This window comes from Chironomus tepperi, unplaced genomic scaffold (genome assembly GCF_022539635.2).
Source record: "Chironomus tepperi strain 1889 unplaced genomic scaffold, CSIRO-AGI_Ctep_v1 contig_261, whole genome shotgun sequence".
In the NCBI taxonomy this organism is placed as follows: Eukaryota; Metazoa; Arthropoda; class Insecta; order Diptera; family Chironomidae; genus Chironomus; species Chironomus tepperi.
The window spans coordinates 207,760-279,848 of record NW_027226383.1 but is presented as its reverse complement, the minus strand read 5'-3'; the positions used below and the strand labels follow the sequence as shown (position 1 = coordinate 279,848).

General features: G+C 30.5%; 6 protein-coding genes across 12 annotated transcripts; 3 read left to right on the top strand and 3 right to left on the bottom strand.

Moving 5' to 3' along the window:
* Window positions 1-15,542: 15,542 nt before the first annotated feature.
* Window positions 15,543-40,135, top strand: LOC139091773 (uncharacterized). 4 transcript variants are annotated; one of them, XM_070641978.1, is made up of 7 exons: window positions 15,543-16,041; window positions 34,521-36,943; window positions 36,998-38,028; window positions 38,469-38,675; window positions 38,743-38,928; window positions 38,986-39,116; window positions 39,179-40,135. In XM_070641978.1, the coding sequence occupies exons 2-7, from the start codon at window positions 34,522-34,524 to the stop codon at window positions 39,861-39,863; spliced, it is 4,662 nt and encodes a 1,553-aa protein (XP_070498079.1). In that variant the 5' UTR covers window positions 15,543-16,041; window position 34,521; the 3' UTR covers window positions 39,864-40,135. The 4 variants fall into 4 exon arrangements, with proteins under 4 accessions (XP_070498079.1, XP_070498080.1, XP_070498076.1 ...); XM_070641979.1 differs by having other exon boundaries at window positions 34,521-37,522; window positions 37,880-38,028; XM_070641975.1 differs by having other exon boundaries at window positions 34,521-38,028.
* A 1,279-nt stretch (window positions 40,136-41,414) lies between these two features.
* Window positions 41,415-46,522, top strand: Kdm4A (Lysine demethylase 4A). 2 transcript variants are annotated; one of them, XM_070642042.1, is made up of 7 exons: window positions 41,415-41,635; window positions 41,704-41,968; window positions 42,102-42,311; window positions 42,372-42,695; window positions 42,826-42,979; window positions 43,037-43,084; window positions 43,177-46,520. In XM_070642042.1, exons 1-7 carry the CDS (start codon window positions 41,522-41,524, stop codon window positions 43,451-43,453), a joined length of 1,392 nt encoding a protein of 463 aa, XP_070498143.1. In that variant the 5' UTR covers window positions 41,415-41,521; the 3' UTR covers window positions 43,454-46,520. The 2 variants fall into 2 exon arrangements, with proteins under 2 accessions (XP_070498143.1, XP_070498144.1); XM_070642043.1 differs by having other exon boundaries at window positions 41,519-41,635; window positions 43,025-43,084; window positions 43,177-46,522.
* On the bottom strand, window positions 44,598-47,532 carry LOC139091832 (uncharacterized). Its single transcript, XM_070642045.1, has 2 exons — window positions 47,097-47,532; window positions 44,598-46,861 (listed from the first exon to the last, which is right to left on the bottom strand). The coding sequence occupies exons 1-2, from the start codon at window positions 47,438-47,440 to the stop codon at window positions 46,684-46,686; spliced, it is 522 nt and encodes a 173-aa protein (XP_070498146.1). The 5' UTR covers window positions 47,441-47,532; the 3' UTR covers window positions 44,598-46,683.
* A 509-nt stretch (window positions 47,533-48,041) lies between these two features.
* Window positions 48,042-51,087, top strand: eIF2Bdelta (eukaryotic translation initiation factor 2B subunit delta). 2 transcript variants are annotated; one of them, XM_070642040.1, is made up of 5 exons: window positions 48,099-48,192; window positions 48,279-48,314; window positions 48,418-49,341; window positions 49,452-49,631; window positions 50,292-51,087. In XM_070642040.1, the coding sequence occupies exons 2-5, from the start codon at window positions 48,288-48,290 to the stop codon at window positions 50,991-50,993; spliced, it is 1,833 nt and encodes a 610-aa protein (XP_070498141.1). In that variant the 5' UTR covers window positions 48,099-48,192; window positions 48,279-48,287; the 3' UTR covers window positions 50,994-51,087. The 2 variants fall into 2 exon arrangements, with proteins under 2 accessions (XP_070498142.1, XP_070498141.1); XM_070642041.1 differs by lacking the exon at window positions 48,279-48,314 and having other exon boundaries at window positions 48,042-48,192.
* Window positions 51,088-56,471: 5,384 nt separating this feature from the next.
* On the bottom strand, window positions 56,472-58,064 carry LOC139091765 (farnesol dehydrogenase-like). 2 transcript variants are annotated; one of them, XM_070641943.1, is made up of 4 exons: window positions 57,569-58,064; window positions 57,211-57,513; window positions 56,847-57,141; window positions 56,472-56,732 (listed from the first exon to the last, which is right to left on the bottom strand). In XM_070641943.1, the coding sequence occupies exons 2-4, from the start codon at window positions 57,492-57,494 to the stop codon at window positions 56,538-56,540; spliced, it is 774 nt and encodes a 257-aa protein (XP_070498044.1). In that variant the 5' UTR covers window positions 57,495-57,513; window positions 57,569-58,064; the 3' UTR covers window positions 56,472-56,537. The 2 variants fall into 2 exon arrangements, with proteins under 2 accessions (XP_070498044.1, XP_070498043.1); XM_070641942.1 differs by having other exon boundaries at window positions 57,211-58,064.
* Window positions 58,065-58,199: 135 nt separating this feature from the next.
* LOC139091763 (farnesol dehydrogenase-like) lies at window positions 58,200-59,197 on the bottom strand. Its single transcript, XM_070641941.1, has 3 exons — window positions 58,674-59,197; window positions 58,501-58,583; window positions 58,200-58,440 (listed from the first exon to the last, which is right to left on the bottom strand). Exons 1-3 carry the CDS (start codon window positions 59,161-59,163, stop codon window positions 58,234-58,236), a joined length of 780 nt encoding a protein of 259 aa, XP_070498042.1. The 5' UTR covers window positions 59,164-59,197; the 3' UTR covers window positions 58,200-58,233.
* Between the last annotated feature and the right edge of the window lie 12,892 nt (window positions 59,198-72,089).

The window sequence follows — 72,089 nt, the reverse complement described above, 5'->3', positions numbered from 1 at the left end:
CAATACATTACCATAGTAAATTAACTGACCAACTGTCTTTTCGGACTTTGCTTTAATCTTTATTTCCATAAAGCATTTTTAACGATTTCCTCCATTAACCGCAAATAAGTTGCCTGCCATCAAGTGATATACGTAAACTAATGCTTGAAAATTTATGGCGGGAAATTTTTCTCATTCGTATGAGATAAGACAGCATAGATACACATAAAATAAATGTCTGACAATTCGATCAATTTCAGTGCGCTTTTGTTTTCTTTTAAATGGAGTGAGGCATACGTTTTGGGTCCTTGTGGGTGATTTTGTCAGGATTTTACATTTTATAGGTTATTGTACTTGTAGGACAATGTTGCCATGCCGGTAATGGCGACTATTGAATATGTGGCTTGTGTTTCCGGTGATCAGCAACTGTTGTCTCTAGCAGACGACACCCAATAGAATAGAACCTGACGATTGACAGCCGATTCCCAACTCAACTTCAAGAAAAACAATCGAAAAGCAATCTTGAAGCCAAAAAATCCCACAAAATCGCCCTACAGGTTCCTTCCTCAAAACTATAAGCTCTTACTCAATGTCCATCAATACATCGTCCCGCCATAAATCTCGGAAAAAAGTCTCTCAGAAATAGAAATCGATTTTGTTTTAGGTCTTCAAAAAAAAATATTCATGTTTCTCAGCTCATTATTGATTGTTTCCATTCAACCAGCTGTTGCTGTTGTTATATTACGTATTTATTATCGTTATTACGGATTGTTTAGCATCCAACAAGAATCCATAACATAATCGACTAACAAACCAGACAAGCATAGACAATTAATTGTTTCCTTGCACCAAAACTCACGATTTCTCTTCAATCTCGTCGTATATAGCCTCGCGTCCATATCAGCATTTCTTCTTTTTTCCCATTTTCTCAGTCAGTAAGTCAATTTAGCTTTGCTTCATATTGAATTTATGTATTTTTTATACACTCATTTCACAAGTTCCTGCTTACCTGTATGATCCAATTCATTTCACCTTTCCATTGCATTCCGATCAACTCAACCGACTGATGTTGAACACAATTATGCAATATTTATGTTTATTTGAATCTCATCCTATTAAAATTACATCGGACAGATTTCAGTGCCTTTTACACAAAGCATCTTTGCTTGTTTTCAGTTAAACAATTTAATTTTTAATGCTGTATTATGACTAACTTGACGTGAACTACTGCTGTGGTTTTGCAAATTTGCAGACATTCGATTTGGTGTTGATTTCAATTGACAGACAATTTTGCACTTACTGATGGTGTTTGATTTTACTTTAGGAATCGATTGGGTGGCAAAGTAGGTAATTTTGTGGTTTGTGCTGCTATTAGAGGTACATTTGATGTGTTTACCTCTTTTTAAATGAGTTGTTTACATATTTCTATGTTGATTAATGTTTTGAACAGTTAAGTTAATGTTAAATTCAGCAATTTGTTCAGGATTGAGTTCAGCAAATCATTTGAGACTAAATTCAGCTATTATGTCAGTGTTGAATGCAGAAACTTCATTGTAGGAATTCAGTAACTCATTCAATACGTAATTCAGCAAATCAATCAATGCTGAATTAAGGAAGATTATTCAGCAAAACACTAGATGCAGATCCTTTTTAGGATTAAATGTAAAAAAATATTCAGCAAACTTGTTCAGTAATTCAGAAAAAATTTTCAATCAATTCAGCATAGTTGCTAGGCAATTCAGCATATTTACTCAGCAAATCAGCATATTTGTTCAGCAATTCAGCATAGTTGCTCAGTAATTCAGCATATTTGCTCAGAAATTCAACATAATTGCTATGCAATTCAGCAAACTTGTTCAGTAATTCAGCAAAATTGTTCAGCCAATTCAGCATAGTTGATAGGCAAATCAGCATATTTGCTCAGCAATTCATCATATTTGATCAGCAGTTCAGCATTGGTGCTCAACTATTCAGCATATTTTATCAGCAATTCAGCATAGTAATTCAGCAATAAAGCACATTAGTTCAGCTACTCAACGCATTTATAATCCTATATCAATATTTTCCTAGATGAGAAATGACTTAAAGCTACTAAAGTCCAACATTGTAATCAAAACTATATCCAACAGCACGCATCATCTGTTATTAAACCTCATTAGAGAAATATTGAAAGAAATCCGTGTAATGTGCGCTAATAAGAGATTCAATAGATATAAGTAGTCAAATTAATTCAAAATGATTGATGATGATTCGGTGCTTTAATCAGTCTCATAATTCATTCATCAAAAAGAAATTGCCTCCAAACTCTTTCCATCTCACGCGACTGGCAATTTCAAATTCCGAAGGTCACTGTCAAGTCGAAGTCAAAATATTTGAATAGTTTCGTATTAAAAATAAAAGGCAACAACACGAGAGATAGTCTATAAGCCGTGAAATGTTTGCATGCCTCAAGTGCAAGCCCCAAACGGTAAACCGAAATTTCAAAGTGGCTTTTTGATATCAAGACACAGTCGAATGGATGACAGCATTTTTAACTGGGTGAAAAAAACAAAAAAAAAATTATAATTTTGAAAAAATGCTAAAAATTCAATTTTTCTAAAACCATTAAAAATTCAAATTTTTGCAAATTTGTTCTAAAATCGTTCAAAATTCAAATTAACAAAAACGTTAAAAGTTCAAATTTGATAAGAAATTCAAATTATTTAAAATCGTTAAAAGTTCAAATTTTGAAAAATTGTTAAAAATACAAAATTTTCTAAAATCTTAAAAAATTTAAATCTTACCAAATTGATAAAAAAATTCAAATTTTACAAAATTAAAATTTTATGCCACATTTTTCCTATAATTTCTCTTTCACTCCATTTACTTGTTTTAGCTTCTCTAAATCAAAGATTTAACAAGAAAAATATGATTATTTACCAACAATACCAATGCTAATGGAGTTATTATCATGATTAAAGCATTACACACATCACAACACAACCCATGTCATATGCTTGTAAAGTAACTGATAAACGCATGCAACATGGAATTTCTTAGTTTAAAAAATTAATAATAAAAATCTAATTTCAATTTCTTTTCAAATTGATGAAAATGAAATTTTTTGCTTTATTATGATTCGACTAATTAGTATTCAAAGAAAATGAGTTATTTATTGTTATTTTCTGAGTTTGTAATGATTTGAGATGGAGTTGGAGATTGATTGATTGGATGTGGAATATGTGGCGCATTTGTGTCTTGGCATAGAGCATTATTGCGTGACAAAAGTGATATATTTGCCTGTTAGTAAGCTTAGAGTGATTTAAAAGAGTTCTTGTCCTTTTAAAAGCTGCAATCTTCAAGAATATCCAAGAATACTTCAATTTACACTTCAAAACACACAAATTCTCTTAGTTTACCTCAAACATGTCAATAAACTATGTATTCTCTCAATTCCCAGACAAAAAGAAATTGCCTCCAAACTCTTTCCATCTCACGCGACTGGCAATTTCAAATTCCGAAGGTCACTGTCAAGTCGAAGTCAAAATATTTGAATAGTTTCGTATTAAAAATAAAAGGCAACAACACGAGAGATAGTCTATAAGCCGTGAAATGTTTGCATGCCTCAAGTGCAAGCCCCAAACGGTAAACCGAAATTTCAAAGTGGCTTTTTGATATCAAGACACAGTCGAATGGATGACAGCATTTTTAACTGGGTGAAAAAAACAAAAAAAAAATGCTAAAAAAAAACCTGTTGAGACTCGGAACGGAGAAAGTTTTTATTTTTCTGCTTCGATTTTTTTGCCGCACACAAAAAAAAGCCTCTGTGGACACTAAAATAATATAAAGTTCGGAATTATGCATGAACCGCGCCGGACATTCGTACATAAAAATTCTTCTAAGGTAAAGTTTTTTAATGAGAATTAATTAAACATGCAGATGTAATGAATTGGATGGTATTGCAGTTAAATAAGAGATTGAAGCACAGCGACACAACCGCAATGAATTTTTTAACAATATAAAAAAGAATTATGCAATTAAAAAAATATCAAAAAAATGAAATCGAAAGCAAGTGGAACTCTTTTTTTCTGTCTCTTTCTCGCTCGTGCTGCTGACAATTTGAAGTAAAATCGAAATCGATTTAATTTTTTTCACTTTTTTTGCGTACTTTATTAATGCAAGGGATTGGAACTTGTAATTTGGTATTTTTTAAATTTTAACGAACATTCAATATTCAAAATTGGTATCAAAATTACAAAAAAAGTGAAAATTCTAATTTTATAAAATCATTAAACATTTAAATTTAACAGAATCGTTAAGAACTCAAATTTTTACAAATATTCAAAACTTATAATTTTGAAAAAATGCTAAAAATTCAATTTTTCTAAAACCATTAAAAATTCAAATTTTTGCAAATTTGTTCTAAAATCGTTCAAAATTCAAATTAACAAAAACGTTAAAAGTTCAAATTTGATAAGAAATTCAAATTATTTAAAATCGTTAAAAGTTCAAATTTTGAAAAATTGTTAAAAATACAAAATTTTCTAAAATCTTAAAAAATTTAAATCTTACCAAATTGATAAAAAAATTCAAATTTTACAAAATTAAAATTTTATGCCACATTTTTCCTATAATTTCTCTTTCACTCCATTTACTTGTTTTAGCTTCTCTAAATCAAAGATTTAACAAGAAAAATATGATTATTTACCAACAATACCAATGCTAATGGAGTTATTATCATGATTAAAGCATTACACACATCACAACACAACCCATGTCATATGCTTGTAAAGTAACTGATAAACGCATGCAACATGGAATTTCTTAGTTTAAAAAATTAATAATAAAAATCTAATTTCAATTTCTTTTCAAATTGATGAAAATGAAATTTTTTTGCTTTATTATGATTCGACTAATTAGTATTCAAAGAAAATGAGTTATTTATTGTTATTTTCTGAGTTTGTAATGATTTGAGATGGAGTTGGAGATTGATTGATTGGATGTGGAATATGTGGCGCATTTGTGTCTTGGCATAGAGCATTATTGCGTGACAAAAGTGATATATTTGCCTGTTAGTAAGCTTAGAGTGATTTAAAAGAGTTCTTGTCCTTTTAAAAGCTGCAATCTTCAAGAATATCCAAGAATACTTCAATTTACACTTCAAAACACACAAATTCTCTTAGTTTACCTCAAACATGTCAATAAACTATGTATTCTCTCAATTCCCAGACAACACTCAACCTTTAAGATGTACAAACATTACATCGGACAAAATGTGATCCACAAATAACAATTCTCATCACGAAAACTAAATCTCCAGACGTAAACAGTTCAAGAAAAAGAAAAAAACGCACACCACAGCTCACATTTATGACTTAAGCGATGTAAATTGTTGCGTGGTAAGAAGAAAGCAAAACAAAAAGATTAAATAAAGGCATCAAATTAACACCGAATGCAGAAGTTGAAGCGTATTTTTAATAAGAAAGCTTCGCTTTGAATATTTCAGTAAAAATCGAGTGGCATTGACACTCTACCGATTTTGCTCGTGTATAGGGTCAAGTGTAATGTCAGATTAAATCATAAGTAAATTTCCTTTTTTTATTTTTTTGTATCCATTGAGATCCGGTAGAGAAATTGAGAGATTGTAGAGAGCTGCTGAACTCTGATTATATCTCAAAAATATATAATATTAAGTTTCATGTGCTGTTTGATATCGAATAGAGGAGGAAACGTTTTATGTTGGAATTCACGCTTTTGTTATAGTTTTTGAAGTTGTTTGTTGATGTCTTTAGTGCATTTCGGAGCTCGAAGTCGAATGGAATTTGGAATGGAGTCGAGTGCACTTGAGTCGTCTTTTTCACTCAAAATCTAAGTTGGTTTCTAGTTCTGGTGCATTTATTAACCTGATACTTTGGAAATTGAGGAGTTAGGGAGGCTGTCGATCTGACTAGGTGGCTGACCAAACATCCAGAGTTTCACCTTCTTGTAGTGCTTCTTGTATTTAATTTCAGGCAGAATTTCGGGAGTCCGGATACCAAAAGTCCGAAAAGTTCGCCTCCACATTGGATTCCTACCAACTCTGAATCTAAAACAGTGGTGGACCTCAGCATCCAGGATGTACTTCCTGTTACCAAACTGTACAAAGAAATTAACCTCAAAAATCATTTTAAATCTCAATTTATCATAACTTTCAATAACCTTTTTATATCAATTTAATAAAGTTCCTCCACATAACATTCATAAATTCCAGACAAAAATAATCTAATTTTCTGCTTGCCTTGCCATTTTCACAATAATATCTGCAGTCTCAGCAACACAACCATTCGAACTCAATAAAAAAAAACCTTTTATTTATCTCCTGTAAACTTTTTCTTTTATGTTTCATGCTAAAACATAAAATATAAATTAAAAAAAAATAATCAAACAAAGTTAATCTAAACATTTTTATTTTATTTTCTCACACGCTTACCGTGAAATTTTTTAATCTCTACCTTTTTATTTCACTTGCCCCATAGGTAGCAAGTCTGTCTTGATCATAATGTCTGATGTCTCAAATTGTTATAATAATATCTTTAAATACGTCTATAAAGATTTTTTGTTAAATAGTTTCATGAAATGTTTGTTTTATGATGATAAAAGATGGTAATTAAAAAAATTATTGAATTTTTTGGGAATATGAAGCATTGCAAGCACGACTGCTGAATTCAGCTATGGAAAAAATGCTGAGATATTACTGAATTTAGCTCTGAATTCAGCATCGATTATTTGCTTAATTAAATGCATTTTTTGTTAAATTCAGCGTGTTTCAAGCATTCAATTCAGCGGCTAAAAACTGATTCAGTGCTTAAAAAGCTGAATTAAGCTTGAAATAAACTGCTGAATTCAGTTAAAAATAGTCTGCTACATTCAGCATAGCATTAATTGAATTTAGATGAACATGAACTTCTAAGTCAATTAAAACTAATTCAATGCACCAATGTTGAATTCGATAGAATACAAACTGCTGAATTCAGCACAGTATAAAACAAGTTTAAATCAGAATACCATTTCAAATTAAATTCAGCATAAATAGCTAAATTTAGATCAAATTGATTGTCAAATTCAGCACACTAATTTCAGCCTCAATAAATAGCTAAATAATTCCTGCATAAAATGCTTAATAAGCCATTAAATTGCATGACAAACTGTCCAAAAATCATCAAAAAAGAAGAAGCCACAAAATCACGTCTAATAAAAAACAAAGTCTCGATAATCTCACCGATTGATGAGAAAAAGAAATATTTCCTAATGAATGAAAACAAGACAAATCAACAAGAGATATTTATGTATTGTTTGAAAATATTCATGGCATTTTATTTCAATATTATCATTATTATTACTTTTTTTGATTGGACGTACAAAAGAAAAGAAAAAATAAAAATGGAAAGCACGAAAGACTATGAATGTGATAAATTAAATGACATGTCATAATACCACATTGTAATCTTCTGTTTTAAAACAATATCAGTTCATGTTGTCATATAGTAATTGCTTAAATCGCAAATTGCAATATAAAGTAAATAACAGATTCAATTGCATAAACGAAGAAAACACAAAAATAATGTAAAGTTAAGACATTCCGGTGCATGACAATATAATATATTCAAGCTCAGTTCTTATTCATGTCAAATTAATGTTACAGTCATGTTGAAATTGAACGTTAAAGTGGAATATAAATAAGGAAGAGTGGATTTCATCCTTAAGAAGGTTTTGAGAGCGTAATTGAGTGTTTTCCAAGTTGCATGACAATGTATTATTAGGTTCAGCAATGTTTCTGTTAATAGTGGTTGAGTATGTCTAGATCTTGGGATCACTAATGTGATTTAGATGTGGTTTATGATTTCTAGAACGGGAAATACATCTAATCAAAAACGCTGAGCACTTCAGGAGACTGTTTACTAATCTACACCCGAGGAACGAGCCCCTGAGTGCCGGAGCACACCCGACTGGCACAATTCGGTTGTCCGATCGTCCAATCCGGCGTCCAGTCAGTGTCACTTTGGCCTAGGGAATTTTAAATCGAATTTTTGATCGATTTATAAAATTTGTACTATTCGGATCATCTATTAAGGACTGAACTACCAAACATGACCACATTTCCACACAACTCCCACATCATCATCCACATTTCCATCCAAAATCAAGAAACCCAATCCTTTTCCACTTCTTACAAAAATAGCATCATAACAAAACAGATCTCAAGACATTCCTAAGTCTCTCAATTAACTATATCGATAGTCATTATATATTCATTGTGGATATACAAGAGTAAATACATGACTCTGTAGAAATTATTTGTTTTGATGGATGTGATTTTAGCTATTTATAATGGAATGCTTAATGGAAATTTATTTGTTGTTTGGAGAAATTTTTAAAAATTTAACGGTCAATTGAGGATTTTAATTTCCGTTTAACTAATTTTCATCGCAAATTGTTAATTAACAAAATCAAATCAACTTTCAACGCATAGTCAAGTAGCGTCATGTAGGCGTATTACACAAGTCACTGTCAATTATTACCCTTCAGCAGTGAGAAGTTTCACTCACTCAAGTCAAGTTACTGAAAGCCGCAATAAGTCATTAATTGAAAGTGAAAATCATCAAGAATTGGATGTGAGGCAAAACTAAAAAGAAAAGAAATTCCAATTTTGGTCGTATTTTGTAATTTAAGCAATATAACCGTATTGTGATACATAATACACAGGGAGATACGAGTACACTGTATTGTATGTGCTGTAAATGTAACATAAGCATGCTTATCCTTGAAATGAAAGTTGTTTAATTTCACTCTCCGCATCGGCTGTTTGGTGTGCGAACTTTTTTTTGTGTTGTCTTGCTGATGAAATACGAGTCGAGAAATGTGTTTAAGGGCAGAGGTTGAAAATGGATATTTATGATTGGAATTTGGTCAGGCTCATTTATTGATTTCTAATTATCACGTCTGATTTAATAAGTTGTGATTTCATTTTGTTGAAATTGGTTAGATTTGACAGTTTTTAATTCAATTCAGCAGTTCCTGTTTTCATTCAGCGGTTTTTGCTTCAATTTATAAGTTCAATTCAGAATTTTCTGCATGAATTCAACAATTCTTGTTTTCATTCAGCATTATTTGCTTCAATTTATCAGTTCCTGTTTTCATTCAGCAGTTTTTGTTTTCATTCAGCAGTCTATGGTTCCACTTAGCAGCATTTGCTTTAATTAAGTAGTCTTTGCTTCAATTTATCAGGATTTGCTTCAATTTATCCGTTTTTATCTTCAATTCAGCCATTCTTGCTTTAATTCAGCAGTTTTTGCAACAATTCATGTGTTTTTCCTTCAATTCATCACTTCTCGATTTACTTCAACAATGTTTGCTTCAATTTAGCTGTTTTTGGTTCAATTAAATCCATTTTACACTCTGTTTTCAAACATAATGCACCTTTTACATAGCCTAGCCATTGAAAACTTTTAATGATTGATATTTCTTGCTGAGTTTGAAAAACATTTTGTCATTAAAACAGTACACACTTGCCCATTCATTATTCGCATTAGGTGTGTTAATATACGACAAAATAAGAAATTGCATGCTCTCCCATCAAGGAAGTGATGGAAGTGAAGGAAATGATCTGTACCACGAGTGGACGAAGAGTCATAAACAATTCAAGTATAATTTACATTTAAACTCAAAGAAAGAAAGAAAAATTGATTTCATAATCATCCGATTGGCTTACATAGCATGAAAAAAACTTGTTATTAATGCGTACATAAGTTCATTGAATACGGCTCATTATTAATTTATCATATTAATTGAATTATTTATTATTTATCTCTCATTATTTTTTCGGATTTTACTTACTTACCTCTTTCACGGAAGAAATTAAAGTCGAGTTATGATGTCAACCACATTGCTGAATTGCGTAAAAAAATATTTCATAGACATTTTGGTAGTAATAACATGAAAGATTATTGAACGCAGTGAAGGGTTACAAATTTTCTCCTTTTTTTGTTGTTTGTTTGCTATTTCCTTTCATAATTTATCTCAATTTAAAGAAATTATTGAGTATGAAAATGTTTTTGTTGAATTTTGAGTGCTTTGGAGCGCAATAATCTGATGTTAAGCTTAGTAGATATAGGAAGTTTATGAATGCGAAGTTTAATGTATGCAGAACAATATGATTTTGTTTGAACATGGAATAGAGAACTGTGCATTCGGTATATCATCTACAACACTAAGTTCTCTACTTGGGTATAGTAGGTGATTCAAACTTCTGATGATTGTGGCCATCATCATCATAAATCCTCAACAGAGCTCGAAGTCGTCTAGAATTTTGTATGGAAAAGTCGACTCCACTAGACTCAACTTCATACAAAATGCATGTAAATTTAGTATATTCAAATAACAAAAGTCGGTTATTCGATCCAAAATCAGACACCAAACCGACGTGACTCTTGCTTGGTGTCGGATTCTGTTTTAATTACGTGATCAGAGTCACGCAGAAATTGTAAGAATTAATAATGAAGACAATAAAAATGTCTCAGAATTTGGTCTCTAAGTTTAATTCAGCATTAGCTAAGAAATAAACCAAATGAATAATCTACTTAGAAGACATCTGGACAAACTGACAACCAAAATCCTGACTCTAAACCGTTTCAAAGAATAAAGCTCACAAGAATTCATCGAATATAATACAGTCATGGGGCAATGACTCTAAATCATCAAATTTATCGTCTTTTGTTGTGTGTTTAGTATTTATTTCACGATAATAATAAAAAAAATCTGCAAGTTTCTTCCAAACAGTCTCAATAGCGGTGCGACAAAAGCCGAAAAAACTTTCTTTCTCATTTCAAAAATTTCAATCAGCAAACAAGCCCAAAACGTCCGCTTTTGTGTGCAAAAAATGGAGAATTCAATCAATTATTAATTAATTAATCAAATTTATTGTAAATTTTCGAGCCTTCATCTTCGATTGATTCTGTTTCGAATTCATTCACTACTTTGTGTAATGTTAATTCATCGACTTAATGTCTACACATAAGATACGTGCTGTTTAAAAAACACATTTATGTGTAGTACTTATAATGACCATTTACGTCGTCGATCTGCTTTACATTCCATTCAATTAGACACTTTTTACGAAATAAAAATTTATTTTTCACTCTCATTACAAAGAAGAAGTGATATTATGTGATGAATTACGCGATATAAGGCACATGTATTAAGTCTTTTGACCAACATGATGAGGATAATGCGGAAATTAAGTTTTATCACATGTACGACTTATTACATCAACTTACGACATGGACTTGCTAGCATATTTATTTAATATTTTTTATATGTACATAGGATCTGGTTGTAAACTAGATTTTATGACACCTTTTAATAAAATAATTAAAAAAATGACTTTCACATGCTTAACATACTTGTAATAAAAATCGGAATAATATTTTTTTTTTGTGTTGCGTAAAATTTTTTTAACTGAAAATTTTCTTTCTGGGAATTTAAATGCGTCATTTGAGATATGATATGAGGTTGCTATGTCCTATCATGATGACAGAAGTGAAAGTGATGTTTTGAAGGTCGATGACATTCAGGATTTTTTGAAGGTTGAGTCATTCATTTTTTCAGAGATAATGTGAAATTAATTTGAAATCGTTTAATTTACCCGAGCGACACAAATTAAGAAGGCTTTGCAAAGGAGCTTTTAAGGTTTGACTAAATGTCTATTATTGACACCAGATTGAATTTTCCTATTTTGGACAGCCATATGAACGCTAAACGTGACAATCAGTTGCTCGGGGTAAAGTTCAAAGCATAATAGCTTAAAATTGAGTTAATTTCAGGAGAATCAAAGTTAAAAATCTCAATAGACTTTCAATAATGTATTTTAAATTCAACCCTTGGGCTTTCTTTAAGTACTCTGATGCTTTGATTTTATGATTCAAAATTACAATGATAAAGTGTGGCATTAAGATATTCAATTTATCGAGAGTTGCAATTTGTGATACAATGTAGGATTGAATGGAGAATGGATTTTTTGCTGATTTTGAGGTTTTTAGGACAATTTGTTGAATTATTGATGAAGATTGTTGTTTTAGTATTTGATAATTTGTAAAACGAACTTGAAATGAACCAAAAATCATCAATTTAAAATCTGATTCTAAAACTTTCAATTGGTTTTAATCAGAGTTCGAAGTAGGACTAAATATTGTAAGTCGACTTCGAGCTCTTGGCTTAATATTGACTTGAATATGTTCCTAAGTTGATTTTTGAAATTAAATGTAAATTGTTTAGATCACAATTGGTTGACTAAACTGAAATTAAATTCGCAAACATTTCAACTTCATCCATTGCAATATGCTCACAAAATTAATTGCAGCTGTTCACTGCAATTTCTATTCAAATGATGTACAATTTATCATATTATGAAATACTTATAAATATTCCTGAGCGAGGAATTAAAACTCATAATTTTATGAGCAATATCAACTTTATAAAATTTCAAAATCTCCTTGCAATTTGACATTTATCATCAGCTTTAGAAATTGCACGTGAATCATGATAAATATCCACCAACTTGTCAACACTAAATTTGTCAATATCATCTGTTTTCTAAAGAATTTGTGTAATTCAATTACAAAATAGCAAATAAAATTACGTCAACAACAACAAATATCATAGATATAATGTCTCGCCTCGGTAGAAAATATGACGCTTATAAGAAGAAGCGGTATCACTAGTTAAGGTAAGTGCGCTTTAGATGGAACAAATTGTCGATGTTACATCTTGACAACGATTTAAAGAAAATTTGTTGCGCTTCGTGTTATGCAAAATATTATTTTTTTTATTGCACATCTGGATGCATTTTGTGCTGACGATCTTGTTTACTCGTTCAATATGCAAATTTCTCTGTCTATTAATGAAATTATAAATAAAAAAAAAAAGATTTTCTACAATAATAATAGAAGCAACAGCATTTTCATTCATTTTTTACATAATAATAATGGTTGAGCAGCATTAAGCATTATGGAAATTAATGCGTAACTACAAGAGCAGCTATGGTAACAACCAACTGTGAGACTAAAAGAGGAAGATCTAAATCAGATGGGCAGAATAATGCATGAAAATGCTTTAAATTTATTAGAATAGAGAAATGGAGTTGCTGGTGTGGATTGAGGGGGTTTTAAAGAGATGTATTAGGGCACACAGGCATGTCAGATGTTCTAGAAGGATGCAGAGCGACTTGATGATACATCCAGAGCCACAAACAATCACAAACCCAACAAACAAAAACCAGGTAGTTATTTAAAACCAAAAATCATCTAATTAACTTGTCATCACACCTCAACAAGTCATAAAATTATCCAAAACATTCCGCACAACCCAGAAGAAGAAATAAAAAATAATTTCACATATGTAACAAATAAATACAGCAAATTCACATATGTGAATCATTAAATCAACCAAATAAGCATCAACAAGATATTTCGTAAATTATTTTTACTTACATTACAGTAGGTTAAACTTGGTGCATGGGCAGGTTATGCGATTTCTTTTAATTTCATGTTTTACGCATAACTTTAAAACCATAATATTTATTTATAACTTACCGAAGACATCCAAAATTGGCTGTTATATCTTTCTATGCCGCTAATATTACAAATATGTAACAGAATGACGATTTAGATGATGATGAAATGCTTTAATTTTGTTCAAGATTCAATCTATCTCTAATGACATTTTTGTCTCATTTCTCATAATGCAATAGCTCGCATTTAAAATTCAACTGTGGAATAAAAAAAAATAGAAGTAGAGTGTAGTGACAAATGGAATTTTAAGTAGCAATACATTTACTTAAGGCTGTATTTGCTGTTGGGAGGGAAGCATTGTCAGTTAGTCGAGAATGTATAGCTAAATTCTTGAAAATTAATTGAATTTTACTTTTTAAATTTCATAATATTTTTTTCGATAATATTTCACCCAACTGCAGCTGTCAAAAGATTGCTACTTAAAGTCATTACAGCATAACCACAATTATCTGTGTCATCTCATCATATTTAAATACCAAAAAGAAAGGTAAAATGCCAAGAATATCATGAAGATTATCCAATTCCATCAACAAACAGCTTCTATTTGATTTCCAGTAGATTTTCATTATAATTTACGTGACTTAGTCAGCATGTAATAAGCTAAATTTCTTCATCAAATAAAACGAATATTTACAAAATTGATAAAAATCTTCCCCAAAAAAAAAAAAAACTTGCCGTTCACTGAAAATGTTAATGCTCCACAGTAGATACACAGCAGGTCAAATCAGCATATTTACATATAGGTGATTTCGCATAATATTTGCATAAACTGAAAGGCGGATTTTTGGCAATTATTGATGATGTGATGATATTTTTTTTTGTTTTGTATCTTGTAGGAGGTTGCGGAACAGAAGTAAAAATTAGCACAGTGGGAGATTTTATTGGTTTTTATTGTGAGAAATGTGAATGTAATTGTTGTGATTTTAAATTGAATTATTTTTACAGGTTTTGTTTTAGTAACTTTTTACTTATTTGGATGGGGCGCACGTGGGTCCATTGTCCATTGTCCACGTCTTAAGCCGGCTCTATCCGTCTGGGTTTCAGTTTTAGTTACAGTAAATTTCTCAAATAGCACAAAGAGATCGCTAAGTCACTAATATGTCCTATTAATATGTCCTACTAAGACCATAAGCAGGTAGACTGATTTCGACCCATTTTTTCGGCACAAAATGCGATTTACTGAATTGTGTTGCTCGAGTTAATTCTTAAGCAGTTCTTATAAACAACAGAGTCCGAAGTCGATACACTTGATGCCGACTTTACTCGGGAAAATGAAGTCAATTCGACTTGACTTTGACCTCAAACTACAACAGCAAACTTACTATCACGAGTGATATCACAAGTGAAACAGTTATTAAAGTTTGGGGACGGATTCAAAATTTTAGATAAATTTATAAGCATCTTAAAATCTTTTGCACATCTTTACATTAAAGTCTGCACAATATTCTATGGTCCTTCATAGATTTCATTCTCTTTACTCCACCACCAAACCCCTTAATATGTACTTACAATGTAAAAAATAATTAAATACAATAAACTGCAAATAAACCCAAACAAAATGCGCCAATATTACATCTGTAATTCAGCTTCCATTCCACAACAATCTCGGTTACAGAAACGAAACATACAAGAAAAAGAAAAAGAAGCAATAAGAAACTGTTAAGTCATATCTGCGTACGGTATAAATCGAACAAAAATAAAAGAAACAGAAACAAGATCACTTTTCCTTTCAATATTTTATACAAAATATACGCAATAGCACGAGAACTCAATGCGACGATCGAATACCTCTCTTTTTTACTTCTCTATCTCAAGTACAACACACAGTTGAGCTTATTTTTTTCTTTTTTTTGCTGCTTTTTCTTCTCTTCGTTTTCTTTTTGGTTGGCGGTTTATGTATTCGAACGTATCTACAGCCCATTCCTCTTTACCATTGCCTTTTTTTCATAATTCAATTCAGTTTCAATTCAGACGCGAAACGATCGTCATCGAAACTGAATGAGTGCATCGTGATTTTATTTTTATTTATTTTTCTAAGACTTTGGAAAAATTTTCAAATTTTTATTCGTTTGAATAATTCAAGCCATTGTAATTAACAGTCGTTGTTAATTAATTCACATAGAAAAGAAAAAAAGATTTTCTAATAGAAGTGAATTTCCAAGTGGGACGAAGATTTTTTTAGAGAAGAAATTTCTATTTTTCATGCATGTGAAAATATCGAGAAATCACATACGAAATTAATATATTTTAGAGAAAACAAAAAAAAAAAGAATCAATAAATGTGAAAAAAAGAAAAGAAAAAATTTGCCTCATATCAAATGCAAATTAAAAAGTGAATCCGGCAAAATACAATAAAAAATTATTTAAATTTTGTTCGACAACATTTTATATTTTGTGTCTTTTCTAATCGTGTAGAAATTGGAAATTTACAAGGATATTATTGAGATTATCATAGTGCGTTAGAGGAACTATCTTTCAGGTAAGATTGAGGCTTATTTGAATTTCAAATTTAATTGCTTAATTTGTTACAAATTGTTAAAAAATTAAGTGCAACAATTTTGTTTCGAAGTGAATCCAAATCGAACCTTTTCAACTTTTACACCAAAAATGAGAATTTTAAAGAATTTCAAATTCATAATAAATTTCTGAACGTTAATAAGCAAAAAGTTCAAACAGATCATCGACCTAGATATTGCAAATTTTATCAATTATTCATTCCAAAATTAAATATTTTATCCCACTCAAATTGAATATTTTTTCACAAATTTAAATATTTCACGAGAAAAACAATCTACCAAAAATATTACTAAGGATAAACTTATTATTATCCTCCTTATTCAATATTTTTTCCATGAATATTTTTGCATTAGAAATTAATTTTATTCCAAGTACGAGACTATGAACTTATTCTACAGAGGTTGTCGTAAAACTTACGGAAAAGACAAAAGATTTAAGCCAGGAGCAAATCCGGTGCAATAAAAGAAGTTAAATAGATAAAAATTGGAAATTGATGTGACTTAACATTCTCTAATAGTAAAAGAGATGCAATTGGAGTGGAAATAAAAAAGAAAAAAGTGATGAAAAATTTTATTGAATTTTTATCACTGAGAAGATTTATTGCTTCATCTGGATTTGATGATAATACGAATAAATCTATGACAGTAATCTTGTGAACAAGTTGGATGACTATAGAATCTAAATATTGTAAATTACAAGTGATTGAGCTTGATTGCCAAAAGATCTTCTATTTGGAATTATTTATGGATTCATTCGTAAGCTTTCCATTCTTTATTACATGCAAAATATCCCGAGTGAACAAAATCAGGTTATGACGAGTTGATGGCAAGGAAATGTGCATTTGATGAATAATTCTAACGTATTCCTGTCCACTCGGGTTTATTCTATAAGAAAATCCTAATGTAATCTTTAAAAACTGAATCCAGATATTCCAAATAATTGACCAAATATCTGATCAGTAATTCTCTGATAGTCATCCTTAAAACTACTTATTTCAAATGGTTTGGCAAATAAAATCAAATTATAAAACCATAATCTGGCTGATATTGCACAGATATGACTGTTTTTAACAGAATTTTCCAGTAAAATCTGCAATATAGCCATTTATGACTGATATTACACAGATATGGCTGTTTTAAACAGAATTTTCCAGTAAAATCTGCAAGATATCTTCAAAGATTTTATTTTACTAAGCAGATTTAATTATGGTGAAACTGACTCACAGCATCATGGACATTTCTTACGATTCTGCAATAATATGCATGTTAAATTCAAGGAAATAAATTTAAATTACTCATCTAGAACTGTTGCATGCGTTCATGGACATTTTGAACATATTTTTCTTAATTAAAAGTCATTAAATTGAGATATTTTTCAGTCATGGAATCTTAAAAGAATTTTAATTTTTTATTCAAATGATCGAATAAGTCATGAAAATTACGACCAAAAATACTTGCATCCTCTAGGAAATAATTACCGTTCATAAAGGCAATTTAGCACCAAAATAAAAACTAATAATCGAATCTAAATTTTCATTAATTGATGCATTGTGAAGGTTATAAATCCGAAACGGATCTAATTTACCAATTCAGTTGAAAAACGACATCAATTCATTTGCAAAAAATCCTATTATTAAAGCTCGATTCATTGAAAAATGTCGATTTTTATTTTGACAATGAAAAAAATAATTTTTGGTTTAATTTGTCACATAAATTGACGGTTCTATTAAAAGCTTTGAATTCCGAATCAGTTCTATTAATCTTTTTCACAGATGAAGCTATGCTACTTATGTTACTGCGAGATATGATCAGCTTGTGGTCACTCATATGTCTCTCCTCAATTAAATCTCGGAAATATCGTCTGTCAGGCACAATCTTAATTTAAACTTGATTTTTTTTAAAAAGTCTTCTGATGATGTTGACTCTAATTTATCTTAAATGATGGATTATTTTTAAGGCATGGCAGATGTAATTAATCAAAGTGATTTTTAAAGGAAGAGAATTTTTCCGACATTCGATATGTCCCTTTTTAAGATGAAAATAAGGCTGGACATTGGGATTGTGTATTCGAGAGATAATTAATGTCCGATTTTGGAATTTTGGGTGGATTTAAAGAATAATGGCGGTTTAAGATGGGACAACAGGAAATGTGATTTTTTTTTGGTAAAATGGGGTTTGACTTAAAATATTTGTGGGTTGTGAATAAGAATAAGTAGTAACAGCTTCACTGATTTCCAGCATAGACTTCTCAAAACGTGACTGAATGCTTCCAATAAAATCCAAATTCTTCACATTTTTGCAATGTTCAATTCTACTCTAGCATTCCTTTAACTTCAGTATTATGCAATCCACCGGTGTTATTTCTCATTATTTTTTAAAGCTCAATTAATTACCTGCTAAATCAACTTTTAAATATTTTTAAATACCCATTGTCTACGTGCAAAATAATCTCATTATTAAAAAAAAAATAAGCGAAAATTCATATTATTGAGTTTCTATTTCAATTAATACAGCTCAGCGCATTTAAATTCCGATAAATTCCTCAATGATCTCGATTTCTGGAATTATAATATGGATATTTTAAGCTACAGACCACAGGGGTATAATACAACTTTGTAATGTGACACTATGGTGCTGTTGATCATGTTGAGGATTTTAGAGCCATGTATAGTCAATTAATTGATTTCATTTAATATGCTTATGTACTATAATTAAAAAAACTTAAATTACAATAAAATGATAATAAAACATCATACATGCTGATATGACAACTGCCAACAACTTTCTACATGTTTGGTGTGAAATTCCAATAAAAAATAATCAAAAAGGAAAACTTGTGTTATTGACACAATTGGCACTTTTGCCATTTGATTTGTTGACAGTATTTTTAATTCCGTGATGAAATATTTGTCTTTACTCTAGTTTGAAGCTATTCATGTCAAATTATATGCTATTGTTTAGTTTGTGATGATACCATTTGGTGTTCGAAATTGAATATAGAATTGTAATTTGAGGCATTTTGATGGAAAATTGCAACAATGAATTTTATTTGGAAATTGGTGACTATTTGTGCATGTTTTGTAATATTGTATTCTAGGGAATGTTTTAGAGGATGGTTTGGAGGATGCTCTAGAGTGTAATTGATGGTATGCATCACGATATGCCCTAAAATATGCCTTAGCATATGTCTAATAGCATAGAACGTAAATCAAACAATTTATGACATAAATTTGAGGATTTCTAAGTTCATTCTGACATATTTTCATTCATAATGCACCAAAATTTCAAAATCATCACATAATCTGCCTCATTACTTGTCAAAAGTAATCCTCACTTAAGCATTTACACACTTTTTTCCCTGTCTAAAATCTCTAAATCTGATAAAAGTTCATCACTCCAAATTGCTCTAAGGTTAATGGCCAACAATACATCTTCAAACTTTCCTCATTACTAACAACTAAAATCAACTCTCATTGCACAAACGGCAGATTACTTTTGACGTACGCCCATAAAACACAGAGAAAAAATTTCTTCAATCTAAATTCTGGCAAGTTGTCGCCGTCTACCAAATAAATGAGAAATATTTCATAACATTTATCATAGTGGACGAGTTCACATGAATTTTTAAAAGACAATTTCTTTTCGGAACAGAGAGAAGCAATGCGAGACAAAAGCATTTGAATTTTTATGCGTTTTACGTGATTTTTAAAATTGTTTTAATTTTTTTTCTTTGTGGAATGTCGAATGACTTGCCAAATAGATTCAATTTTCTAGTCAACAATACGTCAGACTGCGCAAGAAGTCATGAGAATTTCATGATTACGATGACAGTATTTACTTAGCGGCAAACAGCTGATGATTCATTGCTCAATAAACTTGAACCAATAAAGTTAATTTTTTTTGCAAAATACTCGTACATAATGCAAACTTACTTTATGGTAATAACTTCAAATTCAACAGTTTTGAATATAAAAGTGAATGTTAATTACAGTTCAGGATGTATTGCACTTAAAACAACAGATCTGACGAAATGAATGACTCATTATACCTCACAGTTTTTAATAATTTCCACTCTTTTGTTCATGCCATAAACATACGTTTATGAATATCATTTTCAGTACATAAATGCAATTTTTTTTTAATCTTTCATTTGTCTTTTGCAAGATGAAGCTATTTTTTAATTCAAAAGAACAAAGCAATAGAAATAAGGCAGCAATTTCATCGCATTTATGCGGTTACATAAAAATGAGATCTTCTTTAGGGTCTTTCTAAACATTTCATTTACTTTGTTTGTTTGTTTTTCTGGTCGATTTAGCTGAAAAAATTGTTTGGTTATATAGTTTAGTTGTTTTGTGTCTTGTTGACTGAGTTTGATGATGTTTATGTAAGGAATTATGTTTAAAGGGCCAAAATCTATCAAAATTTGGATCATTTGAATTAATATTATGTAATTTAGGTTAAATAAGGTACTGGATTTGAGGTTTTGTAGTCATAGTTATCCTTTTCAGAGTTATAAGTTAGTTAAAGCAACATTGAACTCACTGAGGTACCCATTGGCCCATAATTTCATTAACTACACAACTATTTGATGTTTTGAGCTTTTTGTAGCCAATCAGAAAGCAAAACTCAACCAAATCATCACAAAATCTCCTATTATTTTCCATCATTTCTCAATTTCAAATCTGCGTCTAATCCAAACACCTCAATCACCTTCATTCTACCACCTTATGCACATACCAACATCTTAAAATATTCAAACATAACAATCTCTTCCGGAAATAATCAACAATAAGGTTCTGGTTCAATAACAACAAAAGATTTTAATCAACCTGTTGTTTCTGATGCAGGCAGTCGTTGTTTAGATTAGTAGTGAAAAAAACAGGGCTTGCCATTGGCCATGTAGCATCATGTCGAGATTTCAAGCCAATTCAATCCCTGACACACTTTAACATTCAATAATAATGAAGAAAACATTAGAGATTAAATTTTGCTCTGCTACTGTGTTTTTAAGCTACTGAATTTGCAATTTAATAATGAAAGAAATTTTTTCCTTCAATTAAGCATCTCAAGTAGAAATAGAAACAGAAATTGCTTTTCAATCGACAACAAACTCTCTCGTTTTATGCTGTTTTTCTTATGCTGCATGCAATGCATTTAGAGATTTTTTTATGAGAAATAATAAGACGTAGTTTACCATACCACAAAAACCGATTCATAAGTGATACTGCTACAATTTCTTACCAGGAAATTTTTTTATTCATCCGGAACTAATAAACAAAAATTTAAGCATAATGGACTTTAAAAAGTGAATTTTGCGATAGTTTTGGATTTTATTTTCTTCCCATTAGTGGTAGCAACTCAAGCGGTTAAGAGTCCAATTTAAGCTGATGAAAATTGAATGATCATCTGAGGTTTTTCTGCATTGATGGCTAGTTTACTGATTTTATGAGATTTATTGAATTAAAGCACGAATTTATTGAAAATTATGATGAAATTTCTATAAGATGTAATATCATGCTGGTAAGTCTTAATTTAAATTGTATTAAGCATGATTATTGAGCTATTTAAGGTTAGGAAATATGACTTAATCTGTTTTTTGACATTTTAAAGGTTTTAATAAAAGATTTTCATTTATTAAAATGAAATGCAATTCGTGATTTATATTTCAAAATTTTAAATTACGTTCAAATTGATTAAGATGTTGAGTATTGCTTTTCATACCCTTAAATCCTCAAAAACAATCTGAAAAGGGTAAAAACAAGAAGTTCAGCCACAAAACTATTTTATGGTCGCATTACAAAACCCAAGAAAATTTTCTTTTTAAAAATTTCATCCAAAAATAATCTCAAAATTCCTTCCCAGCAGCCAAATCCCACAAACACACTCTATTCTCTCGATATATTATATACAATCATCACATTCATCATAATGTATGAGTAATTTCAACCCATAATCACAAATAGATTCATAATGCAGTTATTATAGCCACAGGCATTAGTTTTTGGGCGATTTTGGGCTTATTTATGATATAAAATTATCACATCACGATTAATGTCAAGGTTCAATGTAAGCATAATTAGATTATGGTAAATTATATTACCATCAATAATATAATGGATTTTGTTTGGGATTTAAGCCGGTTTGTATAGTGTATTTTTGGTTTAAGCCTGAGAGGGCAAGAAAGGAGAATTGTTGTTTAATTCGCTGGTCGTACAGATCAATTGTGATCCATGACATCTCAAAGATATCATCTAAATCTAGCTCTATTGCTGTCAACCGCTTGACAGCTCCCAAAATCGGATGAACAACCATTCCAACTCTTAACTCCCATTTTCTTGATATTTAATGAAATAAAAAACTTGAAATCTTTCTTCTTTCTCATTATATTTTATCAAAAGCTTCTATTTCAGCTATAACGCTCTCAAATTTCCAAGAACTCTTTTAATTAGGCGAGCGTGCCAACCGAATTTTACAATTTCTTCAATTTTCCAACGAAAATTCATCAAGAAAAGATATTTTTTCAGACTTAAAATATCTTTTGGCAGTAAAAATTTTACGATTTTATTTTAAAAAATTTTAATTACCAAACTTGTACAAAAAATTCCATCTCCGGTTAAATATCGAATTATGATTTTTATTTTCCGCATCATAAAAAGTCTTTCAATTTATCATCAATTTTTAATTAAGTTGTCACAGTGTGTAAAAAGGAAAGGAAACAAGATCTTTAAAACGAGACCCTTTGTATGCAAACTCCGCAGCCGGAACGGAACAAGCTTCATAAAAGTGAAAAAAAAAAAATTTAGTGTTCAAGTTAAACACAAGTTAAATGAGAAGAAAAGTCCAATCATAATATTTACGTACGAAAATACAAAAGAGAAATATTTTCACTCTCGACAAAATATGTTAATCGATCGAACCTCGAAAAATAAATATCTCTTGATGATGATGAAGCACAAAATTCACTTTCATTTTTACCATTGGTATGTCATATAGCCTGTTACATATATGTCGGACACTGGATGTTATTGTTTTTGAGATCTTAAAGATCACTTTCGTGGCCTCTGGCTCGCTTGCGACTAAACACACGTCTATATTACTTATTAATTATATTTTAGTTCCTCAGACCAGTTTTGAATGTCACGTTAAGACAGTGAAATAAAAAGCATCAAGTCATGAATATTTCAGACCATTTATGGATAATGTTGAAAAAATTATCGTTAAAGTGCGTTTGAAATTTTAATTTGATTGATTTTCTAGTTTTTATTATTACATAATTTCATATTTGCGGCTCTATTATTATTCGTTGATAGAGAAAATATGCAAAAAGTAATAAAGGCAAACTGGTCTTGTTGATTGGATTGATTGAGCTCGCAAATTTGGATTTATTAGTGCAAATGAGATTGGCATTATTAATGAGATTAAATTGGAATTGAGGATTAAGTTTTTAAAGTTGATTTTGTTTGACAATTTTGGTAGGTTTTGGGATTTTTGATGAAAATAATGAACTTTTTTAACCTTCAAACTTTCATCAAGCTTCAATGTTTGTTTCAAAGGAATATCAATCTTGGACGACACATTAAGTCCCTAATGAACAGAATCCAACGTCTCAAGACACGATGCTGCCCAGATGCCATCACAATTGCTGCTTTTAACCCAATTTTAAGACGAAGTATGCGCTTTACAGCATTGCGCCTCTAAGGAATCTATCTATAGATTTCTTCATGGCAAATAATATAATTAATTATTTACTTTAAGCTTTGCAAATGCGAAAAATGACGCATGATTGTGAAAAGTGTAATTAATTAATGAGTCTAATCGTGATTTAATTGCCATTTATTTTTATGAATTTCTACCAGTCATGCTGAATGCGAATCTTTTTAAATTATTTAATCTCAAGCATGGCTTACAGAATTTAATAGAAAATCTTATGGTAAATTAGTATTAAAAGCTTATTATTGCATCACTTCCTAGTATTCATGATTTTTGCTACGAAAATGCGTCACAGATTCCAATTTTTTTAGTATTTATGATGGAAAAATTCAAGTATTTATTGTGCCTGACTCAATATCAAAATCTTTGGCAAGCTATTACACATACATCACAATAAAAAATATTCAATTAGATCTGCTTATCTGACCTGACTGTATTGCAATCTAATATTAAATGATTGATGTTTATCCATTGATGGTCAATGACCAGTAATTATTTATTGCATGCATTCATGCTGCCTTCCAGTTTTCTCATTTTACGATAGTTTAGTTCATGTTGATGTGTCTCAATATGGATCTAAGAGATCATTATAAACTAATTTTTAAAATTATTAGACTTGCACAAATTGAGTAGCAAATATCAGCAAACAAGCTATCATTTCTGATAAAACCTGTAGCTTTCATTATAGTCTCGCACTATTTCGTGTAATGTGAAATTAATCATCGGTGAAATTTTATTAGTTTTTTTGCACGAAAAAAATTCTTCTTCTAAAAATCTCTCTTAAAGTGCTTAATTTATATTCAATTATGGATTCTTTTATGGTTATGAGCAAATTTAGTGGTTTGGCAGCGATTTTTGAAATAATTCCAATTTAAGTATTTAAATGCTTTTCAATTGAACGAAATCTACGAAGAAAGCGCCAGTATGGTAATTTATGATGCTATTGACTGTGCAATTTCTTTCAAAAGTTTATTACTTACCTTAAAGATGTGAAATTTAATGGATTAAAGTTGTTTCCGAAAAAGAAATTTCTTCATTTAAATTTTACTATTTAAAATGAAATGACTATGCGAATTTTATATTTATTACTTTGAACTTTGGCTATACTTCCCGGAAAACTATAATTTTAACTTTAAATGCAACTAAATGCAGCATTTCTAACAAAATTTTAAAATTGTTGACAAAAAAGGAAATTTTCTCTGCCTCACTTGATGCAAAACAAAAGATTCAAATAATTCAAATCGAAAATTTCCGTTGAAAATGTTTCTAATTATCCAATTATCTCATCAAAACTATAAACAATCGACTAAATTCATTCAGTAGTTACTATAATTCATTCATATTATCCACATTAATAATATTCAATGTTAACAAGTCTACAACAACAATGAAAATTACCAAAAAAAATAAAATAAATCGAATATTTTCATTCATTCATACGAGATGCAGTGAAATAAGACATAAAGATAATAGCAACAATGCGTCATATTACCTTAACATTAAACCATCGATCATAAACTTTCTCTGTCTGCTTTTTTTATACAATACCGCTTCCACTTCGATTGCCGATAAACTTTCTGTTTCTTTTGTCAGCGTTCAGTAAGTATTTTTAATTTTTTGTCTCTTTTTTCCATCCGTTTTTATATACCTGTGAGGTATTTGAGCTTGACCTAGTGAAGATGACAAAAGCTTATCTTAGTTACTTACTTATTTATTCATTTTTTTCATTTTCACTGTCTCATCTTCTCATTCATTATTTGTTTTCTTTTTCATTTGATTATATTGTGTTGTGTGGCTCTTCGAGTTTGTCTGGATAACGTTATGATTTTAATTATGATTTCTAATTAATTTCAGAATCTAAAAAACTGAAAATAGATACGAACACTTTAAAAAATGGTCAAAATTTGCTGCAAAAGTTCTGAAAAGATGCAAAAATAAGAAGAATTATTGTAAATTGAATGAAATTGATTCAAAAAATGACGCAAATTTCAAAAAGGATGCAAAATACAAAGAAATGATGCAAAAATACAAATAAATTATTGAAATTTTTGATTAAATTCTAAACTTTCTTGAAAATTTCAACACTCATAAAACCACAGACATCCAACAAAAACTATAAAACATTCTTATCCCTCACTCCATTGTTTACAATCATTATAAGCTTCACTTTCATGCATACCGGCGAGAAAACCACTCAATACATTGTGTTCATCTTCTTCGTGAATCAGCAGCATCAAACCGGTGCAAAAAAAAAGCAAGCAATTTCTTTATTATTAATTAGTCAGTAGCAATTTTTAATGAATACATCTACAAGCTGCTGGAATTTTATTTCATCCATTTCTCATGTTGTAGAACATGCTATTATAGAAAGTGTTAATGTGTAATGCACTTTGGGAGATTTGATGCTTGAATTGTTTCTTTTTGAGATGAAAATGCCAGTAATGGCAGAAGAAATCAAGAAAAAAAAGAAACGAGCTTAACCCAGAAAATTAAAATTGCATTAAGTTGATAAAATGTTGTTCAGCTCAAAAAAAATAGAAAAATTGTACATTTATGATGTTGTTCGCTGCTGTTGCTAATGTGATGCATGTTAGGCTATTATGGATACTCATTCCATTAAGATAATGAAATGATTTTGTGTATATAGTTATGAACTTGCGAAATTGGACATGTTTTTGACGACATTTGACATATAACCTCAAAAAATCAGTCACAATTTCCAATTTACTACCTCAAGTCATAACTCAATTGACCCCGTTCATCACCTAACGCAATACCTTCCTAGTTTCATCAGCAATCTATGCACAAAAATTGATGTACAGATGGAAAAAATTACGAAGCATAAATGGCAACAAAATTTTAGTACATGACATGAATGTTTGCTGTACAGCACATAAATCGATGTCAGAGAAAGGAATGTAAATATGCTATTTATGGCTTGACTAATAACTTATGACTTATTATTCAACTTTTTACACATATTTAATTAAAAATTTTATATTGCGAATTTTACAATTTTTCATGGATACAATTATCGATTTATGGAATCTTTGTCCATGTCTTAAGCACACGTGACTAATTTGAAAAACATTAATATTATTTCACGTCGAGTGAAATTGAGAAGATTTTTATCGAGATTGGTCAGACAGCGAGCTTAGTCAGTGGCATGTTCAGAAAGTTCAAAATAAATTTAATTTTTTTTTTTTGATGATATCTTTGAGATTTAATTAATTGATAGATTATTTTGAGGGTCATGAAGATGGATTGGTTTGGATATTGCGGAAATAATTATGTAGTTTAATTATTTTAAGATTGAGAACAAAGTTTGTTGACTATTTAAATGTAATGCTTGAAAATTGATGCAAAATTTTAAAAATTGATGCTATTTTCCAGCCAAAATGATGCAAAATGGATTGAAATTGATGCAAAACCTTCAAAAAGTGACAGAAAATTTTGAAAAAGATGCAAAAATTTAGTCAAAATGACGAAAATGTTCAAAAAATCCTTTTAAAAATCAAATCGAATTTTATGAAAAATCATTTTAAATCCTTTTACGTTTCAATTTCATCTCACAATTGAATTATTTTCAATTCCTCCTCATACCAAATCCCCCGCAGTGAAGTTCTTAATCCACATCCACTTAACATGCACAACATATCAATTTCGATGATTCATAAAGCGCCATAAAGTATGAAAAATTGAAATAAAAATTCAAAATAAAAAAATTTAACATTCAATTCACGTGAACATTTCTTCTTGGTTGTCATTAGTCATTAGTAATCAGAGTGACAATAATATTTCACTTTATGTGTACAAGAATGTTTAAATCAGACATGCTGAATATGATTATGATATTACGATGACAAATGATTGAACGTTATTTCACTGAAACCATAAATAAATTCAATTTAAGTATTATTAAGGTGAGGAATTGAAATTCTTGTTGTGGATTTAAAAGTTTAAGCTTAAGAACGAGTAGAATTTTAGCTGTGCATTATTGTTGGCACTCCTTTAAAATATGCTTATTTGTTGTTTAGAATGGTATGGAATTGTATTGTTGTTTATGCAAATTACCGGCTTGAATATAATCTGAGCAATAATTAGTCATTGAAATTCGTCTTTTTGCGATTGTTTGTTTGTTTATGCTTTAAACTAGGGCTGGGTATATTATGAAAATTTTATGGAAATTATCCTTACGAAATCACTTCCAAAAAGTGTCAAAAAATTTAAATTTCGACAATTTTGCAGTATCACCACTCCTTGATTCCTTCAAATCTACTCAAAAAATCTTTAAATTCTCATAATAGTTAATTCATCAAATCAATGTCGTGACCGACTGCTTGTGGGTTTGTAGAATATTCAAGACAATTAATTCTATTATCCTCTCTTTTCTATTTATTATTTTCAAGTATATTAAGCTTCTCTTTTTAAACAAATAGATTGACTTTGAATTTAATTTCATTTTTCAAAGAGTGTCAAGCTCTTATATCCGTATATGATGTCATTTATGCTAATTTATTTACATACCTTACTTAAATGACGAGAAAATGAAAATGTTGAGTAATTCAAGAAAGTGAAACGACCACGATGAGGTCTCTGGGAATATCAAGACTTACGCTTATTGCATAATATAGAGCGTGTGACATGACATGTTGCTCTGCTTCTTTCTAGAAGTTTGACTAGTTTTTTTTTCATTCATTTACATTATTACGTGTTGCGGTGGATATAAAAATATGTGGAAATCGTAAATTTTAATATTTTTTTTATTTCCTGTCGTAAGCTGTCTATTAGTTAATGTATCCGAACAGTAGATCGGAGAGTATGGGCAAATATTGGCGCTTAGTCTGAAATGCTCATTATGCCCAATCAAGTGCTGAAATAGCCTGGCATTGTTGAATTATGCAAAATTGACCAAAATATCTCATTTCATCATAAAAAATCATTATTTACAATATTAATTAATTTAAATATGCAAGCTTATCACAAATGTTCATGACACTCACTATCAACCACATCACAGTCTACATCCAATAATCCCGGACATTAAATAAGCATCAATAAATATTTAATACTATGAAATATTCACAATTATTTTGCACCTACTTAATGAACACTGTCTCTGTCAGCAATTTTGTTTTGTAGCTATTAGCAATCAGCAACAAATTATTATGATTGGTAATCATGTGCACCTCGATACTTAGTCAATGATAAGTCGGCCAATTAAATAATTTCATTTCCAATTGCTGGAAAAAATGTCGGACTTGAAGAGAGCAAAAAAATATTTATCGTGAAAAAAATTGCATAGCTAGTCAACATAATGACACAGTTTGCCTGCTGCATATATTAATAAATTTATGAAAAAAAATGTTTGTTATAGAAAATAAGTGGAGCTAAATTAAAGGGAAGGTTTATTAGTAATTCAAAATGCAGACAGTCAAGTGCTCATAAAAAATTCTTATTACACGCAGGATTATTGAGTAACAGTCAGTGACACTTTTTCGTAACATCAACAATGAACAAATTCGTATGTGGAATTTTTTGTATTTCAATTTTTTATTGTTTTGAAAGCAATTAAGAGATTGTCACAAGAAATACAATCGACTGGTTAATAAGGTTAGCTAGTTCATATGCGAGTCTCTCATTTAGTTCAATTGTTATAGCTTTTTTTGGGAAAATGTACAGCATGTTGATCCACTTATGTCAATTGTGCATTCGTGCAACGTTTAAAAGTCATATCATGATTTACTCATAATAGTAATGAATATATTTATGTATTTGAGATTGCATGACAATAATCTCTAACTAATATGCACAACAGCTTGCAATGGTTGGCATGAGAGAGAAATTTTCACATAATTTTTTATGCTATTGTTTTTCATTAGCTTAAAAAGCTGCTTAAGCTGGTTTTAAATGACTTTATTTGGATTTTAAAACAATTTGGAATGGATTTTGGGTATTAGAATTGAATTTTAGACAGGATTTTAGATTATAAATCAAGAAGGACTTAAGAAAATATGAGCAAAATATTAATCGAACAAATACAAAATGGCGATTTTTGATCGTCACCTCAAAAAGTTTTTCTCATTTTATTTGAAATCTTTATGGTTTTTTAGATTAAAAGTTTAACAGAATGCTTCAAAAAGATGGCAAAAGTGGTTTTATCACCCTCATGATGTATAAAATGCACAATTCATCAATTATTGAAGGATTTTAGTGCTGATTTATTACTTCTGATTTGACGTTTTACGATTATAACTATTAAATTTAATCTGCTTTATTGGTAATTCCATAATTATTCGCATGATCAGCATGAAATCAGCCATTTAACCAAATAAAAATCTGCACAATTAAGATGAGATAAAACAGACTGCAAAAGAAAATCCAAAATTGAAGAATAAAACCAAGAAAATAATTTCATCTCATTTAAATTTTGCCGACTCACATCGTTGCGATAATTGTTTATAGTAATGCATTTTTAACCGCAGATTATGTGAAGCATGAACTTGAAATTAGCGGCATTAACTTTTAAAGTTTAACAATCTCTAATGCGATCAATTTCATAGATTATTACAAATGATTTCATTTTTTTTTTTTTGGTTCTTTTTTTTCTATTTCACTTTTTCTTTCACTCAATTGTGTGCTGTGCTGTGCTATTGAGAGAAAGAAACCACCATGGAAGAAAAGAAAGATAATTTCCCATAGAAAATTAAGTTTCTAGTTTTCTTTATTAATTATGGTCCATTTTCATGGAATTAATAAGAATTAGATTGTTGAATGAAATTTTATGTGATGGAATAAGGAGAAGAACTGAGGTTAAGTGCATGCTTGAGGCAAAATTTTGTGGTGAAATGACAAAAGAAATTTTTTGGTATTTTTTAGGCACATCATCATTAAAACTTGATTTAAAAGTAAGATGTGCGCTAAAAATTGCCTAAAATCATCAATCCAGCTAGAAATTGTTATACTTTCATACAAATTGTCACCAAAAATTCACTCATGTCCCTCCACTTAAATCAATTGTGCACCTTACTTCTCACGCATAAATCACACACAGCACGGACCACACTTCAATGATTAATTGATTCTTTTATCCACAATTACGAAAAATGCGACTGTAATTTGAAATTTTACACATTACAAAAAATATTTCATCTTCAATGCCTATATCCATGGTGTTTATGATGATATTGCCATATCCATTAATGTGCATGTGCTTGGCATATTATTACCATTGTTTGTTTATTTATTTGATGCCTTAAATAATTTTTTAACACACATTTTGTACGTTGGGTGGTGTTTAATAATGTAATTGAGTCATTACATGCCTTTTAACTGCTACATTATTACAGCCATCATCATCACCATCTTCATAAGTTTGCACATGAGAGAATTAAATTATAATTTATCAAATCGTGGGCCTCGTGGCGGTGTTTTTGTTTATTTTTTGTTATTTTCACTCTTTTTAAGTCAAGGACTTTTCTTTGTGAAAATATTAAATGGAAATACGTTATTAATTGAGTTTTGACATCAAGTTGTGTGGAATAGTAATTTATTTAAAAACACTTGACGGAATTGTCATTAAATTTTGAGGTTAATTGATAGTTGAATGAGGTTTTTCTTGTTGCAAAAGACTCTGCGTAGCTGTTTAGATTTAAAATGCGATGCAATTGCGTAGAGTTTGATTTGCTAACCCATCAATTCAATCAAAACAATAAAAACATTTGCAAAATGAAATTTATCCCCAAAATGCCCAATCCTTCTAAGAATTTCCTGAACTCTTTTAACATTTTGAATTGAGAATTCTTATGAGACTAAAGAAAAAAAGAGAATGTCTTGGGTTTAAAGGTCTATTAGCCTTTTTTTCTCTAAATATTACTTTCAAATTCAAAATAACAATCACGTATCCAAGCTTTGTTGTTCTTAGGTAGCAGTTTTTGTTCACGTTTATATACCTTTTGATTTGATTTTAGACCTGAAATTCTAAAAAAAATTCAGTTAAGCTTAGGATGGCTATACAGTTAGTTGAAGTGGTAGATTGCTGATTATTTTGTAACCGATCTGTCTTTAGTATTTGACAATTAGAGTAGACTTTTGCTAATAGCATCCATCAATAGATGAATATATGGCAATTGTGAATGCTATTCAGAAAAGACACTAATCTACAGGTAAATTAAGAGCCGTTCACGCAATGCTCTTAGAAGGAGGGGTCGTGTTAAGTTATAAGTAAACAACCGCTAACACTATCCCAGAAATGGATCTAAATTCAGATTCATTTACCAAAGATCCCAACACAATAAAGAGGGTACCCTGGAGAGTACAGTGAAGCTGTACAACTTTAACTTTACTAAACGACACCTTGAAGCCTGCAACATTCTCAAAAAAACATTTCATTCAAAATTAAAAGTCATTAACCGGCATACAACGATACAAAATTGTCGAATTTGAAAGTAAAAGTGTAATTTTTCGTCATAAATGCGACTAAAAGAAATTTCTTTTTTAACACATTAATTGTGTACCGATGAATATAGATTGCTGATAATAAATATGATATGCATACATTAATAACTCAAATAATTACGGAAAATTAAACGGAATCTACTGCATTGTAAAGGAGATCTCACAGAAATCGAAAAATAAGGCATAAAGGAAAGCTCGGCATATTTATAGCCGGGAGGTCTGCAGGTGAATAAATCGATACATTTTGTTATTATTTTGTATTGATCTCATTGACTTCTCTAGGCCACGGTGAAATTTTTTTGTATTAAAATTAATTTGCAAAATTAATCATGGGAAAGTCTTTTTAAGTGCCAAACGTGATTGTTGAATGTTTCTTGAAAAATGCCGAGCTCACACAGTCCGTGATATAATTTAAATCAACTGAACTTGACTTATAAGTACATATTGCAGTGTATTATAATAAAATTATTAAAATTGCATTGCGCTATAAATTATTAAAATATTTTTATTTTCTGCTTCATCAAAAAATGTGTGCCATGAAATAATAAAATTTCACATCTTTATGAGCATAAAAATGCACATAATTAAGATAAAGAAACACACATAAGTTTCAGATTATTTGATTCTCTGTTAAATTGTTATAAACATAATTTGCTACACACGCAAACATTTAAATTTTACATTTTAGATTACTGAACAGCAGTGAAAGCTGCAATTATTTGATTTAATATGATGAATTACCATATATGCACTTTTTATGCATACATACAACAGATTACAGATGATTTACAATTTGAGGATTATTTACAACATTTTAGAGATTTTGAAAAGTTTTTTATGTGCGGGTAATTTAACAAGGAGCGGTTTTGGGAAATTTTATTCATTTATGGATGTTTATGATTAAGTTTGAGCTAATCATAGTGAAACTTGAGAAACCAACTGTTTTAGATCTTAATTTACATACTGAGTAAGGCCAGACACTATATTGCGAACTTCAACATGACCAACTAGCTACGCTACAATCAAAATTTATTCAAACCATAATATTCCCGATCTACATGCCTTAATCAATATTTTTCATTACTTCCAATCAATAATTTATTCCAGCTGTAACCATAGAGAGGTTGAACTTTTAAACGCACATTTTCTTTATAGTTTTTTCGATAAATTAATGATGCATACCTATATGCAGCCATAAACACGACTTTTCCTTTCATTTGTGAGATTTTCGTCCATAAAAACACAAGATTAATGGAACTTTTTAATCTGAACTTTAAAGCTTTTTTCGAAAGATTAATTTTCACGTTTGAGGTTTTAAAAAAATTTGTCTCATTTATTTTTCATGAGAATCTCCAAAACCACATAACATATCATTTGAAAGATCGAAAGTCATTAGAGCAGGAAGTTCAGTAAATAAACAAGTAACAAAATCGTTAATTTAGTTAAATTATCATAAAACTAAAATCTTAATGTTTATGTGTGACTTTTGTTTCAACATTAAATTAATTTGTAATTCACTTGCTGCTTTTGTTTTTCTATTTCTTCATCTCTTCTGTAAATGCTTAAAAGTTACAAGAGAATTTCTCATCAAAAGTCCGTTGGTGGTCGAGGTGTGTTAATTTTTTTAACGATTGAATGAGGCATAAAATATTTGATTAATTGATTAAGCAAATTCCATTCTCTTTAAAAACTGAAATTATGAATATGAGAAATCATGATGAGCTTTATGGACCGGAATTAATGAAGTGTTTTGGGCAATAAGTGAGAGCAAATGAGTCTTGTTGGGTTGCACGTAGTGTCAGTAGATTGCAAGTGAGGAGGTCGTTTATAAATGATGTTTAGAGCTGGTTTTTCCAGCAAAATTCTACAGTTATCTCCCCAATTTCCTTTGTTACCTAAACTAAGCATTCAACTTCATTTCTGAGTGCAAAGCTACAAGCCACAGTTCACACATGTATCTATGCATGTAGGAACAACTAACCACACGTGTTTTATCAACTAAATATTCCATTCCAATAAACGTTGAACAAAAACAAAGAAGAAGAAAGACTTTATCGATTCCATGGCAATCGATTGGGTGAAAGTTGATCAGGTTTATTATGATACTTAAATACCTTAATATTTATAGCAATCACGCACGGATTCATATCAATACATATCTTTTCGGAAGTTGTTGCCTTTTAATTTTTTCTTATACTTACAAATTTTTATGAGATTTTTTTATGGAACTGATGTAATAACAGTCATTTTTTCCCTTTCATGTCATTATTTACAGAATGAGATTCCTCAAGAAACTTGCAACATTCGTGTTTATATGCCATATCGCATCAGGAGAGCGATGGTCACGACAACTTACATCAAATGTACAGACGGTTAACGATTGGGTGCCAATAACACAGGATGTTAAAAGCGGAAAATCCATTACATTCGGAGATGATTTAGTACCAGCTGCTCAGACACAATTTCAATTCTTTACAGAACCATTAAATAATCGTTTTAATTTACAACAATCACATCCGGCTCATCCTGCACATCCTTCAGCTGCACCGTCTGAAATTAATAGTTTCATTCAAAATTCTCCACCTCAATTTCAATTTTTAAATTCTGGCCTTCCAGCACCACAAAAACAAAGAACTGTTCAAACATTCGGTGGTTCATTTGGCAACAAACCTGTCGCTGAACCACTTATCCAAAATCCACCACAATTCCAATTTATGCAGGAAATCCAACGTACTCCACAAGTTCATCATTATCAATCCCAACCAATTCCCAAAAATCAACAAACTTTCACTCAACATCAATCAGTTCCAGCATTCCAAAATTTCGTCCAAGCCGGACCATCTCGTGTTCCCCATTTCCAAAAATTACCAACACCTCCACCATTCCAACAAGTTCCACAAACTCAACAGCAACAAGAAAGTGAACAACCTGTTCAATTGCTCTATGTTCCATTCGACTCACTTTATCAACAGAATCAACAGCCACAACAACAGTCAATTTTCGGAAATGACAAACAAAGTCGATTCAATATTTTGAACCAGCCACCAAGTGCTTCATTGATCAATGACTTCTATACACAAAATGAAGTAAATGAAATCCCTAAGAAGCAAGTCATAACAACAACAACCAGACGTCCAACAATTGCACCAGCTACTACAAGCTATAGGTTGACTACACCATTCGAAACTTCATCAAAATTAAAGCCACACCAGCCACCATTATCCATGTTTGTTGCTGATGATAAGATTAAAGGAAAGGCAACACAAACAGATGTTTTGAGTACATTGAGAAGTTCAAATACAATTGATGTTATGGATTCTGTTAATGAACGTGCACCAAAAGTGTTTATTGGACCATCAGGCATGTCACCACCAAACGGATATTCTAAATTTGAATTGCCATACTTGTCAAGCATTGATGGAACTAGAAATGAGAGAAAAATTGATCAATTGCCATTCTTTGTTGCTCCATTAAGCTACAAAACACCACCGGGATTCTCAAAGATTCCATTACCAGCACCACATGTTGGATCAGTCGTCGTCAATCAACCAAACAGTATCGAGAATAATGAAAGTAATGGATTTACTCCTGATAGCTATTATACTAAACAACCTCAATTAATCTCATCAAATCTTAATAATATTAATCATAATATCAATAGTAATTTTAATAATATCAATAATAATAATAACAATAACAACAATAATAATAATATTCTTAATGAGACCCCAAAAAAGAACACACAAACAGTTAAATTAACCTCAGGTTTCCATTTTGGACCAAGTGGCAATGTGCAATTATTTAGCAATGAATTTACATTCCCAACATTATCGCCGTCGACAACACAACAGCCTAAAATTAATAATATTCCAAATACAACACCAAAACCGACGTTTATTCATAGTAGCATTACACCCAGTACACCTTTGACAAAAGTTAAAGCCAGTCTTGTTCAAGAATATCATTCAACATTTACACCAACAACGATTCGAACACCGACTGTGACAAGATCAAAATATGATGAATATGAGAATACAAGAACGGCTTATTTCACATCAACACTACGTCCAACATTCTCAGAACCAGATGAATACAAAACAGTCAATGAAGAATACTTTAAAGTTAATCGTGCTAAGCCATCAATCTCACCATCATTTGAATATGAATTTGAGTCAAAACAACAGAAGCCTAAAAAGGATTTCAATTTCAAACCAATTCCAGAATTTAATTTTGAGCAAGTCACAACAACAACAGCCACAAAGAAACCAAAAACAACAAAATCAACAACAACTAAGCCTTTAACTACGACAACAACAACTCAACGACCAACAACAACAAAGGAACATACAGTCATAATTGATGACAAGAGATATAAGAGCATTGATTATTCATTCCAACCAACTCCACATCCCACACCATCATTTGAATATACCCCAACAGTATCCATAATTAATACAGACACATTTAGACAAACACACGATAGTGACTTCTTCACTGAATTCCGTTCAACACCCCGACCCACACAACAAAACTATTTAGTTGACATTGACGAACTGAATAGACAAAATTATAATGGTGATGGACATAAACAGAATATCAAACATCATGACTTCTTCTCACAAGAACCAAATCCGGCAACGGAATCACCACAATATAATTTACCATCTGAATTGCCTCCAATAAGTGCACAATTGCCAGGTTTGATTAACTCACTTATGGATGACAAATGGATGCTAGCTAATAATATTACAGATGAAGAAATTACCACAACAACTGCCGTACCAACGACAGTATCGACAACAACTCGAAGACCAACACAATCAAGAGGTCGTCGACCAGTCTCACAGTCAACTTATAGAACTGTTGCATCAACAGCTGAACCTAATTATGAGAGAAAGCAAAGCACACGTGGAAGACGTCCAACATCAACATACAGTTCAAGAAATATTGTGTCAGCAACGGAACCAACCTTCCCATCAAGATCAACACCAGTTAGAACATCAAAGATTAAGTATAATATTACATCAGATGATCAATCAAAATTCCGTACAAGAAATCGTCGTCCAGTAAATAAAGCTGAAGATAATATTGCATACCAACGTGATGTTTTGAATCAAAATTATCCATCATCAGTTCGTCCACTAGCTGAAGAATCATTCACTACAACTGAACGTGTTGTCGAGCCTATTCATATCCAACCAGAAGCTCAAGTTGAACAACAAGTCATTAATGATTATAATGCAGCAATCGAAAGCATTGAAGTCATTCCATTGGGCGGTAATAATAATGAAAATTATAATATTGAATCTCAATACACACCCGATAATCCATTATATTATGAAAATACAATTGATACAACATCATCAACAACCACGACAACTACAACAACCATTCCACCTACATCTCCAACAACCACACAATCATTTAAATATATTAAAAGTAAATATTCTTCAAATGATCAAGAATTTGCAATTCCACAACACAAAACAGTCTCACATAGACTTAAAGGAAATTTCAATTTCAATCGTAACACTGATTCATTCTATAATGGAAAGACACAAGAAATACCAACAACACAAGCCACTGAAATTGTTAAAGATGCACATGAATATGAAGAAAATTCTTTCTCTTTAGTTCCATCGACGACAGAATCGACTACGACAACTACTGAGGCACCTGTTGAAACTGAGGCCCCAGTTAGCAGAAGAACAAGCTTCCCAAGGCGACGACTTTACACCACCACAACTACAGAGCCTGCAACTGAAGCTACGGAATCTTATGGAGTAAGTTAACTTTTTTTTAAAAAAATATTTTTAACGTATTTTTGAGATTCAAATTTAGAATAATTAAAAGCTTCATAGTTTCAAACCCTTTAAGTTTATTTTGGAAATAAAAAAGCTAAATTATTGAAAATTCCACTTTAATAACTCAAATTCAAGCGTTGCTACACAGTTCTTACAGCATACAAAGCTTTCAATAATTAAAAACTAAAGAAGAGCTCTTAATTAATAACACAGCACTGCAACATCCCTGAATTATCTTCTAAGATGAGAAAAAATTTTCCTCATAATTTCAATTATCTTCGAAGTCATTTCAAATACAAACTATATAGTGTATAAAACCAATAAATTTTATATTATTACGTACCACATTGTGCATTGTTGCTGCAAAACATAAAATAATTAATGATATTAAATTTCTCATCTCATCCCACTCATAACAGTCCCGAAACAAAGAGCAACAACGAGGAAGAAAGGAGAACGTTGTAGTGGTTAAAAAGGTCAGAACTCGTACACGACCAACAACAACAGAAGTTCCAGAAACTACAAGACGTAGTAGCGCTGCAAGAACTCGACCTACATATGCCAGCAGAAATGTTAATCGTGAACGTGGACAAACAAATTATGAGAACAATAATGAAGATAACAGAGTAATATTTTACAATTCAATACAGCAGAAGTATTAAAACTGATGTTTATATCCTTTTTTTTACACAGCCACGATTCCGTATCCGTGAGAATACACAACGCTTCCGATTAGATACTCAGGAGAGTCAATGGTCGTCAAGATTCAACCAAAATTCATTCCAACCAATTGATGAAGAGAAATCATCAAAAGCTCTCAACATTCCAGAAGTCGATGACAATCAAGAAATCGTTACAGCCAATCCAAATGCCGAAAATGTAAGCTTTTTAAGTGTACCAAAGTTAATTGTAATAAAATAACCAAAATCTCTCTAGGAATCATATTTAGTCAACGTTTCAGCCAGCGTCTTGCCATCAAAACCAGTCGAGACTGAAGATGAATCCTTGAATTTAGTATCAACGACCGAGCGTGAAGATGATTTGGCAAAAAGAACAAAGATTGACGAGTAAAGTGTTCAAAATATTTTCTTATTAATACTTTTTACTTATTATTTGAATTTTTCAACAGTGATGTAGACACAAGTCTTGATAAGCTCATGAAGGATGTCATGGATGATATTGAAAAGGATACAAAAGCAGAAAAGAAGTCAACAAAACTTGATAAGAAGCCTAGCCGTGGTCGTGGAGTTTGGAAGAAAGTCAAAGTACGTCCAGCTGACGCATTCGAAACAGCCGAAACACAAAACATTGGAAAGCACCTTTACAATGCACTCGCAGATAATGATAAAGTAGAAGGAGAGAAACCCAAAATTATCGAAGAATCGACAATAACAACTACAATTTCACCAAAAATCATTGAAGCTGAAACGACGACAGTGAAACCAGCAATTATTGAGACAACAATTGTGCCTGAACAGACAGTCGTTGAAGATAACAAGTCAAGCATGTTTGATGATGCACGTAGAGCAATTGCTGAATTCTTAAGTAGTGAAGATGAAACTGATGATGCTGTAAATATGGAAGAAGCTGATGATAAACTCGAGAGAGACAGCACAACATCAACACAACTTCCAACAACAGAGGAACCACTCACAACAACGACATTTCCACCAACAACATATTCAACTATCGAAGTTGAAACATCAAAGCCAAAAATCACAAAAGAGAAGAAACAGATAAAGACGAGTACAAGTCAAAAGGTGACGGGAGAGATTTGCTTTAGAGGGAAATGTATAAAAACCGACGAGAAGTAATCTGTTAATCTAAGGGCTTTATTTATTTGTAGCTGTAGTTAACTATATCATCGTTTCCCCCATCCTGTCTATCTCTTCTATCCCCAAATTTTAATCCACAATGCATTCCAAAAGAAAAATTAACAGTGTTTTTATGAAATAAACTACATAAAAAATGTCTGAAGTGTCATTTTATAAACCTAGGATTAAGATGAAATAAATTAGAAATTTTTTGTATGAATTAAAAAATCATGAAAAATTTTGTACATAAAACATTATAAAAAAAAACTAAAGTTAACGATAAACATATATTTAAATTTTTTTTAATAATTATTAAAAGAGAAAATTTTCATATCATCGTAAATAATGCTTAATTTTATGATGAATTTATCGAAAAATTAAATAAAATAAACAAAAATTTGTTAATAAAAACTAATGCGGAATATATTTTAATTTATTGGGTATTGTGTTTCAAATTTGTATCCTGCTTTCTATTAAGGTGATTTTTTGGGGAATTTTGATATATGAGAGGATTGTGTCTTTAAATTAGCTACTGAAATAGTGATTCACAATTTAAATACAATAAAGTTATTGTCTTTAAGCTGAGTTTGTGATCTTTTCGAATATCATTAGTCGGTTAATTGATTCATAGTCACGCAACAAGCCGGCGTGACTCAGGCATGATGTCGGGTATAAACCGAATCTGGCACTAAGTCAGAGTGACGTCAACCTAGGGCCAGCTTTTAGATCGATTAGCCTCAAGGGTTTCATGGATCACAATTGTTCTTTAGTACTAGTATATTAAGAATGCAAGTTTTTAGTACAAAATTGCAACGTTTTTCCACAGAAATTATTATCCGCACAAATCTATATAAATCATAAAAATTATTCAATGCACAAAATTGACGACTTGTCACGTGTCGATATGTTGAGAATTGAATAGAAAAAACCGTTACAATACCGGGAAAAATATTCAAAAATCCCGGTAAATAAAATTCAACAAATTTTGAATTAATATGAAAATAATTTCATAGCTGAATTAATAATTAAATTAATAGCTTATCAAACATTTTTCTACACAAACATTCTATATTTTTCATTTAAGAAATCAAAATCAAATAAATCGTCTAAAATTTTCGCATCTTTTTTACTTATACGAGTTTCCATGCAAAAACTACAGAATGTGAAAATGGATTGTTTTCCTCTTAAAGTAAGTGTTAATTAGAGTAGATTCCATGTGATACGAGGAGAATCGAAGACAAATGACCTATTAAAAATAATTTAAATTTATGTTATTGAACTTAAACCAATGAAAATTTAAAATTCAATATTTTTTCGCAAATTATTTACATTAATTCGACGATTCAAAACTAGAGATGTATTTAGGAATAATTGAACAAAAGGGAATGTCTTTTAGCTCAGATTTATTTAATTTTATTGTCAATAAATCCAATAAATCAATCTAAAATGAATAATTTAATAAAACCATCAAATCACTCAATTAAAACATCAAATGAACTCCAAATACCCAAAATTTATCCAACCTAAATCCGTTCCTGTGTAAATGTTTACGTGATTTTCCTCAGCAATCGTATAAGAAAAAGAAATTCTGATATAAGTGAAGAAAAAAATTAAATTTTAAGCCTGTTAATGTGATTATTTTCAAATAAATTATAATTATGGATATACCACGGATTATGGTCTTTCGACCAAGCTATGCTGAATTTAAAAATTTTCCCGAATATATTTCGTACATGGAAAAATGTGGAGCTCATAAAGCTGGTCTTGCAAAAGTAAATATTTTCATTAATTTACGCCTACATCAAAAGATTATTTTAAATTTTGAATTTTACCGAAATAGATAATACCACCGCCAGAATGGGTACCGCGAAAAAATGGCTATAATATAGATGATATTGACATCACAATCAAGAGTCCAATTCTTCAATTTGTCACGGGAAAGCAAGGATTTTATCAACAATTTAATGTACAAAAGAGACCAATGACTGTCAAAGAGTTTTACAATAAAGCCAATTCAGAGCGGTATGCAACACCAAAATATTTCGATTATGAAGATTTGGAAAGAAAATTTTGGAAGAATGTTACTTATATTCAACCTATCTATGGTAAGTAATACGAATGAATGAATGAGAAAAAAAAAGTCTCATGCTTATTAAAACTAATGAACGTAAACATAAACAAACGCTACACGTGAGTCTAATTCATAAGTCTAATCAACTCGTTTTTCTTGTTTTACAGGTGCTGATGTGAGTGGCAGTATGACTGATCCGGAGGTTGATGTCTGTAACATCAATCGTTTGGGGACAATATTAGACTTTATTGTTAAGGACTATCATAAAGCTATATCTGGTGTCAATACAGCTTACTTGTATTTTGGTATGTGGAAGACAACCTTTGCATGGCATACAGAAGATATGGAATTATATTCTATTAATTATCTACACTTCGGTAAGCATCAATTCTTTTCTTAATTGCGTACTTAATTACCATTGTTGATACTCTTTTTAGGTGCACCAAAAACATGGTATTCAATACCACCTGCAGAGGGTCGCAGATTTGAAAAACTTGCCAACTCAATGTTTCGTGAGAATCATGCCGAATGTCCTGCATTCTTACGACACAAAATGACTTTAATTAGTCCACAAGTATTGAGACAACATAATATTCCGTTCAATAAGATCACACAGGAGCCAGGCGAGATAATGATTACGTTCCCATTTGGATATCATGCGGGATTTAATCACGGCTTTAACTGTGCTGAAAGTACTAATTTTGCATCTGAAAGATGGATTGAATATGGAAAGAGAGCAGTACATTGTCATTGCCGAAAAGGTAATTTATGTTTGCATGAGTCAGCTACAAATTCTGAACTGAATAACTTCAAACATTTGCAATCTAAACAGTTTTGAATTTGCAAGTAATTCCAATAAGAACAAGTTCTCAACCTTATTCTCACTTTTAGATATGGTCAAAATATCAATGGAATGCTTCGTAAGGAGATTCCAACCAGATAAATACCAAAATTGGCTAGAAGGTAACGACTGGGGTGAACATCCAGAAGAGCCTGGAAAAATCACACTGGCACCAAAGCCAATACTGAATAAGAAATTAATGCTGTAAGTATTGGGAATTTATCTGTGTTCTTCTATTCATAATTGTAGTATTTCTTGTAGAGAGATTCAGAAGCGAGGATGTGCTCCGATGAAGATGAAAAAGAAAAGGTAAAGAATGAGAATTGGGTTAGGTTTCTTGGATTTGCAGTAGATTATAGCCTAAGTTAGAAAATTAATAAAACTTCTCAATCTTATTTTAGAAAGTCAAAATTGAAACTGGACGAAAACGACGAGGAGGAAGAACCAAAATTCAAAATTAAGAAAGAGATTCCTTCAACATCAAGTATAGACTATGAATTCTCACCAGCTTCACAGTCAGAAGACTCCCCGCCTCCAATAAAAGAAGAGAAAGAAGATCTCTGGGAGACACTCGAAAATGCAGGCCAAATTAAAGATTTATTACCATCCGGAATGATTAAAAACTCATCAAAATTACGCTTTGATGTGAAAGAAATATCGTTAACCGAAGATGTATAAACAACTTTTTTGATGAAAAAGAAAAAAAAAGTTTCATTGACGATTATATGAGATAAGAAGAAGAAAGGAATGAAAGGAGAATGGACGTACGAAATAAGTTTCTTGCACTTTGATGGTTTTAAGTGAGCATTACACGCGACTTTTGTGTATAAGAATGGACGAAATGTGGAAGGAAAATATTCAAAATATAATATTAATGTGCAATTAGGATTATAAAGTATGACTCAGGAAATGAATATTGATGGATTGGAATTGTTGAGAATTTGAGTGAATTCTAGTTAGTTCTGCACTCTTGGTTGCTCTGGATCAAAAATAACCTTGCAAACTATTATTTTATAAACAAATTTGTCCTTTATGAAGCTAATGTAACTCGAACCTTCTTAGTACTAACTTACTTGACAATCTATTGACGTAGACCAAGCTCTGTAGCGTCCATATGCCGTAAATATTTCGTCGTTACAACTCAATCAATTCATCAATCTTCAATTCCTGTAATTGATATTGAAAAACATAATTTTCCTTACGAATCACCAAAAAAATTGAATAAGAATGTTGTGGATAGAATACTACTAAAAAAATGAATAATGACTGCATACTACTTTAATTGTAATGATATTTTATAAAGAAAAAAATCTTAATTAATTAATGAAAAGGGAAGAAGAATTGAAAATTCATTTAGTTATGGATAAACCTAAGAAAGATGAAGAAGTTTTTAGAGGTGGAAATGAAAGAAAATTTTATAAATTTTCTATTATTATAGAAAGTATATGAATTTTGAGGATACTGGATATCCTCATTCTTAGAAAAACTTGTCCAGAAATCTATAATATATGGTCGAATAAACCTAAAAAGAATAATTTATTTTTAAATTGGACAAATAAATTTCAAATTGACGAAAAATCTAAGATTTTTAGTAAAGCCTGCGGTTAAGTCTACACTTTTAAATTATTTTAATAGCAAACTTGATTTTTCAAATAAATCCGTACGAAATCTATGAATAATTAGCCATTATATCATTTCCACCTAACTTCACTTCCAAGAATGAGCTTAATTTTAATATTTTTGTCTTCAATCATGTGCGAAACTCTTTATAATTTATCCTTAAAGTGAGAAAAAGTCAATACAAAAATGGTTTAAGACTATCTAATTTTCGTCATTTCTTTTGTAATAATTTATTAGATAAAAAATTAAAACATTTACATTTATTTGATCTCAATACGTCAAAAAAAAAAGCAAATAAGTTAGTTTTTTCTTCGTTTTAAAAGATAAAAACAACTCATTTGAAATGGTTCAAGTTCATTTAAGTTTGTTGAGCGACACAAGTTTGAGGTTCTTTGGGAAAATTAGTTGTGACATAATTGTTGATGTGATATGTTTAATGCAACTGTTGCCTGCTCTATATGATAAGTTTATGTGGTTTGTTGCATACAACAGTTGTACAATATGTCACACAACCGTAAAACAGCTATTTTAGACTATGTTCTATGTTGCGCAACAGTCACACAACCATAAGACAGCTATTTTGGACTAAAGATTATGTTGCGCAACAGTCACACAACTATAAAAACGCAATTAATTTAAATATAATTTATATCACAACTGTTGATATGATGACTCTCTTGTGTCGCTCGTAAATTCATCTTGAATTTTAAATTGACCTTATAATAATCACCAATGTTTCTGATTGTTAGAGAAAAGGATTCAAATCGCAAATAAAAAAATAAAATTCATTAAAAAATTACTGTATAAGAATAAAAATTCATCTGTTTATTTGATTTAAAGCGCATTTTTTTCAATCAAATATTCTCCAGTATCAAATAGGTCATTGCAGATAAGCTTAAAGCTATAAGTTCATGATATCTTGTTGTGATGGTCATAAAGAGTTGATTGCATAAAAAGTGGGTGTATTTTTAGAGTCAACAAAACAATGCTGATGTCATTGTCTGATAAATAAAATTTTTGTAGAGCATTATTACTTTGTAAACAAACCTACAAAACTTTATTATGCTGTTTATTGATTTAAAAGCTCGATATTGATCTTGAATATAGTTTCAAGTACTCAATCATAATTAATAGGAAGCAAAACATGGTTTTGAACTTGAAATAAACAGACTAGTCTTTTACTGTGCTTACTAGACTCACAAAAACTACACCAACCTTAAATCAATCAATCTCATTATCAATGAGTTATATGGAAATGCGCTCTTTTCAATAAATTTTCTGTTCTACTTTTTAAGCCACTAATAACATATTTTTCCTTTTCATTACAAATATCACATAACTTTCATTTTTTTTTTGTTTTGTAAAATATAGGATATAAAAATATATGTATGAGACTAAGTTTACTAAAGTCGATTAGTTCTATAATCCCAGCAGATTGTATTACGTTATATGCATATCAATTTGATGTATTATGATTATAAGGCAGTTGAAATCGGACTGGATTTTGTGTTGAATAGCCAAGTTTAATTGACCTAATTCACACAAAATTCATGTCGTCTTCAAATTTCATTTTCAACCATAAGGCAGTTTTAGCTCTTTTTGAAGAATTGATGTAAAAACTAAAATTTACGGCAAGATAAGCATTAGAATCTTAAACTACAAGTTTAGATGCACATCAAATGTCAACTCCTTCAAAAAGGTTATCGATATAGTTTCTAAAACTTAAAGATCAAATGCCTTTACATGTGTTTAGAGTATATTCATGAACAATATGATGAAATACTTATTAACCTTGAGTACAATTTTAATTTATACAGTCATTTTCTTCGTTCTAGATCTTAAAACATAATCGACTTTAGTATAATTATTCTCATAGTTCTCATCTAGTTTTTATCATCGTTTCTCGAAAGGAATCATGTAATAATTAATTTTAGTGATAAGAAACTAAATTTTTTAATAATAATTCTTAGGAATCAGAATAGACAACCAAAATAAAATATAGATATAATAAAATCAGCATTTGTGCTGATCATTGGTTTTTGATAAACATGAATAATGAATCATTGCAAAGAATATTAATTAATTTAATATAATTATGTAAAATTTAGTAGAGCAGAAAAAAAATCACTTAAAATAAAGAAAAAAGGAAATCATTTAATGATATATGAGAAATACAGAAAAAACGGGAATTCTTTTTCGTTATTTTTAAAGCTTATTATATATATGCCCTTACATATACTATCAGTACGTAGTTAGTCTCTCGTCCGCTTCACTGATTCATTCATAATTCAAACATTGTCGCTGTGTTTTTGCAAGCGTGTATTTTTAAGGAAATTAATATCGAAAATCTCATCCTCGTTTTCTGACGAGTCTTCATCCCATTTTGAGTTACTTGACCCTAGTGGTTCTATTTCATCTGATGCTGTTGGCTTTCCGTACCGAACTTCAGCTCTGGATCTTCTCATACTAAAAGTAATAGTTTAAATAGTTAGATTTTGGATTTTAGGAGCTTGGATTTTTGTTAGGAAGTAACTTAATTGACTACTGGATGTTAATCGATGAATTAAATAAAATTTAAATCCTGCGATTAAAAATAAATCTTCGGATTTAAAATTCAAATCCACATTTCATTTCAACATCCAGAAAGTCGTGAAAATTAATGGAATTTCCCAATCGAAATGAAAAATTTTCGCTTACTCACCGAAAACTTTTGAAGACAATAAGACCGAGAATTGCAATACTCGATCCCACAAGCAAGAACCAATAATATTTAAAATCGAACTCGTCAGCATTTAAACCTGGCTCATCAATCTCTGAATGTGTCGGTAGTTCATGTTTATTGCTAATTTCATCGTTCGCCTTCACACTTGCCGTATTGTTTTGAGTAATTTGTCTTATCTGTTGCTGCGTTATCACTTTTTCAGGTTTATTACTTTCATTAATATTAGTTATGTTGTTAATTGACTTAATATCGACATATTCTGCTACCTTTTGAGTAAAGACTACTTGAAGGAACAAAATGAAAACTAAATTTCGTGTCCACATAATTTAATAACTTTAATAAAAATTAAAATTTGAACACCACAAAAAGAAATTTTTGAATGACAAAAAATAACTTCGTCGTGTTTATATTCAGACTGGAGTTCTAAACCAACAAAAGGTTGTGACGACTTACTAGTGGATTTGCCCGACTAGTTTTTGTTGTTTTTTTACAATATAAAGTTTCTTAATTTAGTTTTTACAGGTTTTTAATTTTTCAATGGATGATTGATCTAACTGATTTTTAAATTTCAAATTGAGTTCAATTAAGCTTGATTCAGCAGACTTTCTTGTTTACCAAAAAAAGTTTTTACCAAATTTTCAGGAATTCTTCAAATATGAGAAGCATTTTAACTATCTCAACAGTATTATTAAAAGGAGCTGCTATTATCAAGCAAAACTCGACTCAAATTGTTCATTGAAAATTGAGAAATCAAACATTTTAAGTAAGAAATCCATGAAAAATCAAAACATCATTGACAAAAATTCAAAATTTTAAAGGGCAATTTCTACGAATTTTCAAATATTAAATTAACGTTAATTTTTTCATCAAAAACCATGCCAAAGTTTATAAAATAATAATGTGTTTAAATAGTTTACTCATAAATCAATCAAAAATTCAATATACAGACGTTACAAACAGACCGAAAGAATATAAACATTAAAATCGTCATCAGTTTGTTGTTGTCATCATTGAAATTGACTGAACTGCATACTTGTTTCATTTAATATAGATTTTTGAAGGTTTCTGCTAAAAAGTAAGTATTACAGCTATTTCATCATATCAATTCTATCATAAAGAATCTGTATATGTTAATCTAGTTTTGAAATTTCTTTTAAAAAGCTCACAATAATGGAAGAAAATCAAAATTTTAAAAAGGTTAAGAGAATTTACAGAAAAATCATTGATTTCATAAATTTAGTGCAATTTTCAGTAATAATTGTGAATGACTGGCAATAATAACATAATTTTGTATTTTTAGGCAGCCAAACGTAAACGAAGAAAACCAAAAAATAAGGAAAAAGTCGTCGAAACTCAAAATATTGAATCAGAATCAATAGAAATGGATAAGAAGCAAGAAAAATCTAAGGAACAGGTTTTAGCCGAACGGCAAGCAAAGAAGGCTGCAAAAAAGCAAGTTCAAAAGAAATCTGATGACGTAAAAGAGGAAATAAAGGTCGAAAAAGCACCTGTTGCTCCTCAAGTGATCCAGAATAAACCTGAGAGTCCTGCTAAAACAAAACCCGTGCCTGTAAAGCAGGAACAAGTGCAATCATCGCAAGTCGATAATCAAAAAGAAGCTGAAAAGTCTCGTGATCAAGTCAAAGCTGAACGTGAAGCTAAAAAATTGGCCAAACAGGCTGCTAAAAATAAAACTGTGGACAGTCAAGCCAAGTCAGCCACAGAAAAACCTAAAGAAACTGAACAGAAACAAAATCCAGAAATAAGCAAAACAAATTCGGACGTTGAATTATCAAAGAAAATGGAAAGTCTTCATATATCCGAATCGGAACAAACAGAGACAAAAGCAAAGACTCTTACAAAAGCTGAACGACGAGCAATACAGGAAGCTCAAAGAGCTGCAAAAGCTAAACAGCAACAAGAAAAATTAGACAAACAGGCATCGGCTGCCAAAAAGACTAACTTATCGACTGAATCTAAGCCCAAGGACGTCAAAATGGAACAAAAAACTCAAAAATCACCAACGACGACTATTTCACAAAAGTCATCGGCATTACATAAAGTACGACTGTTCAAGCATCTTTACACAGAGAAATGTGATTTGAAGATTAAGGCAAATAGTCGATTCCATCCAGCTATTGTCAGATTAGGAGCACAATATGCAAATGACACAATTGTTGGGAGTAATGCTCGCTGCTATGCATTCCTGAATGCTATGAAGACTGTAAGTAGTTGCTAAATTTTGGAAATATGTGGCTTAAATTTTTAATCCTCGGATTTATTTAAACCCAAGTGGATTTAATTGTAATACTTGAAAAATTCATCTCTTTCCAGCTTATTACTGACTATATTACACCATCAGAGAAGGTGTTTTCACGTGCTTTAGAAACTGAAATTCAAGTTGCTGTCGAGTTCCTTCACAAATGTCGCCCGCTTGCTGTATCAATGACTAATGCCCTTAAATACATTAAAGTACTCGTTTCACAGGAGAATTCCAATGAAAGTGATGAAGATGTAAGTAATTTGGGTTTATTATAGCTGTAGTGATCATGGAATAGGCTTGAGTGCCCTCTGAATATCCTACATATCTCAAAAGCTCTGATTCATCACCAGACAATGTTTTGTTTCTCAACAAGACTTCTCAATCTGAATCTCTTGAATTACATTTGATAAGGAGTGTGTCAAGTATTACTGTATGACGTAAATAGAAATGCCTTAAAGCTTTGTAGTAGGATTATAAAGGAATCCCATTTCTTTTGTTAGCTTGACTAAAGCTTATGAAATTCTTGATTAAAATGTTGATTACGCACGAACAGTTTCAACCTGAATTGTTATGTGTTCAGGATTAACAATAGGATTTAAATACAATGATATTGCAGGATCTTGAGATTACAGTTCTAAAGCTGGTTGTTTTTGTTGTTCAAAAGTTCAGAATCGCAATTGCATGTGATTAATCTACTTAATTGTTTATTATATCCATTTCCCGACAATTTCCATCCTCAATATAGCAAGGATCAATCAAAAATGATCCATAAAATGTTTATTTATAAAAACTTAATTATATCTCATTCAAGTCATTGAAACCAGCACAATACCGCAGATAATCATCATATAAATAACATTTTACAATCTAATTGACGCATAAAGTCTTTAATTAATTTATTTCTTCCACAGAAAAAACAAAGAATTATCGATAAAATTGACACGTATGCTCACGAACAAATTGAAACGGCAGCAAAATCAATTAGCTTAAAAGTACGAGAGAAAATAACTGAAGACGATGTCATATTGACTTATGGATGTTCATCATTAATCAAACGATCATTAGTCGAGGCATGGAAGGATGGTGACAAAAAATTTAGTGTTGTTGTTGTTGATTCACGACCAGATCATGAAGGACAAGAGATGCTTAAATCATTAACAATGGAAGGAATTAGTTGCACTTATGTCCTTATAAATGCAATTAGTTTTATAATGCCGAAAGTAACAAAAGTTCTACTCGGTGCACATGCATTATTAGCTAATGGATATGTTATGTCACGCGTTGGAACGGCACAAATCTCAATGGTCGCAAATTCATTTAATGTTCCTGTTCTTGTTTGTTGTGAAACTCATAAATTTAGTGAACGCGTACAAACAGACTCATTTGTCTATAATGAGATTGGAGATCCGAATGCTTTAGTTAAAAATAAAAATTCAAAAGGAGTTTTTGAGCACTTAAAGGATTGGGAATCAGTACCTCATTTAACTCCACTTAATCTTAGATATGACATAACGCCACCAGAACTTGTAACTGTTGTTGTGACTGAAGTTGCTCTTCTTCCATGTACAAGTGTCCAAGTTATATTACGTGTTAAGCCATCGGAGTTGATTTAAATAAAATAATTGATTATTATTGTTTTCTTGATATTAATGGTAAATAAAAGAAAATGTCATCGAATATGAAGATGACTTAAGCTTTTTTGTCTAACATTGACAATGTTGTTAATTTCCTAGAAATCAAATTTCTAACCTCAACTATTGTTCTTTAGGAATTTATCCTAACCTACAAATTGTGAATTTTTTAAAATATTTAATTTATGAAAAATTGGTTTTAAGGGCATTATAAGCAGTTAGAAGACAGCCCTAAGGATACGTCAAAGTAAGCTGAGCATCTTCAACATGGAGAACACTCAAAAGTATGCCAAACAAGATTTTTAAGAGGAAATTCAAAACATAACCTCGAAACAAAAAACTACCGCTACTTTTTGGAAGTTAAACTGAAGACTGAAGCCCATTGAAGTGCCAAATAAGGAGAAAATCTTGAAAAATCACATAATCATTCCATATTTCTGTTCCTTATAATTCCAGACATAAAGTCGTCATAATTCATTACCGAGTAGACATGCTTAATATTTTCTAGTCCCCTAGTATAAATGTAAGTCAGGTTATTAAACGATGTCCAAAATAATCCTTAGGAGACTCTCTGCTATCAGAATACTTTCTAACGTAAACACCTAAAAAAATTGTTATCTTTATTTTGATATGACAATTTTCGTGTATTTTTTATCAATTTCACATCAACACATAAACAAAGAAAATATCAATAATAATTACCGACACATTGTTTACTTCTTTAGTACAAAAAGTGAATTTAAAGGCAAAAGACTGATGAAGAAAAAAATGGATTAAATAAAACTTTTTGTTTAGTTTTAAGAAAATTTAAATTTTGACAATCATGAATAATGATCCTGAAAATAACACAGAAAGACAAGCTCCCGTCCGACTTTATAGACGGATGGGAGAAAGTGCAATGAAAAAAGTTGTGATATTAGGTGGTTCAACATTACTTTGCATTCTATTTTCCTTAATCATCACAGTAAATATTCTTGATACGGAATGGGAAAAGTCTGAAAAGTGGATTTCCCTGATAATCTCAACAATAGGATTAATTATATTTTTTACGATTATCATAACTTACATCATATTTCATGCCAGGAAAGGACGGCGCGATAATTTAGAAGATAATACGGTAAGCTTAAGATTAAACCTATTTTTTCCGGCTGAGTACTTAATTATCTTCCGGTGATATTGTATTTTTTTGAGAAAAATGGGACGTTGAACTCATATGATAAAGAAAACAGTGATTTTGTTGATCTGGCTATGATAATTTACGACTTATAAAATGTTTGAAAAAGGAAGTGATTCTAATGCAAAATAAAATTTCTCGCAAGATGAAACAGACTCTGATACGAAGCATTTAAATGCTATATCAAAGCACTTCTATTAACACAAAATGGAAGTCACCTCAGTGTAGCCTTCTTAGTTTGTGTTGCTCGGGCAGAATCACGCCCTTTTATCGGTGTGTTTACAAGTTTAAAGTCTAGTAATACGTAATCCGAAACATATGGTTGTTAAACTATCAAAGTTAAAAGATAACAAAATTCCTTGAATTATCTCAATCGATCAAAAAAACAAATTAATTTAAAATTGGAGTAATTAGTAATTGACGTAGAAAACCAATGACTAAATCAGTTATCCTCATTATCAGGTTTTTTCCAATAATTAAATCCTAATCAACATAACGTTTCTATAAATAATCAGAATAAAAACAAAAAGAAGTGACCACACGTTCCAAGTCAATAAGAGATAACATATCAATCGATATTGAGAGATAAGACTAGATAACTAACCCGAAAAAAAAAATTGTGTTTACCTTTCAATTACTTGATACAGCTAATTCTATAAATCTTTTAATCCTCAAAAATTGTGATTCTTAAAAAAAAATTTATTCCAATTGACGTCAACGATGATAAGCAAGTTTTTGCACTTAAAAGTCACATTTTACTCAAATTAATTAATATAATTTACGATTTATTTAATTTACAGATAACACAGCCTCAAGTTATACCTGACAATCCTCCTACATATGAAGATATTATGGGTAAACTTCCAAGTTACGAGAGTTATAGTAAATGCAAGGCAAAGACTATCTCAAGTAATGATGGTTCTCTCTACGTTTGTCATGTGTGACAAATAAGGAAAAAGTTTTATCAACAAAAAAAAAATTGTGAGCGTAAAAGTTGTGATAAAATTAATCGTAATTTAAAAATAAGTTGTATTTTATAAATTGAATTTCTAATTTTAAGATTAGTTAATTAAGATAAAGAAATTAATAAAAATTCATTTGAATCTGTAAGTCATGCTAAAAGTCACATAGTCAGTTTTGTGGTTTATCTTAATGAAGATTAATTTGAAATTTCTGAAAGTAAATTTTAATCCTTGTTTAATTTCTCTGCTGTTGTTCGTGAAAAATTTTAAAAGTCATTTACTGCAGCTTCAGGATTAACTATAATATGTTCTACTTTTATACGATTTGGAGAAATGAGCTTTATAGCATATTGATTCTTTTGTTTTTGTTGATTTCTCGGAAATGATCGACTATTAGCCTAACCATCTCTAGCCTGATTGTGGAGCCAACCTGCAGATGAGATGTTCAGGATAGTCTTTTACTTTATACTTAAAAGGACTTATTTCGGCACATAGTCCGGACTCCAACAGTGCATTTAGCGGTATCAGGATTTACCAGTGAAAGGCATGTACTCGTCATTTGATCAGCTTCGGAGTTGGACTTCGGCTTACCCAATTCGAATCCCAGTCAGACTAACTTGGTGTCGGATTTAAACCGAATGTCAGCGTCACGTCGACCTGGTGTCGGATTTTGGATCGATTAACCGACTTGGACTATTTGGAACTATAGCACAGTAGTGTCGCGGATCGAAGTTTAAAAAACACTGTGCTGAATTCTTTTGCAGCCAATAACTGATAAGCAGATATCTCTAACTCTTTATTTAAAAATTTTTACAGCCTCTTAAAAACCTTCAATGCATTGACTATTGTGTCATTTTATTGCACATACAATAATCCTAAATATTTACCATTCGTAGACAATAAATCATATTTAAATATAGTTGAGATGTGAATGGATGAGAAGTGGAAAAATGCACTTGACATTTCTGCATGAAAGAAAAAAAAAATATTTTGCATTCTTTTGCATTTTTATGATGCATAAGCCACAAAAGCATTAAAGAAATTCCGTTAGTAAATGGAAAAACTATTTACTGATGAGATGAACATGAGATATTGATTTGGTATTGGAATGTTTTTATGTGTGATTTAATGGTGGGAATTTGCTTTATATGGATTAAGATAAGATCTTTGAGTTGTTGTGTGAACAGCTATGGAAATTTAAATAAGTTTAATGTGAAATAATGTTTAAAAAATTAAAAGAGATTGAATTTTTTAGTTTTTAAATTTAACTTTTAATTTTTTAAAATTAAATTTAAATTTGAATTTATTTTGAAATTAACTAAATTAAATTTTTAAATTTGAATTTGATTTGGAATTAAATTTTTAAATTTGAATTTGATTTGAAATTAAATTTTCAAATTTGAATTTGATTTGAAATTTTTAAAATCAATTTTAAAGTTTTGTAAACGTTGAAATTTTTTTCCAAATTAAAGAATTTCATTTTTAAAATTTAAATTCTTTTAAATTCAAATTCTTAACAAATAATTTTCAAAAATCTTCAAGTCATTCCAATTCCAATAAGTTCCAATATATTCATATTAAAACATCCCATCCAAAAATGGATCGACAACCAGTGAAATGATCAGCAACAGACTCAAGTATTTATATTCCAATGATCATTTAAATGAGCACTTAAGTTTTTACTTTTTTGGATAGAGTATTGATGCTCAACAGTAAGCAAAAAGCAAGCAAGCACGCTCTGGGTGTCCAATTCACTCTCAAGTGTCATCAATTTTTTGCTCATTTGAATAAAAATGTTTATGATTAAACTGAAAATTTATTTACTTTTTTTAGTATTTTTATGACTTCCTTTATGAGAATTTCTTTTTAGCTCATTTTGAGGTTCTCTTCTTGTTTCTTTTCTGCTTCTTATTCTTTCTCTTTTCACTGTCTTGTTTCTATATTGATCGAGTTTTTATTCAACAAAGTCAAGTGTCGAGTATCAATAATGAGTATTGATGTACAGCATGCGAGACTGTCGAACTTTATAAAGTGTAAATGAAATTCCACTTAACCTGTACGCTATGCTGTGCAGCACACTTTTGAATTTAAGAGTAGTTAATGAGATGAGAAGTAATGAAGAAGGTTTGAGTGGTGTTAAGGATGAGTGGATCTTTAGATTCAAGTTTTGAGATTATTGATGACTTACTTAAAGACAAATTTGAGGTTTTGATTATTTTGGGCTTTAAATGAATTTTTCAAATCCTGAGGATGTTCATTTCATTGTTGTTTGACCTAATAAGATTATTTTGTTCTTAAATCTTATCAAAAATCGCTACGACGATACCAACAATAACAAAATCTTTAATTTAAATTCTCAAAAATGTCAATCTTATTAAAAATTACAAGATTTAAGATTCCAAATATTCAAAATTCGTGAACTTTATACTAAAATTTTTAAGATTAATCATCTTGACCACCAAAAAAGTTAGTCAGTTATTTTTATTTCGTGATCTCTTTCCAACAGCAATACAACAACAAAAACAAGCAATCAAAACCAAAAGATTTCGGAAACATTGGAAAAGTAAAAAGACCTTGAACTATAAATTTTATTTACAGAGTTATTTTAATCGACTTTTGTTGGTCATGAAGAATATTTAAAGGTCAAAGATTTACTTTATGGATATTGAAATAAATTTCCTGAATTTTATAATCTTCAAAATTCAAACTACCGCAGTTTCCTAATCTTCAACTCTCTTAAGAGCTAACTGAACCAAAAAACTCAACAAATAACCATCACAGCACATCACATAACATATATCACATCGAATTAAAAAGAATTCAAGGAAGAAGAAGACGAAGTGTGAATGAAAAGATCGTAAATTTTGGGATATTCTCTCATTCCATTTCGGTGTGTTTGTTCAATGGATGGACATTGTCACCGTCATCGAATTCTCTGTGTGTCTCATTCTCATTTACTTTTTCGATTGGCTTTTAATCAGCATTAAAAATTCTTTATTTTTTTTTGTTATTTATTTTTTGAATGCGATAAAAATGTCAAAATATATTTTTTCTATGACCATTGTTAGGTTTGAAACATTCAGGCACAAGTTCATTCATCGAAATTCATTCATTCACAAATTTATAAGGAATTGAAAATAACTTTTGTGGTCATTGTTGAAGCTTCTTGTAGAATCATCAAGAGAGCAGTGATATGGATCAGATTTTAGGCTCTAGCCAGTAAGTTACAGTAGGGAAGTACAAGAAACGTCAAATTTCATAATTGTCTGCATTTATGATCAATAAAATGTCTTAAGCACCTTTTTGGATCAAAATTCCGTTTTTATTTTATAATGCCAAGCATGTAGCATATTCAAGAGATTCAGCATAACAGAATATTCATAAATTCATTTAAAAAGCTTCCAATACAGGCCTCACAGTGACTTCAGTAATATTGACATGATATGGCAATTCGAGCAGGTACATAATTACATTTGAGATGTCGGATGGATATAAAGCTGGTCGAATATCTTTCATTAGTACGCCTTCAGGGAGGAAACATCCAGTGGTGAAAAAATCTGTCTGAACAACACCTGGACTAACACTCTAAAATTGGAATAAACGATAATTTTTTAAAGGTTAATTACTTGATTTAGACTCAAACATTCCAAATGACTAATCGGAACCAAGAAATTTACAAAAACCTCAAACAAAACTCACCGACACTCGAATTTTGTCATTTTTCATTGCAATTAATTCTTGTCGCAAAATTTCAGTTGTTGCTGTGATTGCATATTTAGTTCCGTGATAGACATTGGACTCTTGACCCTCACTAAAGAATGGAACTCGATGTCCAGCAACAGAATTGATGTTAATAATCATTGAATAGTCTTCAGACTTTTTCATCAACAAATATGCATGTCGTGTGACATGAACTAATCCAGTAAAATTCGTATTTATTATGTCAGCAAACTGCTTATCAGCGTCCGAATTCTCTGTTAGTATTGCGGTTTTCCTAAATGGAAAGATAAGATAAAATTTAATAATAATGATAGCCATAAATTAAATATTTTTGGACATTTACCATCCAATGCCAGCATTATTCACTAAAATATTTACAGATCCCAATTCCTGTTCAATCCAATCAAACGTTTCTTTTATGGATTCAAGACTCGTAATATCACATGAAAGTGCATAAACTTGTCCATATTCTGCTGGAAAATCTTTCACATTTGCCTCAATTTTCGAAGCTCGTCTTGCCAAAGCAACAACAATAATTCCACTTTTTGCAAAATCTTTAACTACTCCTGCACCAATTCCAGATGATGCACCTGTAATAACTGCGACTTTTCCCTTCCATTTATCCATCTCGAGAGTTCAATAATTACTGAAAATTATTTTATTTTTTAGCGCATTATTGAATAAAGAGTGCTTAATAATACACTTTGGCTGGCTGGCTGAGAAAGGGACGAGATCTCGGCAACCACACATCGTAGAAAGCTCTAGTTTAAAGCAATAGCTCTGTTAAATCGAGTTATTCCGGTATCAATTGGTTTGGTATCCCAAATCCACATCTATGTATATTAATTAATGATTTTTCATTTTATATTTAAAACATAAGGCGTTGCTTTTAACAAATTTAAATTTTTACAAGCCGTTACAAAATTTAAATTCTAAAAAACCGTTAATATGCTAATTGTTATTAATTTGGAAATTGGTTTGCCTTGATTTCCTAATCAATTACTGATCGCTCAGACAATAATGCGCTGAAGTCGCTCCAAAAGGTCGAGTATTTTTTTAATTAATTTTTATATTTTAACGATAAGAAAACAATGATTTTTGTGTGACTGTGTACATAATTGCGGATAAAATTATGCTGACTAATGATTTAAGACATGTTAATATTTACTTATGGTATTTTATATTTTCATTTAGATACTGAGTTGCAATGTACTGAAGCACAATATCACAGGGTAATCTATAAATAAGTCAGCATCTGCTAAGGATCTCCAGCAATAAAATGGGATCATGTCAAGTGTGATTATGACCTTTTGACAAAATTACCAAAATTCCTACTCTTCACCTCAATTTTATTAAAATCACTGCCTTAAAACTTTTCACCAACTGGTTTAACAATCATTTCTGTAACATTTACATCATATGGAAGTTCAAGCATGAATAAAATAGTTCTGGATACATCTTCGCTCTTTAACATTGGTATAATTCCGCTTTTTACGAATGATTTATCAGAATTTCGAACTTTCCAGCCTCCAGTTTCAAAGATTTCTGTTTCAACTGCTCCTGGACTGATTTCCTGTTTCAGGATAAATTTTAAAATGTACTCTAATTAAGCGAACAGTCTCTTACTACTTACACAAACACGAATCTTTAAATAATTGAGTTTGACAAGTTCATGACGCATTGAGTCTGAAACAGCTCGAACTGCATGCTTTGTACCTAGCATTTGTAAAAGAATTGTAATTTAATTCCTTTTATCAGGAAATACAGTAACTCCAAAAATCTACAAAATTAAATTAAGCTACATACTTCGATAAACATTTGTAGAATGAGGCGAATACATCGAAGAATGTCCAACAACACTTCCAATATTTATGATAATTCCATGTTCACCATTCTGCCTCATTAGTCTATATGATTTTCTTGTAACCAAAACCAATCCAACTAGATTTGTATTGATTGTATTGATTATGGTCTGTTCAGTAGATTCATCTTCACTAAATATCATTTTCAACTGAGCAACACCAGCATTATTGACAAGAATATGAACTGTACCAACTTCCCTTTCAATTTGTTCAAATGCTGCATCGATAGATGCCTTATCAGACACGTCACATTTGATTGGAATGACTTTTCCTTTCTCATTCTTTAATTGTTCCTTTAGTGTTTCTAATCTATCCATACGACGAGCTAGAGCTACAACATTAATTCCATGTTTGACTAGGTCATGAGTGAGCGCATTGCCAATGCCAGATGAAGCTCCTGTTACGATTGCTGTTTTGCCTTCCCACTTTTCCATGTTTACTTGTAAAATGTCAAAATAATACTGAGTAAATAATGCACACTGTGCAATTTAATACGTAGTTAAGATAATACGTTTCTGTGTTTGATATTGGAAGCTTTTAACTACATGAACAATTGGCAATACAACCAAAACGTATCATTTCCTCAATTAGATACTCTTAATACTTATCAAAATTCGGCATTCTATACATGTTCTTTAATATTGTATTATTTGCAATCTCATCGAGAGATTAAAAAAGATCAATTTGAGGGATCTGGATCTTCTATTAATCAACTCCTGATCACTGGAACTATTAATTCGTTGAATTAACTCGAAAAGAACGGGTTCATTTGTAATTTATTCATTTCCATTTCTTATCTTATTTAGATTCTCATCTAATTTGAAATGGAATTAATTTAAATATTTTTGGACATGCTCGATAGTCAACAAATTAGTCAAGTCAATATTTTGTCTCATTTTGATGGCAAGTTGGAACTTAATTAGTTATCGGCTTTAAGTTTATCGTCATTGCAGAGGTGTTAAAATATGCAAATTTCTTAATTTAAATTATCATCAATGTCCAATCTAATTAAGCTCATTTTCTACTGCTTGCTTCTGCTTCTGCCATTACCTTCTTATGACTTACGTTTGCTTTTCGATTTAATGGACAAGATTTTCACACTTATGGACATAATTTGATGTCTCAAGAGATGCTGAAGTGACTGCAATGTTTGTTTACACCAAGTGATGTTAAATGCCTTTTTATTGACGCTGCTTTGAATTATTCAGTTATAAAAATATGGAATCAAGTTGGAAAGGTATTGGAAATTGTGGAATGAGTGCATTTTTGATCGGAATTTCAATTTTATAGAAGAGAATTATTGAAAAACTGCCAGAGAATCTTAAAGACAAAATGAAGCAATGCACAGCTCAGTGAAGGAGCTAAGGCATAAGTCGCGATAATTAATTCATTCGCTTATCATTTTACATGCGTTAAAATCGACTTTAAAATTTTTATTACTTTTTATTTATTTTATTATTTGCAATTGAAAGCGATAAAAGTTGTTCCATAACTATTCATGTAGCTTGATTTCAGAGCACTAACTTTATAGAATTTTCATCATTTGTTGGTTGTTGACATCAGTAAGGGTTGTATTCTTTCATGAAAGTAAGTTAGAATTTAGATAAAAATTAGAAGAATTAAAATTTCAGGAACATCTTGAAAAAATCCTTAAATATGGATTTGTCAATGAAATATGCAACGAAGGTATACTCCAAATTGAGAAGAATTCAGTAAGGATCCCAATTTCTAGTACTCGAATTAAAACTGAAATTAATTTATTATCAGAGTAGAAATTAAATAAAAAATAAGAAATGAATTTTAATCTGTAGCTGCAAAGTGTAAAACATTAACAGAATACTAATTATTCCTTTGATATTTTCTTCTCGCACCCAATCAACAACTGAACCAAGTCAACCAGCATTAATAAAAAGTCATGAAAAGTGCAAGAAAAATTGCAAATAAAAAGGAAGCAAAAAAAGCTGCAAATTTATCTCTCAATAAGGCGTACGAGTGATTTTTATCACTCAAACAAGCTGTATTTGCCAAGAACTATTAATTATTATTAGGCTTTGTACACTTTTGCTGACTAATAATTGGCTGTTTTTGTCTATGAACATTTTAATCCATTTGAAAGACTTTTCATGTTCGAATAAAGACATAATTATGTTCACTTTCTGTTGCTCTTTATCTTCATGTTGTGAGATGTTGAACATATTATTGGAAATTGGATCAAACTGCTGGATTTTATGGGTTGAATAAGTGAATTTGAGGTGGGAATTGTGAGATTAATCAGTGAGTAGCTAATAACAAGCTATCCTAGCCAGTTAGTCTTCTCCAAGTTCATGTCAACTTCCAAACCTTCAACTTCCGTCAATTCAACTAAAATCAGTCAAAATCGAGTCTCAAAATTCCAAAAAGCTCATAAAACTAACGAAAAATTCCTTTCGTATTTCAACCATTACCGCTGCTACTGAACTAAATTACTTTCCAGTCACACAGAAGGAATAAGAAGCAATGATCAAGAGAAATAGATGAAAGAAATCATAGTGACATAAGTACACGAATAACATGATTGATTTGAATGATTGAATTAATTTATGACAAAAATCAAATTAAAATCAACAGCAAGCAGCAAGCAATTCAGTTCGATTTCAAATTTCATTTGCTTGTTGGACATAACGAGAATGAGGAAGAAAGAGAGAAAAAAAAGTAAATTCGAGATTTATTTTTAATTAATGTTGTGATTGTGCAAGGAAAACAACATGAAAATGCTCTGACAATAGTTCACATTTGACATTTAACAATATTAATTAATTATCACAAATCAACTTGAAGAAATTTAAAAAGGAAAAGAAGAAATTGAATTTTTGGTTGAGTTAGGGAACGGATAGAGCGCATATTTGTGGTTAATACTTTGCAGTTGATAACTCTAGTTTAATCCAACAAGCAGTCAAACTGCATATAAAATTATCAATCCAAACAACATCAAAACCTAATTAAAAATCCGAGTTCAAATGCAATTTTTAATTCCACTTGCTGCACATTTTGCCGTTCATTTTAGTTCCATTACAGAGTCCATTCAGTAATACACAAAGTCAAATGTTGATATCAAAATTGATATAAAATTGTACCGCAAATAAATCTCAATGTAATGAATGTCTATGCACTGAATATCGAGATTCAAAAAAGTATTTTTTGTTAAGCATGAAAAAGAAGCACAGCTGAAGATAAAAACGAGAAAAGAAACAGCGAAATTGAAAGTGAATGAGATGAGGAAGTTAAATATCATGTCAAGAGTTAAGCGAGCCAACTGAATGAACGAAAAAATAAAATAAGCAGCAAACTGCTAAAAGGCATGACTTGTACACGGAATGTGAGGCGCTTAATGGTCAGCACGATACGAGCACAATTTGATGTTGGAATTTTATTAAATGAAACAATCGCAATTGAGATCTGAACGGCAGTGGCTGAATATGCTCATATCGTTCATATCTTATTTCCATTCCATTGAATTTTTGCCTGAACAAAAGGGAATGAAATGCGTGTGCCATACTTAAAATGAGCCGTAAATTTTAAGAGAAACAATTTCATAACTCAATTGTTGTTGTTGCTGTTGCTGCTAGTATCTGTCTTCATGTATAATAGACTCGTTCCAAACGACCTGCTGACACTGCTGCCTGACTTCATTTCTTGCCATTATTTAAACTATTTTCAAAAAGACTTTTTTTTTATAAAATGGAACAAAATGCGATAAAAAGATCGCAAAAAAGACATAAATTGATTGAGAAATAATAATTCACAATAGACACAGCACAAGACTTCTCATGTATATTGCCATAGATTAATATCAGTTATGATCGAAATTTGTCATGAAGCATGTGCATGCGATCTTAATTTAATAAAGTTATTGCGAACTTACCAGTATGAATTCTTTGATGTGCTTTCAAATGAGAGCTCTTTGTGTAGACTTTGTTACAACCTGTAATGAGATTGGAAGTAGAAATTGAGATGAATTAGATGAAGTTTGATAAAAATTGATGAATGACTGAAATTGAAAGTGGATTTTTTGGATCGAATTGGCTTTGAAAATTTTCATGTATTTTTGTCAATTTTTGACCTACTTGCTGCTAAAGCGCCATAAATCTCCATCAACCAAAATATTCCCACACATCAAAAAAAGTCCACCGAAACTGACCACCAAAAATCAATTCAAAATTAATCGACCAGTTCATTTGTCATCGAGTAAATGGATTATAAAGTCGAAGACATGACACATGTAAGTCAGTCATTAAATAAGAAGTTAATAATCGCTTATGTTCCCAAGTGATCAATTTTATGTACTCCACAAATGAGCCTAAATATGCATTGGATATCCACCAAAAATAATATAAGTTGACCGAGACACTGACGAAATTTACGAAATGAAAATGATCGTGAAAGAGAGAAAGACATGGAAAATAAGGCAAAAAAGAGACACGCGTGTGGCTATAATAAGAAGGTAAAGCAAGTAAGCAAATGATCAGCCGCAAAGTAAGTAATTTATAATGAAATAATCTGCTGTTAATTTCTCAACTGTATAAACCAAGAGTGAATTAATCACATTGAATGCCATGCAGTGGTTAATGAAGTAATTATAATTCAATTAGCAGCTGCATTGCATCAATATTGGTTACAAAAAGTCGACCAAAGCAACCAAAATCACTAAATTTCAAAAATTTTGTTAAAAGAAATAAGAAAGTCGCCATCAAAAATTTCAACTCATTTTTACATCACCAAAAAATCTCATAAATTTGACAAAATGGCAATCATAAAATTGTCAACAAAAAATTGCCAAACTTTCTTAATAAAAGCTAATGTAGAAAGTCGTAATGGACAATCTATGCGAACATAGAAACATTTTAACAATCTTCATCAATTAACGACAACAATCAAGTTTTGTAGGCTTGAAAAATTTCGCATCTTCTTGTGAGATGAGCCTAGCGAACGTGCGCGAATTTTTGGCTTTTATCTTAAAGTTGTTAGCATAATTTTGTATGGAATGGGATGAATGAAGGTTTGATGACTGACATGAGACTAAAATTTAGTAAATAAGAAATGGTTGGTAAATCCTACGGACTCAATTGCGTCTGGATTTCATTGGAGGCGCCTATGGGGACTCTTAAAGTCCTGCGAACTCTGAATTCAGATATTCTTGAAAGAGTAGTATTGAAAAATCTAAACAAAAGTGAGCCAAAATTGTCAAAACCAGACAAAGTAAGTCAACTTCTTCTAAATCAAAATTGAACAGTATATTCGAGCATTTTCCTGTGAATTTTACGAGACAGCTTAGAAATTTTCACTTAACGCTAATGTTCCGTGGTCTATTGGTGACCCGTGTCTGCTTCATATGACCAAAATTGAGCAATTCACCTTTTTGTGTCAAAAACTAATGGATTCAATTTATTGTGGCAATTTGATACCTCTTAAGAAGGTTTAAATCTACCTAAGCTATTGCTTAGTCTTAGGAAAAGTCACGCACATATAAATGTTCAAATTCATAAATTTGCGCCTTATTTTCCATCAACCATCACTTCCAAACTTCCCAACATTTTCATTTTTTTTTTCACAACAATATAAAAATCGATTATGAAATGTCTCATTAGCATTTTGATTCATGAGATCTCGAACGCTGAATACTCAACTATTTTGACACTTTCCATTGTTGATTATCAATAGTCATTTTTATATCATCAACTTACACATTTTATTATGAATATTCAGATATTTATTTACACAATTTTTCATTCATTCATCTTAAATATCATGGATAAGTATGTGGCACGAGAGCATGCATTGAAAAAAATAAAAAAATCTCAAGACGAATGTATAAATGAATTAATTTTGATCATGATGAAAAGATTACAAGTGATGGTTATTTTACGCATTTTAACCCTCAACAAAAAAAAAATATGTTCTGTATTATTTTCATTTCTCTTTTTTATTTCCATTCGCGCATTCAATCTTTAAATATATACCATATAAATTAAGTAAACGAGGGTTTTAATGTTCGGCACACGGTTAAAAAAAATGCATGTAATTTAATTAGTAAATGGATGATACAAGTTTCTTTGAGCATAAAAAAATATATTTTTTGACTTGTCCACGTGCTGGAAGGTAAATAGGTATTTGGAATAGCCAAAAAGTATTTTTAAGGAGTCAAGAAATGGGAAAATAAAAGTCGCACAATGTCAAAAGTTAAAAAAAAGTTCTCAAATTGATTTTACACACGTGACTGTGCTGCTTCTATCCGCAAACAATAAAATTCTTAACATTTTTTAAATGTTAAAACAAAAGAAGTGAATTATGAGTCCATAAAATAATTCATCATAAAATAAGGTATTTAAAAAACCATCTGAATGCATCAGCAGATGTACTCAAATTACAACTGTTGTTACATAAAACATGGTATTAGAGGGTGATAATCATGATTTGATGAGAACAGATAAAAAGTTATTTTGAAAAATGAGATACTTTTGCCCTTTTTTATAATTCACATGTGGATATATCCTTTCGCTTTAGTTTTGAAACAATATCATTATGGTTGATGAATACAATATGTATGGAATGACTATATATAGTGTGGAAAGGAAAATATTAATGAATGAGAGTGAAATGACCTCTTAAAGCAAAAAGGTGAATTAGTGAGGTATGGAAAGGAATTTTGGACTTCTTGGCTGATTATTTTGTTGATTTTGAATGCTTAGGGTTTTGATCAGTTTTAATGAATGATTTTGAGGATCAAGGGCAAGAAAATTTCTTGGCCGTTATGGCTACACGTTAAACACTTTGATACGGACTTTACGGTTGTTGAGGACATGCTAAAATAACGCTATTTGGACATTGTTGGCTTTATCAAGGAGATTGGCATTTTGTAGAGAATTTGGGATCACAGTGCCGTTGCTATAAGCAAACCCCGGATTATATTCTATTATATGGCATATATAAAAATATACCCAGGGAACACCTTCATTTGCAACTTTAGAATAGAATTTAAGACGCATCTAAGTTTAAAACTAGACTAAACCCTATCCTTGGATAAAGTCATGGAAATAAACTAGATTATTTGATAGTCCATACCTTAAATTTATCCTTGCAACCATAGTTTATGATCAAATTTCTAAATTTTATAAGAAATCATCTCACATCTATACAAAATCCACTAATTTGCAATCAACTTTGACCTCAAATCAGTAACATCCTCACCCACATCCACGTGGAAGTCACAAAGAAATACTTTATCTACCTCTCACTCACCATGTGAAGTCATTTTCCTCACATTTTAACATATTTATATTATAAAAAATGAGCACCTTAATGGAACATAATGAAAATCGAATTTAGGCACGCAATGTTCATATTTATTTTTCCTGTGGTTTATTTCCACACATTTCATGTCTTGTTAATAACACAATTTTCCCCTTTATGACCGCAACATCGTTCCGCTACAAAATGAAATGATAAAAAAAAAGTTATTGATTTTTTTTTCTTTTGTTGTGTCTTCTTCCTTTCGGTTCTGTTGGTCATTTATGTGCGATAAGTTAATTTATTATAAGGAATAAAAATATGTGTTAGAGGAAATTTGCAATTTAATGGAAATAAAAGAGGGGAAAAAAACCTGTAGTAATGAATACTTGTGACCAACTTATGGTGATGTCATAATGAAGGAATTCTTTTAAAATAAAATTGATGTATAAGCCGTGAAGAGTTGAGGGTTTTTTGGATAATTTCTTGATATTTTTTATAAAATTAAATATATTTATGTGAATGATAAATGTGATGATATTTATTTTCAATTTGTTTAAACCTTATCCTACGATAAAGGATGCAGGACTGAAGAATATCAGTTAAACATTCAAAAACCCAGTTTCAGGCCGTCTTGAAGCTTATTTGGTGTCGAAATCAGTTTGAATCCAGTTGAATGCTTGATTCATGCAAGTCTGGTGCCGGATTTTGGATCGGTTAATCGACTAGTGCTGATCGAGTTCTTAGATCACCCGATTAAACATAAATACGCTATAACATGTTGAAATCAGGCTAATGTCCAGCTTATGGCTAGTTCTAACGTATATTTGTCCACTCTGATCCACAATCCAGCACAAATTTGCACTAAATTCCATTCCGCCGTTCAATACAAGCATCAACAAGACCCTAAATCACTAAACATAGGTGTCATTTGTTGCCGACCTCTTAGTTCCATTCACTATTACTCTCATACACAGAAAAAGGCAATAAATCATCACAAAAATTCTTCCATGTGTCAATTTTAATGACAACTTACGATTAATTCCAATTTCCACTCAGTTACAGCCTATAAAATAACTCAATATCGCATCGGGTCTTGCTGTAATGTCTTACTCCGTATCATTTCATTACAAAACATCATTAATTGGTGGAAATTTTTCATTGTCTCACATGCCTTTTCTCTGTGCTTTCCTTCAACTTTGCTAATAATCTGAAGAAAATAAAAATAAAAAAAAATTCACAAGACACATAAAGACATGCAGTCAGTGAAGTAGAAGAAAAATTTCTCAATTAAAATTGATATGAGTTTTGTGATATGTACCAATTACTTCATTCATTCTCTTACCTGCTTCAACCATAACATATCATGGAGAAGAGAGAGAAATAATAATAAAAAAAAAAAAATACAATTTAATTAGAAAAATATCTAAAGTAAATAACATTGCATAAATTGAAATGATAAATGCTTGACATTTACAAGTTTTCACTCTGCTTTCTGTGAATTGAAGTTGCACAAGATTAGAAATAAGTGCTGGCAAATAAGATTTTTCCCACAAATTGCACAGTTAATGAAAATGAAAATAAGAAGAAAAAAATATCAAAAAAATTAATTAAAAATTAAAAAGTCGTTTGGATAAAAGATTGATTTGAGTGAGGATTGTGATACTGCGCATTTTATAGGAGGTATTGGTTTTGAGTATGCTTGAATATTGTAACTATAAGAAATGCTTGAAGGAATTGCAAAGAACAGCCTAGAATCGAATCATCGATAGCAGAACCGATGTTGGTATAAACAATTCATATATTGCATTCTGGTATCGAATCAGAAGATCATCTTAATTTATGTAGGCAACAGACAGATCTATAATCACCATTGCTGCAGTAGAGCACCTAGACAGCATCTTAGAACTCTTAAATTCTCTATTTTATGAGGATACGAGTTCAATTACTGATCAAGGTCGATTTCTTAATCATTACAAGAAGTAGTGTCTTAATATTGTCAATATTAAATGATTCCACATAATATTCACGTCTTACAGGACAATTTGATAACATTCCAACTCCTAAGCTCCTCAAACCAATCAAACTGCTTTAAAAATAATAAAAAAAATGCATAAATCGCACACGACCTTAATGAGAAATAAATATTTTTAGAGGATATCACATGCGAGCTCAAAAAATATCAATCAAAATGCCTTTAAAGTATGAAATTTCCTCTTCACATCCAATTAACATACCAAATAATAGTCACTCATTCAATGATCATTTCAAATAAAAAAATATATATAAGAGTAACATTCATAAATGAAGCAAATAAAATTGAATTCAATTGAATGTAATGCGAGTGAACAAATAATTATGCGAATAAATAATTTATATAGTTGAATAAATTTGCAACTCCTCACGCAAGTAATTTATGCTCCATTTAGATTTGATTAAATCACGCTTGTCATTTTTACACATCACACAGATGTTGATTTTCTTGTTGTAATTCATATCATTTAATAATGTTAAGTTTTGTTGATAATATATTTTCTATGCTGGTTTCCACAAATGGCTAGCGATCAGGCTTGTTTATGGTATTGATGACTGTCTACTTCCTTAATGATGGTTCAGGAAAATTGATGATTTTATGGAATTCTTGTGGTTAATGATGTCGATTTTTAATTTTTATAGGCATGCGTCATAATTAGTAATTTTTTTTGAGTAATTATTGTGATTTGGAGGAATTTTGACGAGTTTACTTACTTAAACTGGTCGTAGAGATCTATTGCGATCCATGACCTCCCTTAGATGTCCCCTAAGGCTGGTTCTATCGCTGGCTGCCGTCTGCTAATTGCCGATACCAAAAGCAACGCTATTTCTATCAACAGCTACTCTCCAAGAGTTATTGGACCTTCCTGACACTCTTTTGCCATCAACTAATCCAGCCGTTCACTTAATTTTAGATGCTTGACCAATTTAAACTCATAAAAAATGCGCCTAAAGCCCATCTCATCACTAAAATCCATCACAATCATCTCATCTCCCATTTTTTGCTCCTTAACATACTCGCATAAAATATGTAGAAGAAGCAGAGAAAGCGATTGACAGGTGAGATATAAATCATTATCTTTTATCCACATTTGTGTACTTACACAGCGGCTAATGCCAATCACACAGTGATAAAAGTCTAAATGTGTGCATTTTTATGCTCATAGAAAATGTGCATTGAATTAAAGTTTTGAGTTTAAAATATAAAAAAATGTATTTTACATAAATTGAAAATTTGTTTAAAGCTAGATTGGATGTAGAAAAGAGCGCTATTATGTAAATTATAGAGCATAGAGTGGTAACTATTTAGTTAATGCTCAAACAGATACAATTCAATAAATTACATATCATTATAATTTATTATAATTACCTCCTATCATTATTTTTATGAAATCGCCTTCTTTCTGCTCCTATCGACGGCTACATTTAATTGAGGCTTTATGTATGTTTTGTAATTTCAAAAAATAAGTTGAAAATTGTCGAGTAGAGAAATAAAATAATATTTTATAAATTTATGTTGTGCTTATTTGTTCATAATTTCCATGATAAATGTGCGACATTTGTTCCTTGTTTGTCATTTTAAGAGAAAAAATAATTAGCACTTTTATTCTCTGTCTATCGACATGGCGCGATAATGTATAAGGTTGATAAATGTTGTATGATTAAAAATTCACAAATATTTGAACAAGTGTAGTGGTCGAGACTTGGTGTGTCATTTATAAATGACGTCAATTAATAAATTGAGTGGATTTTTTTAATAATTTTAGATTAAAATCTGTTATTTTTTTATGATTTATTGTTTCTATTTGAATTATCGATCACATGACGGGGTTGGAACGGGATGAAAAGCTTCCAGAAATTCTTATTCAATCCTCAAAGCCATGAAAGCTTACCAAACTCTAATTTTAATATTTGACATATAAATACATTATTTTCCACGACGTTAAGAGTGTTGCATAAATTTTTCGGGTGATAAAATTGTCAAATAAAATTGAATTTAGTTGTCTTGTCTCGGGAATCCTATTATTGGATATAAATATTTACCATTTGACACTAGATTTGATTTCACTATTTAAGTATATACAAATTTATTGCTATTTATTTATAATTTTTGATAATAGCTTTGGCGTCCTGTTGGTTTATTGGTAAATGATGATAAATTTATTTATTTATTTTATTTTGTGAAAATATTAAGTAGAATCAGCCTGGCAACTGTTAAATCACACAACATTTTTAACTTCCACCATCAGTTCACGAACCCATTAGCTTGGACTCATTTATTAAATAATTATTCTTATATTTCATACATGATAAATAGCATCATAATATAAACAATATAAATTTCCAATTAAAATCGAGTGAGAAATAAAGGCAAAAAAAAATGTTATTAGCATAAAAGCTAAACACGCAATATATCACATCGAGCTTTTGCATTGTAAATGTAATGTAATTTTATTTTTGGCATTGCACGATTGTAAATAAACAGGGATTTACATAGCAAGAGGTTTAACATGTTGCATATGAGGAATAGCACAAAAAAATGAAGTTTTTTTAGCGCAATTTTGAGATTTATTAAAGATTTGAAATCAAATATGACGAATTGTCTTTGAAAAAACTTAAAAATTCAGTTTTTCTGGATTTTAACTGCTATTTTAGCGAATTTTGTTTTCTAATAGACGCTTGCCATGTTTTTAAACAATAAAAGTTCATTTTAGTTCTAAAACTTTCATTACTTTGCTAAATATTTGAGAAAAACTTTTCGAAGTGGGAAGAAAAAAAGAAAAATTTTATTCGAATTATTAAAATCCGTTAATTCTCCATAAAAGTTCAAACTTCCTTAAAAACATCCACACCCTAGACATTCTTACCAACATATTCATAACATTTAATTGAGAATTCGCTAATACAATAAATTAAATTTCTATAGTATCATAACCCCATATACATAAAGTGCCTTGCATTTTGCACTTAAAAAAATATAATCCCACTCTTTACATTATTATTAATGAGATAGCAGAAAAAAACTAAAGATTATTAATTTGAATTTAAATAGATTTTAAATGCAATTTTTACATTAACAGACTTACTAGCGACTTAACAGCATTGATTATGAATTAATAAAGTGTTTTGGTGCAATATGGTGTTGATGTTGATGACTCATAATGACGATTTTGAATGAAAGAAAAGACATGCTAAAAGAGATTATGAGGATGGAAGAAGGAGAAGAGCTGAGGTGTGCGGATAATAGCGATGTATATCATAGTGCTTGTATAAATAGAGTTATTAAGTGAGTCGAGACAATTTCTATGTCTTCTTCTCTCAGAATTATGGCATTATGTTATGGGTTATGGGAGTTTGAAGGTGAAGATTGTCGGGTCAGGTTGCTGACTTATTCGAAGTTGGGGATCGTTTCGAAATTGATCTTAGACTGTTCTTAAAAATTTTAAAAAATTAACGGTTTTTTGAAATTTGAAAATTTAAATTCCAAAAAATTCAAAAATTTCAAAAAAGTCAAATTGAATTCAATTGTGAACCAATTGATTTTAAAAATTCAAATTTACAATATTTTGAATTTTAACGGTATTTAAAAATTTGAATTTGAAAGACTTAAGATATCAGTTTGAGATCAGCTAAAAGCAATTCAGCCCAATTTTCTAATCCTTTTCCCAATTTCATCCCACCATCCATTATATACGAGTGAAATTATGTTGATGTTAAGGGACTGATTGCGACATCAATGCCAAAGATGTAATTATCATCATTATTCATTGTATTATATTGTGTCCATAAATGCATGAATAAGACAATATAATAAAAAACCCTGAGAATGTGAGAGATCTTTCTCTTACTCATTGTCTCTCTATCTCCCTTACCATAATGTATCCTGTCCTGTGTGTGCATTTGAAAATTGACGCTCGTCGTGTGTTTGTTTTTTACTTTTTTTTTTTATTCTGTTGCCTTTTTTTTCCTTCATCATCATTTTTTGTTCTCTTTGCTTTACTGTCATTATTATTGTTGTTGCTTTAAGTGTGCGTTGTTGAATAGCAATTTGGTGTATTAAGAC

Excerpts from the sequence above, each read along its gene's own strand:
- LOC139091763 (XM_070641941.1), bottom strand. The coding sequence starts at position 59,163 with ATGGAAAAGTGGGAAGGCAAAACAGCAATCGTAACAGGAGCTTCATCT. Across the intron at positions 58,584-58,673 it reads TTCTACAAATGTTTATCGAA|GTACAAAGCATGCAGTTCGA; the intron begins GTATGTAGCTTA and ends TACAAATGCTAG. Across the intron at positions 58,441-58,500 it reads ATTTAAAGATTCGTGTTTGT|GAAATCAGTCCAGGAGCAGT; the intron begins GTAAGTAGTAAG and ends ATCCTGAAACAG.
- LOC139091773 (XM_070641975.1), top strand. The coding sequence starts at position 34,522 with ATGAGATTCCTCAAGAAACTTGCAACATTCGTGTTTATATGCCATATC. Across the intron at positions 38,676-38,742 it reads ACAATAATGAAGATAACAGA|CCACGATTCCGTATCCGTGA; the intron begins GTAATATTTTAC and ends TTTTTTACACAG. Across the intron at positions 39,117-39,178 it reads AAAAGAACAAAGATTGACGA|TGATGTAGACACAAGTCTTG; the intron begins GTAAAGTGTTCA and ends ATTTTTCAACAG.
- Kdm4A (XM_070642043.1), top strand. The coding sequence starts at position 41,522 with ATGGATATACCACGGATTATGGTCTTTCGACCAAGCTATGCTGAATTT. Across the intron at positions 41,636-41,703 it reads ATAAAGCTGGTCTTGCAAAA|ATAATACCACCGCCAGAATG; the intron begins GTAAATATTTTC and ends TTACCGAAATAG. Across the intron at positions 43,085-43,176 it reads ATGAAGATGAAAAAGAAAAG|AAAGTCAAAATTGAAACTGG; the intron begins GTAAAGAATGAG and ends ATCTTATTTTAG.
- LOC139091765 (XM_070641942.1), bottom strand. The coding sequence starts at position 57,494 with ATGGATAAATGGAAGGGAAAAGTCGCAGTTATTACAGGTGCATCATCT. Across the intron at positions 57,142-57,210 it reads AATAATGCTGGCATTGGATG|GAAAACCGCAATACTAACAG; the intron begins GTAAATGTCCAA and ends CTTTCCATTTAG. Across the intron at positions 56,733-56,846 it reads ATGACAAAATTCGAGTGTCG|AGTGTTAGTCCAGGTGTTGT; the intron begins GTGAGTTTTGTT and ends TTCCAATTTTAG.
- LOC139091832 (XM_070642045.1), bottom strand. The coding sequence starts at position 47,440 with ATGTGGACACGAAATTTAGTTTTCATTTTGTTCCTTCAAGTAGTCTTT. Across the intron at positions 46,862-47,096 it reads ATTGTCTTCAAAAGTTTTCG|TATGAGAAGATCCAGAGCTG; the intron begins GTGAGTAAGCGA and ends TATTACTTTTAG.
- eIF2Bdelta (XM_070642040.1), top strand. The coding sequence starts at position 48,288 with ATGGAAGAAAATCAAAATTTTAAAAAG. Across the intron at positions 48,315-48,417 it reads AAAATCAAAATTTTAAAAAG|GCAGCCAAACGTAAACGAAG; the intron begins GTTAAGAGAATT and ends TTGTATTTTTAG. Across the intron at positions 49,632-50,291 it reads CCAATGAAAGTGATGAAGAT|AAAAAACAAAGAATTATCGA; the intron begins GTAAGTAATTTG and ends TTTCTTCCACAG.